General features: G+C 40.3%; 2 protein-coding genes across 2 annotated transcripts; both read right to left on the minus strand.

Moving 5' to 3' along the window:
• Positions 1-6,075: 6,075 nt before the first annotated feature.
• LOC116562432 (serine/threonine-protein kinase Nek3-like) lies at positions 6,076-17,235 on the minus strand. Its single transcript, XM_032294675.1, has 7 exons — positions 16,469-17,235; positions 16,284-16,381; positions 15,046-15,129; positions 13,209-13,276; positions 7,470-7,549; positions 7,127-7,149; positions 6,076-6,192 (listed from the first exon to the last, which is right to left on the minus strand). Exons 1-5 carry the CDS (start codon positions 16,509-16,511, stop codon positions 7,486-7,488), a joined length of 357 nt encoding a protein of 118 aa, XP_032150566.1. The 5' UTR covers positions 16,512-17,235; the 3' UTR covers positions 6,076-6,192; positions 7,127-7,149; positions 7,470-7,485.
• Positions 17,236-36,382: 19,147 nt separating this feature from the next.
• On the minus strand, positions 36,383-47,898 carry NUDT15 (nudix hydrolase 15). Its single transcript, XM_032294676.1, has 3 exons — positions 47,589-47,898; positions 41,182-41,378; positions 36,383-37,900 (listed from the first exon to the last, which is right to left on the minus strand). The coding sequence occupies exons 1-3, from the start codon at positions 47,744-47,746 to the stop codon at positions 37,761-37,763; spliced, it is 495 nt and encodes a 164-aa protein (XP_032150567.1). The 5' UTR covers positions 47,747-47,898; the 3' UTR covers positions 36,383-37,760.
• Between the last annotated feature and the right edge of the window lie 18,708 nt (positions 47,899-66,606).

Genomic DNA, 66,606 nt, shown 5'->3' on the forward strand with positions numbered 1-66,606 from the left:
TTACAGTCATTCCAAGAGGTTCAGCATCACCCCTTTCAGGAGCACCCTTTGCATTTCTTTGGTGCCAATACCATTTTTTTAAAAAACCCTCCTGGTAAATTTCACAATGCCACTTCGTAAAAGCAAACTGCCTCACTTAGCTCCTTGGTTATTTGTTCAGGATTTAATATATCTCCATAGAATTTTTTCATGGACAGGATTGAAGCCCCTGACCCTCCCCTTTGGGAGAAGGGAGTGTCCAAGAGGAGGGGGAGGACCTTTCATCTTCAACCCCATGACCTCAACTGCATTCCACACGAAGCATTTAAACTGTTAGGAAAAGATCCTGATGCACTTTATGTTCCAAATACGGCATTTGGCAGAGAACATTGCCAAATGTTTGGCATTGTTTGCCAAGTGTTTGGTCCCTCACCCAAACCTTCATCTGAAACGAGATGTGATGACAAGGGCACTTCACCTTCGTGGTTTTTCCCAAAGTCCATAACCTTAGTCCAATTGAAAGACAAACCAAAATTAAGCAACAGTCTACAAAATACCTAAGCAGTACTCAAAAACGTCAGGGTCCCAAAAAACAAGAAAAGATTTACGGACTGCCAGAGACCACCAGAGATGAAAGATGAAAGATGTCTAAATGTAAATACAGCGTATGTGTGAGGTTGGGTTCTATACCACAGGTTTTGCATGTTAAGATTTAAAATTTGTTAATTTTTTTTTTTGAGATGGAGTCTCACTCTGTCACCAGGCTGAAATGCAGTGGCACGATCTCAGCTCACTGCAGCCTCCACCTCCTGGGTTCAAGCAATTCTCCTGCTTCAGCCTCCCAAGTGGCTGGGACTACAGGCACACGCCACCACACTGAGCTAAGTTTTGTATTTTTAGTACAGATTGGTTTCAAGATATTGGCTCAGGATGGTCTCGATCTCCTGACATTGTCATCCACCTGCCTCAGCCTTCCAAAGTGCTGAGATTACAGGCATGAGCTACTACGCCCAGCCAAAAATTGTTAAATCTTTAAAAGATGTATGTATTCCTGGCTGGGCGCAGTGGCTCACACCTGTAATCCCAGCACTTTGGGAGGCCAAGGCAGATGGATCTTGAGGTCAGGAGTTCAAGATCAGCCTGGCCAATATGGTGAAACCCCATCTCTACTAAAAATACAGCCTCCCAACTTGGGAGGCAGAGGCAGAGAATCCCTTGAACCTGGGAGGCAGAGGTTCCAGTAAGCTGAGATCGAACCACTGTATACCAGCCTGGGCAACAGAGCAAGACTCCACCTCAGAAAAAAAAACAAAAAAAACAAAAAAAACCTTATATACTCTAGTTTCAGCAAGTGCTTGTTAGTGACCCTAAATGTATTTTCCCCCTACTCTTCACTTTAGCACTGTTCCCTGTATTTGTCTGGCTCATGTCTCTGTGAGAGGTACTGAGTGAAGCCTGTTTCTTCTTTCATGAAATATTCTCTTCTCACTAAAGTACACACTATTAGATGACATTAACACATGACAGGACCCAGCACTTGTGTGCCATGCGTCCCTCATTTGTTCCATATCACTCTCTAGTTTCTGACATTTACCATTTCCTCTCCTCAACTCTGGCCTCTTCCTTCATCATCTACAGGACTGCCATCTTCTGACAAGATCTGCAGACCACCCCACGCTTCCCAGGGCTGACCCTCCAACCCAGACTCTTTCGTGCATCCTATGAGGGACTGTACTTAAGGACAGCTGGTAGTTGGTGAAGATCATTGGAATGATTTTCAAACTACTCAGAATCAGGTCACATTGAAAAATTGCACACATTACTGTATCATAATTAAATATATTCTCAAACCTTTAGGAAATGTAAAAAGAGTCACATAATAATAAACACAAATCATAATGTGAATAATAACATACGGGGTGCTATAATGATCTATGGTCAGCATCCCTCTGAGGTAGGCATTATTATCCTCATTTTATGGTTAAGGAAATTGGGGCTCAAAGAAGTCAAGTAATTTCCCACAATTACACAAGTAGGTGGAGGCAGGCTAGCAGCCCCTTTCTGTTCTACAGGACTCCAAAGCCTGATGCTCACACTCATTCTACTATACCTTCTCCCTTCAGTTCAAAACTTAAGGGTTTTAGACTTTTCAAACTCACGAGAACAATTTTAAGTATTAAGACTTTCCTCCGCTAATCAAGAACAATTTTAAGTATTAAGCGTTTCCTCCGCTTCATTCTGTTTCCAAAAAATATATACATCGTGTTAACTAATTATCAGCCCAACACGAACTCCTTATTGAAGCCTCTCCTCAATGTGACTCAGGATCGCACTGGCCTTGCCATCCAGCTCGCTTCTTCAGTTCTGACACCCGGTCGGGATTGTCATCTTCTTCCTCAAAGTCCCTGTGAAAAAACAGTTTGGACCATAAACCTTTACATTAGGGCCACAGTATCTGTTGATTAATTCAAAGCGGAACACCACCATAACAATATTTAAGCCTCTGAAAAATGAGTTCCATAATGCAACTGAAGGGAAAAAATTGTTAGTTCTTCCAAAAGAAGTGATCCTCCTCATCTAGCCCAGGCTCAAGTCACTCTGGATCCAAAATGACAGAATCATGACCTCCATCAACATTGTCTGATGCTTCTGTTTCTTCAGACGGGACGTTTCAAGAACCCTTCCGAACCTTCAGGAGATATGAACAGGTAATATACCAATTTACACAGTATTTACTTATTTCATACAGTTTGACTAAACTCCTCCACAAGCTTGCTGGCTAACTGAGGACAATGCCATGTCCCATAACTCTTTTGTAGTGTCTCCACACATTACCCAACACGACTGTGGGCATACCTCAGGCTCCTGAAGCAGAAGCACCAGGACATGAATTAAATTTATAAACAGTACTTTCTTTTTTCCTTTTTTTTGAGTCAGGGTCTCACCCTGTCACCCAGACTGGAGTGCAGTGGCATCATAGCTCAATTCAGCCTCGATCTTCCAGGCTCAAGAGATCCTCCTACCTTAGACTCTTAAGTAGCTGGGACTGTAGGTGTCCAGAACCATGCCTGGCTAATTATTTTAGTAGCGACGAGGTATCGCTATGTTGCCCAGGCTTATCTTGAACTCCTGAGCTCAAGTAGTCCTCCTGTGTCAGCCTCCCAGACGGCTGGGATTACAGCTGTGAGCCATCACATGCAGCCTATAAACATGATTTTCTTTAAGAAAAAAAAAACTTGGAAAGTTACAATAAAACCCTCCAAATATAAGAATGTATACTATGGAATTAAAAGTTACCTTTGGAAGTTGGATTATAGCAATTTCTTTTTTCCTCTCAGCTTTCCCCTCCCAAGTTTTCACAATGAGGGGGAAGAAAAGTAGGAAACTGAAGGAGGACTATGTGTATGCTTTTAAAACATTTTCCAGATAATTACTTTCAGATTTTCCACAAACAGCATGAAAACCTAACCTAAAAACATGGGCTGAATCTTATAAAAGGCATTTCAAAATAGAACTATATTTTTTGAACAGGGAGTTTCCTAAAATAACAAAACTTCATCACTAAACCAGACATAAAAACCAGGACCTAAAATTGCTAAACTGAAATTCATAACCATTAACCTTCCTTAACATCTTCCTCCCATGCATCAGCCTCTCCTTAGGGCTTTCATGATGTTTTGTGCTCTGCTCTGTTTGAATGCATATGCCACAGACCATGATAATTATTTATCAGTGTGCTGACCTCCCAGGTAATGAACTCCTTCGTCTTTAGGGCAGGAATTGTTTTTTTTTTTTTTTAAATTGTACTTTAGGTTCTGGGGTACATGGGCAGATCATGCAGGATTGTTGCATAGGTACACACTTGGCAATGTGGTTTGCTGCCTCCATCCCCCCGTCACCTACATCTGGCATTTCTCCCCATGTTATCCCTCCCCGACCTCCCCATCCCCCTGCTATCACTCCCTTGGCCACCTCCCGAAACAGACCCCAGTGTGTGATGCTCCCCTCCCTGTGTCCATGTGTTCTCATTGTTCGACACCCATCTATGAGTGAGAACATGCAGTGTTTGATTTTCTGTTCTTGTGTCAGTTTGCTGAGAATGATGGTTTCCAGATTCATCCATGTCCCTACAAAGGACACGAACTCAATGTTTTTTATGGCAGCATAGTATTCCGTGGTTTATATGTGTCACATTTTCCTTGTCCAGTCTATCATCAATGGGCATTTGGGTTTGTTCCAGGTCTTTGCTATTGTAAACAGGGCTGCTATGAACCATACGTGTGCATGTGTCTTTATAATAGAATGATTTACAATCCTTTGGGTATATACCCAGTAATGGGATTGCTGGGTCAAATGGAATTTCTATTTCTAGGTCCTTAAGGAAGCACCACACTGTCTTCCACAATGGTCGAACTAGTTTACACTCCCACAAACAGTGTAAAAATGTTCCTATTTCTCCACATCCTTTCCAGGATCTGTTGTCTCCAGATTTTTTAATGATTGCCATTCTAACTGGTATGAGGTGGTATCTCAATGTGGTTTTGATTTGCATTTCTCTAATAATCAGTGATGATGAGCATTTTTTCATGTTTGTTGGCCTCATATATATCTTCTTTTGTAAAGTGTCTGTTCATATCCTTCACCCACTTTTGGATGGGTCTGTTTGTTTTTTTCTTGTAAATCTGTTTTAGTTCTTTGTAGATTCTGGATATTAGCCCTTTGTCAGATGGATAGATTGAAAAAATTTTTTATCATTCTGTTGGTCGCCGGTTCACTCTAATGATTGTTTCTTTTGCTGTACAGAAGCTCTGGAGTTTAATTAGGTGCCATATGTCTATTTTGGCTTTTGCTGCCAATGTTTTTGGTGTTTTAGTCATGAAGTCCTTGCCTATGCCTATGTCCTGAATGGTTTTACCTAGGTTTTCTTCTAGGGTTTTTATGGTGTTAGGTCTTATGTTTAAGACTGTAATTCATCTGGAGTTAATTTTAGTGTAAGGTGTCAGGAAAGGGTCCAGTTTCTGTTTTCTGCACACTGCTAGCCAGTTTTCCCAACACCATTTATTAAACAGGGAATCCTTTCCCCATTGCTTGTTTTTGTCAGGTTTGTCAAAGATCAGATGGTTGTAGATGTGTGGCGTTGCCTCCAAGGCCTCTGTTCTGTTCCATTGGTGTGTGTATCTGTTTTGGTACCAGTACCATGTTGTTGTGATTACTGTAGGCTTGTAGTGTAGTTTGAAATCAGGTAGATGATGCCTCTGGCTTTGTCCTTTTTGCTTAGGATTGTCTTGAGGATTTGTGTTTTATTCTTTTTTTATCTTAACCTATATTAGGCGTTCAATATATTCACCAAATAAACAAATACAACTAAATCATTGCAATAAATATAGTCAGACTTGCCATACCATTACATGTTCTACTTGGTATAATTTATCTTAGATCTTAACCTAGCAAGGGGGCTTAGAAATTAAATTATCATAATTATAATATACATACACATATACATATCTAATGCAGACCATTGGCCTAGATTCCTAAGGATAGTATTGTAAAAAATTACACACTTTTAGCAAAAATGTCTGTTAAAAGAATTTAAAAATCAAATCCTAATTGTTCATCCTTTTTGAGCTTTATTCAATGTAATAGAGTTTAGGTATACAGAAGGAGAAATCTTGGAGTTGTTGCTAAGGCAATGGCATATCTGCATGATAAAAATGTGCTACTCTTCAAGGATAGTATAGCAGGATTATGAAAATAAGCAAACAAATGAGCAAATAGAAGTAATGTAGCTCCATGAAAAAATTTAATTGTAGCTTAAGACTAGATAGAAAAGATTAAAAAACACACAAAAATACAATGCTATGAATTATTCTATAACTTTGAAATCAGAGGGTTTCTGGGAGGAGAAACGCTTTGATTTTAGTTTCGGAAGGTGAGAAAATTTCTGTGGATGGATAGTGGTGATGGCTGCACAGCAGGGTGAAGCACTGAGTACCCCTGAACTGTGCACTTTAGAATGGTTCGGATGTACATTTTATGTTGTATCTTTTTACCACAATCTTCAAAAAGTGAAAGGGTTTCCTGGTCTATATATTGTGTATGTTTGAAATGCCAAGCTGAGGTCAGCATTCTGAAGGATGTTCAACAAAGTGCCAGGGGTCTCTTTGAGCCACTGCTTACGAGTAGTATTTTTGCTGTACTTTATTACAGAACCACCTAGTTGTGAAAAGACAAAAATTAGTGTCAAATAAAAAAAGATTTTTCAGCACATACCTTCCAGATCATATTTTCAAGCAAAGTTAATTATATCTGACTGTCAACTAAAATCTGCTTCACTTATCTGTGTGAGCAATGCTCTGATGTGTGAAGCCAAATACCCTTCACAGACAATAAAAACCTCTAGCGCACCAAATAACTACTAGAAAAAGTTCTCTAATAAAATAATAGTATTCAGTCTGACTACTAACCTCTACTGTCCTCTGCTATTAAACTGGAGGGTGTATGAATGTATTTTCTAAAGCTGTAAGAGCTGTATTAGGTACATTTTTCTCCCACTGTCACCTGTGAAGATTTGGTGAACTGGCTTTCCGCAGATGGACTGACGTATTACCTGATTTTAAAGTGTAAAAAAGGAGTGCCAAGAATGTTATTTTATGTATTCATCTCTGTCCACACATACACTCTAACAAAATGGAAGTGTTTATTTTTTCTTTCAAACTCAGATCTAGCAACAATGTTCTTTCAAATCTAAGCGGCAAAGGAAATTAAAAAAAAATCCAAAATGAAAAGTTAAAATGAATCGTTAATGTGACTAAATTAAAAAAATAATAATATGTATATAATTACATATTACACGTTATACAAGAAGGAAGCCCCATGAGGACTTAAATACACACAGTATGCTATACTTTTCATGTTGGATAGCACAAAAAATACTACTCTTCCTAGTGGCTTTTACTGATAAATACTATACTCTCTTATGTGGTAAATAAATAAAATATTCCTAAAACATTAAATAAGTTACTAGATAAGCAAATAAATACTGGCTTATACTCTTTGTTTATGATACCTGAGACCTAGTAACATAAAAATTGGTACTTCCTCCGTATTCCCCAACTCCTCATCTAAGAAATGAATTTGAATGACTTACCATTTTCTTCTCTGTTTACTCTTCTCAATGCACTTTCTTTTTTATTTTTTTTATTTTTTTTTTGAGATGGAGTTTCACTCTAGTTATCCAGGCTGGAGTGCAATGGCGCAATCTCGGCTCACCGCAACCTCCGCCTCCTGGGTTCAAGCAATTCTCCTGCCTCAGCCTCCTGAGTAGCTGGGACTACAGGTGCGTGCCACTGTGCCCAGCTAATTTTTGTATTTTTAGTAGAGACGGCGTTTCACCATGTTGACCAGGATGGTCTCGATCTCTTGACCTCATGATCCACTCGCCTCAGCCTCCCAAAGTGCTGGGATTACAGGCGTGAGCCACCGTGCCCGGCCTCAATACACTTTCAACTAAATTTTCATTAATGCTTTCCAAATCAGGATGGCTACACTTTCTGTCTTGTTCTTCCTCCTGCTTTAAAAGAAATTTAAAATACAGATTAAATAATGCTTGAATTGCTAAAAAAAAAAGGTAAACAAATATGCAAAGTCAGCTATTTTAATTTCAGATAAAAATGGATTAAAAAACATGACTAATCATAGAACCCCAAAGACATGTATATTAATAGCCATATATATCTGTATGTATTTAATAACATGTATATTAACCATAAACCTACATATGTGTATATATTAATAGACATACACATTCATAGCCATTAATATCAATGATTATAAGTATGAAGAGGATATATTAAAATGACAGATGTTTGGCAGGTCTTTATAAGGAAAAGAGTAATGAAAATTTCAATATGGTTTGCTAAATTGGGCTTTATGAACTATAATATCAAAATGAGATATTTTATAAAGTTGCCATATAGAGTCAAAATGTTCCCACTTAATTCAGTATCTTTCCAAATTACCTAAGCCCTTGATTTATTTCATGAAATATAATAATACACTATCTAGTTTACTGAATCTGCATATATTTTGAGGAGTACATATTGAATGTCTAAAAAGTCCCAGGCAAACAAATTCTCAATTATTTGTTGAATGAATCAATAACAGTAGGCTTGGCTGGCATGTTGGATTTTCATCTTTCTAAGCAGTGGTTCTCAAACTTCTCTTCCCACACATGTAGGGAACACAAAAATCTGTCACTTTTCAGCGATGGCTCACTTACTGCAGTGATTTCAAAGCCTCCTACACTCAAGATCGACATCAGAATCTTGAGGAATAGTGGTGAGGGGCAGCTGTGAAAAGCCCCCAGGGTACTCGAGTCTTTCCTTGCCATTGGGGATCACTGCTCTCTGCGTCTGCAGTGGCCTCCCACCGTCTTCTGGATGCTACTCAATCTGCCTTCATTGCCACCATCCTTTCCTAGCCTGCACACAAGTTTTCCTGCCTCAAGTCCTTCATGCCCTGACTGACTTTTTGGCCTTTTCTCCATTCTGTTTACATGTTGCACCCTTTTCATTTTGTGAGCACATATTGCTGTGTTCACTACAGGTGGTATCAAATTATAGCGCGTGGACACAGATCATCTGCAGAGGGGCACAAGGAAGCATTTTAGGGGATAGAAACTCTTTTGTTTTTTAGACAGGGTCTTGCTGTGTCACCCAGGCTGGAGTGCAGTGGTGCAATCATAGCTCACTGCAGCCACACTCCCAGGCTCAGGCAATCCTCCTGCCTCAGCTTCCCACAGGCATGTGCCACCATACCCAGCTAAAATTTTAATTGTTTGTAGAGATTGGGTCTCACTGTGTTGCTCAGGCTGGTCTCAAATTCCTGGCCTCAGTTGATCCTCCTGCCTCCACCATCCAGCCACTCTGCCCAGCCTGGAGGTCCTATATGATGACTGTGGCAGGGGTTATATGGACATTTAAATACCATCATCAAAATTTATCAAATTGTGCATAAAAATGTGTAAATTTTGTGGCATGTAAATTATAACTTAAAAAGCTGGGAAAAAACAGACACTACAATGAAAAGAAAAAAAAGTACAGAGGCCTGTATTCCATTTGTAGCAACATAATGGTGGGATGTTATTTATTTATAACCTATGGTTCATTTAAAAAATTTACAAGTTTAATTACTTGTACATTCCGTGAAGAGAGTAATTGGTTGTCAATACAACATCTTTTCCTTTTCTAATTAAAAGTTTAGGCCAGGAGAAATGGCTCACACCTGTAAATCCCAGCACTTTGGGAGGCCAAGGCAGGAGGATCACTTAAGCTCAAGAGTTCAACACCAGCCTGGGCAACGTGGTGAGACCTCATCTCTAGAAAAGCTAAGAACTAATAGGAATTAGCCCTGCAGTTGTTGTTCTATGTAATAAACTATTGCTGAACAAGTGGGACAAGTTATTTGACCATTTTTTGTTCATATTTTTAAAAATATCTTGAAAAAATGTAGGGCAAAGTCTATGTTTTCATGATATTTCAGTTAGGAAACTCATAAGTGAAATCTAACTGCAAAAAAGCTGAGGAAATAAATGATGCAGGCACTCTTACAAACTTTGGTGCTTCCTCAAAAAGCAATATACAGTTACTGACCCAGCAGTTCCACCACTAGATATATACCTCAAAATTTGGAATCAAGGAGACCCTAGCAGGTACACCATGGTTCATAACAGCATTATTTACAATAGCCAAAAGATGGAAACAACCTAAGTGTCCATCAATAGATGAATGGATAGGCCAGGCACAGTGGCGCACACCTGTAATCCCAGCACTTTGGGAGGCCAAGGCAGGTGGATCACCTGAGGTCAGGAGTTTGACACCAGCCTGGTCAACATGGGGAAAATTCAAAAAAATACAAAAATGTCTCTAGTTAAAAAAAAAAAAAAATTAGCTGGGTGTGGTGGCATGCACCTGTAGTCGCAGTTACTTGGGAGGCTGAGGCAGGAGAATCACATGAACCCAGGAAGTGGAGGTTACGGTGAGCTGAGATCACACCACCGCACTCCAGACTGGACAGCAGAGCAAGACTCCATCTCAAAAACAAACAAACAAACAAAACCTAAAGAGATAGTAGTGATGGTTGCATAACACTGTGAATGTAATTAATGACAATGAATTGTATATTAAAAATGGATAAAATGGCAAATTTTACATTTATTTCATCAAAGTAAAAAATTAAGAATAGCAAAAACAAAGAAAAGAGAAAAAGAGAAAGAAAAAGAGAGAAAGATTACATATTGCACAGCAAAACTAAATAATGGGAATTTCCTATTAGTAGATCCTACAAAACTAGCTCAGGGCAGATGTCTGCACTGGAAACATATATAAAATTTTATAATGACTTCATCCTAGGGAAGCAAACTACCAACTAGAATCTGTCACCTTATTAGGACTCAGCTAGATATGACAAGCTGCCTTTTCCGTTTTGCATGCCATACTTACTGGATGCCTAAGGGTACAGAGTTCATACAGAATGCATCCTAAGGACCAGATGTCACTAAAAGCATAAAGAAGCAATGTAATAATAAGTGGGTTATGTATCTTCTAATATAAAAAAATTTTCTTACCTTTAATAGGAATAGATATCACAAGTAATTCCTAGGTATTAAAATAAAACATATAATTTTGCTCTAACACTTAGATACTTCCTAAGAGTAATGTTCACAATAAAACTCTCTGCTCTTCAATCCCCACCCCTTCAAATCAGGGTGGCTGACATATCACTTCAGTAGTATTTGGGAATTCAGTAGCAAGAGAGAATATTTGCGGACTCAGATGACCGCAGCTGGAAGGACTCTGGAAGGCATCCAGTGAGCTTCCACTCCGACCACCCTGGATGCAGCACCCAGCCTTTGATCACATCTCCTGCTGGGCAGCTTTCAACCTCCTGCACAGTCTGCTCCCCTGCTGGATGGCTCTCAGGGATAGTGTTCTTCCTTTTCAAAAGCCAAAATGTGTCTCTGGGAACTCTCTCCACCCCCAGAGTTAGCTCTATGTTCCAAAACAAAGAGACCAAGACTACTAATTCTTCCACAAAATAGCTCTTCAAAATTCAGAGTTTTATAGTTGGCCTCATACCCTGCACTTCTTCATGCTAAGCCTCTCCACGTTCCACCACCAATTTGTCATCCTCTAGACTTTCCCTTTTTTTTTTTTTTTTTTTTTTAAGGGATGGGGTCTCCCTGTGTTGCCCAGGCTGGAGTGAGTGGCTGTTCACAGGCATTATGTCACTACACTGCAGCCTTGGAACTCCTGGGCTCAAGCAATCCTCCTGCCTCTGCCTCCCAAGTAGCTGGGACTACAAGCACATACCACCACGCCCAGCTCTTCCAGACTTTTCTACATGATATATATTTTTTTAATTAATGGTTTTTAATCAACTGTTTCCCCTTTTAGTTTTTTAAAATTTCAAATCAACAGAGAGGTTGCAAATGTCCACATGCCCTTATCTAGGTCCTGCAATCATTCCCATTGGCCATGTTTGCATGCCAATCTCCCTCCTCTATATCTATCTGAACCTCCCGAAAAAAGGTTACAGGTATCAAACACCTCATCCCTATACACATCAGCATGGTATCTCCTAAGAACAAAGACGTACCCTTTCCCTCAGAAACACAACACTGTTACCACATCCAAACAATTTAATCTCAATTCAGTAACATTATTTAACATTTACTGCATACCCAAATTTCCCCGGTTGTCCCAATAAGACCCTGTAGAGTTGTTTTGTCCCCATTCAGTCAATTCTACTTTTAAAGAAACCTATTTAGTATAGACTGTCATACCCTTTTCAGAAAGCAAGTCAGCAAAAAGTAACACAGCCTTTAGGTGTTTCTACTTCTAGGAATCCATGCCAAGAATGTGACACAAAACAAGGACATATTTATATACAAAAAGGTATGTTACTCACAGCACTGCTTATGATACTGAAATCTAGAAATATAAGGCCAACAACAGAGGAATTACTAAGTAAATTTTGGGAGGGCCATATAGTAAAATAAAGGCAGTCATTAGAAAATTTATGAAGAGTTTAAGTATGTAGGGAAATGATTATTATGATATTAAATGACAAAAGCAAATTATACATAAAATATATCAACTAGTTTTAGGGAGGAAAAGTGAATGGATGAAGAAAAAAATATCAAAATGTTATTAGCAGTTGGGAAATGTAGGTGATTTCCATGTCCTTTCTTACAGGTCTACTTCCAATCTTCCCTGCACATCCATCCCCACGATGGGCACATATAACTTATGTTCAGAAAAAATACTGCATTTTAAATCATTAAGATCTTCTAGGTATTATAGTCTTATGGGACCACTGTCATATATGCCATCTGTTCAGAATCAATTTATCTATCAACCAAGTGCTTAAAATCTAGCCCTGTAAATACTAACTCAATGACACAATCTATTGATTCTCAAATGTTGCTGTATATTAGAATTAACCAGTGATCTTGAAAAATTACTAGCGCCTGCTCCCCATCCTTTGTCATTTTGATTTAATTAGTGTAGACACAACCTGGGCTTTGGGATTTCTTTTCTTTTTTTTTTTTAAATAAGACAGGGTTTCACCATGTTGGCCAGGATGGTCTTGATCTCTTGACCTCGTGATCCGCCCGCCTCAGCCTTCCAAAGTGCTGGGATTACAGGCATGAGCCACTGTGCCCAGCCAGCTTTGGGATTTTTTAAAGTGGGAGCAGCGAAGTTTGGGAACCGCTGATATAATTCATACCATCCCTAGAAATGACTAGCCTTTCTTTTAGCATTTGCTCCTCTCAGCTACAATTAGTAGCAATTTGAAAACTATTACTTTCATCTAGCAGCCTAGAAATATACATTAGCAATATAGATTCCACACTGCTTTCAGATATACTTTTTAGAAAGCAAATGATCCATGCATCTGCTTTGAAGTGATGTCAGAGTGTAGCATCATTTGCAGGCTACAATGCCTGTCACCAAATGGGCACCCTTGCAGCAGATATGCACCACTCACCTTTTATTGTTATAAGGCAGGTTTTCCCAAATTTCTGGAGGCACATAATAAGGTGTTCCCACATATGTACAAGCAAATGCCATCGGACTAAAACCATAAAAAGGCAAAGAATGGTTACAGAGCATTCCTGAAAATGGATGTCCTGATCACTGTCACTACCCTAGGACAGAGATACACACTTGGAGAGAAGACAGACAAATCCAAAGTCTTCCAATTTCACTTTTCCATTTTGAGTGAGGACGACATTCTTCATTTTAAAAAGAAGAACTCAGATTATGTTTTCCATCATTGAACATGAGGCAGATAAACTGTCTTCCAAAGCCTGCTGATGATGGAGATTAAGGGTAGAAATGCTGACAGCTGAGTCCCAGAGTGAAACACGAAACATCAAGATCCCCTCTTGACAGCTACACATTCCCCTGCTTGGAAACTCAGGATGAGTGCTTTGAAATCTAACAAGCAAGTTTTAGGTTGTATCAGCAGACCCAATTGACCCAGTGAGAACCTGTGTCAGGGTGATGCCACATGGCAGGCCCAAGTGTCAACTGTTTTTCATCTGAGAACACATGGACTTAGCAAGTAGTCACTAAAAGAGAGCTAGGACACATTAACATACACAGTCACGTGCCACATTTCAGTCAACAACAGATGGCATATATGACAGTGGTCCCGTAAGACTATAATACCATATTTTTACTGTACTTTTTCTACATTTAAATACACAAATACTTACCACTCTATTACAATTGCCCAAGGAATTCAGTACAGTAACATGCTGTACAGGTTTGTAGCCTAGAAGCAACAGGCTACACTCTATAGCCTAGGTGTAGTAGGCTATACCATCTAGGTTTGTGTAAGTGCACTTTACGATGTTCACATGACAAAATCACCTTATGATGCATTTCTGAGTACTTATCTCCCTGTCGTTAAGTGATGCATGACTGTACTACTACAGAGATTTCAATGACTTTTTCTCAGGTATTACCTTATTTGGTTAGCATAAATATTAAGTCAAAGGGTACAAAGTTTCAGTTAGGACAAGTAAGTTCCAGTGATCTGCTGTACAACATAGTGACTACAATTAATAATAATGCATAGAATACTTAAAAAGTGCTGAGAGTAGATCTTAAATGTCCTCACCACAAAAAAAAATATGTGAGGTGATAGAGATATATTAATTACCTTGATTTAATAATTTTACAATGTGTGTATGTATATATATAAGTATATAAAACATGTGTACATCATAAATATACATAATTTTTGTAAATTATATTTTAATAAAGGTGGGGGAAATTTTAATTTGAAAAACAAATATTAGACTGACAATTTTTTTTTTTTTTTTTTTTTTGAGACAGAATCTCGCTCTGTCACTCAGGCTGGAGTACAGTGGTGCAATCTCGACTTACTGCAACCTCTGCCTTCCGGGTTCAAGTGATTCTCCCACCTCAGCCTCCTGAGTAGCTGGGATTACAGGCATGCACCACCATGCCTGGTTAATTTTTGTATTTTTAGTAGAGACAGGGTTTCACCATGTTGGTCAGCTGGTCTTGAACTCCTGACCTTGTGATCTGCCCTCCTCGGCCTCCCAAAGTGCTGGGGTTGCAGGTGTGAGCCACCGCGTCTGGCCTTAAATATTTCCAAATTAAACAAAAGTGTCCCAAAATGCATGGGATAACACAGCAAAATGAATTAAATAGTTTATTATTATTATTATTATTATTTTTTATCACCCAGGCAGGAATGCAGTGGCACAATCTTGTCTCACTGCGACCTCCACCTCCCAGGTTCAAGCAATTCTCCTGCCTCAGCCTCTGGAGTAACACAGGGTGCCTGACATTGCGCCCAGCTCATTTTTGTATTTTTAGTAGAGACAGGGTTTCACCATGTTAGCCAGGTTGATCTTGAGCTCCTGACCTCATGATCCATCCACCTCAGCCTCCCAAAGTGCTGGGATTATAGACATGAGCCACCACATCCCGCCTAGTTTTAAGTCCAAAAATGTGCTCCACTCACCTTGGACTTGATATCTCTACGTAGCACACATTTCCTGTGAATGTGATTTACTCCAAGGCACATCTGGCTAAACCAATTAAGTATCTGTAAGAAAAAAGTATGCAAAGTCTTCAAACATGCAGTAACTGACTCATGTGAACCTAAAATTTCAAAGAATCATGTCTAGGCCTTAGTCGACCAGGATTTTACATAATGTGAGTACAGACTCCTGTAAGTTACATAGTTCAACTAAGATTCAGTGTTACTTGGAGAAATTCAGAAAAGCCGTGATTTCCATTTTCCATCATCTTATGTGTGATCCAAATAGCAATTTATTTGAGCAAAACTTCCACTAGTTTTCTTATATTCAGCCAAATAAAAGTATTTCTTAAATGCTTATATAAAGGTAGTTCACCAATAAGAAATATATTACAGCTTTTCTAGTGTTACCATTATATTGGATTTTCATTTACTTTTGCAGAATATCCATATAAGATTTCACTATATTATAAATAATCCTTCAAGGTCAACATTTCCTGCTTATAAATCCAAGGGTCACAGTATCCAGAATTTCTAGGTGTCTTGGGGGCCTACTATTAAATGTCAAACTGATCTTTTTTTCACTTTTGCTGTGGAGATTCTTCCAGTTAAAGCCAAGGTTGAATTCCTTATTTTTAACAATACAATTTCTAAATGAAGAATATGTATTTACATTTATAACATGCTATAACCTAAATCAAACTAAGCCTCATTGGAGCAATTTAAATATTTTCCATAGACAATTCATTAAAAAATATTTAGTATGCAATTTTCCACAAAAGGCAGCAAGTCTTAGACTGAAGGGACCACTTCAAGCTTTAGAAGGAAAAAGATTGACAATAGGTACTCCCAAGAAACAGAAATGGCAAGCTTCATTCTTCTGATTTCAGTAAAACAAAATAAAATAGATCTGGCTTCTAAAATTTCAGTACGATAAAAATCAAGGTTTTAAATATCTAGTATAAAATTTGGTGATAAAATCTTGAAATTATTCTAAACATGTTTTTCCTTAATAATTTATAACCTATAGATTTTACTTCCTAAAACCATTTCAGGCAGCAGTATTCTGAGGACACTAAATGGTAACACCAATGCAGAAATCAGTCATTTCTATCTACCTTCTCGAGTAATTACAGATATCAATGCTTTTAACTTATACAAAGTTTATGAGAAAAGTGGCTTCCACACCTTGAGAGAAGCTATGTAAGTCAATCTCTTACCATGTCTTCAGGAAATAACTTTCCTTTTTGCTGTTTAATCTTTTGCATTAGATCCCCTCCATCACAGTATTCCATCACAATATACAAGTGTCCTTCAGCTAAAATAGACACAAGCTCTTTAGAAAAGCTGTAGTGGCTACAAATCAAATTCAGAAATGAACATATCTGGGGGAATTCGTATTTACCTTCAAAAGATTCTTTGAAGGCAACAATATTGGGGTGTTTCATTTTGGCTAAAAGAACAGCCTCCTTCCTAGAATTCTGTGTATTGGAGAAAAACTAGAAAAACATTTTTAAAAAGCACAAATTTAATACTGTATTTTAAAATAGATAACTTTATAATAATATAGTTTATATTATACTTCAATGCTAGATCCAGTTTTATAACATTTTGGCTCAACTTAAGTTTGTCAAATGACAAGAGAAAACTTGCCTGGTGATTTTTCAACTCTGGCTATATTTTCATGCTTGAGCTGACCCCTTCATTATATTTTTATTTTCTTTTTTCATTCCTTACACAGTCAGAATGTTAAATAGTTTTAATATCAGCCTAAGCATCATCTGACTTAGAGAGCCAGTATACCATCAAAAATAGTATACCTTTTTCTTGATAACTTGTAATATAGAAAAAAAAGAAAAAGAAACTTTTTTATCCTAAAAGAAAAAAAGGGGGGATTTCATGTTTTGACTGTCTGCATCACTTATGAGTCCACTGGTCCAGATAAAAAAATAATATGCGGGTGTATTACTGCATCAAGGATGAACAAAGATGGCATGCAAAGTAAGTTTCCAAAACTGTTTATCCCTAATTTATTCTATAAGAGTGAAATTCTGAATGATTTATCTTACAATCAAGAAATTGCTGGCCAGGCGTAGGGGCTCACACCTGTAATCCCAGCACTTTGGAAGGCCGAGGTGGGCGGATCACCTGAGGTCGGGGGTTCGAGACCAGCCTGACCAACATGGAGAAACCCCATCTCTACTAAAAAAATAAAATTAGCTGGGTGTAGAGGCACATTCCTGTAATCCTAGCTACTTGGGAGGCTGAGGCAGAAGAATTGCTTGAACTCGGGAGGCAGAGGTTGTGGTGAACCAAGATTGAGCCATTGCACTCTAGCCTGGGCAACAAGAGCAAAATTCCATCTCAAAAAAGAAAAAAGAAAAGAAAGAAATTGCCATTGTTAGTTGGGTATGGTGGCTACCCTTCCCAGTGGCGGGGGACTACGCTATACCTATAGTCCCCACCACTGGGGAAGCTGAGGTAGGAAGATCACTTGAGCCCAGGACTTCGAGCTGCAGTGAGCTATGATCATGCCACTCCATCCAGCCTGGGCAATAGAGCAAGACCCCTTCTATAAATTTAAAAAAAGAAAAGAAACTGCCATTGATTGTGTAGTAACACATGGGTTCTCAGACCAGCAGCAGCAGCAGCACCAACTGGGAATTTGTTAAACATGCAAATTCACAAGCCCACCTGGACCTACTCAGTCAGAAGCCTGGGGGTGGAGCACAACAATCTGTGTTTTAACAAGCCCTCCAGATGATTATGATGCCCACTCAAGTCTGAAAATCACTGAACGAAGTCAAGAATCCAGTGGGAAAAGAATGCCTAGCACTCTGAGAACTTTATTAGAATGTATTTTTTTTAAAAATGATCCAAAATATTATTAGTCTCCATGTAGTGAATTCTTTCATAGGACAACTATGATACACAGTAATAGTCTACAAAGAAATAAAACCTATAAACTGATCCACACAGTAGGTTTCCTGGTATCAAAGGTTAGCCTTTGTTCTTCATTGTCTTTTTATGATCCTTTTTCATTAATATTGCACCTGAGTTGCTTTGGCAAAGATTTCCTACACCATTAGGTATACAAAAGTGGAAATTATTACCAATTATTTGCTGAAATAAAGTTATCAATAATCACCACCAAAACTTTTATTACTTTTCTCCCATTGTTAATTATAATATCCTAAGAAGCACATATAATGTATCTAGCCCTTGTAAAGCTAACAAATAAACCAATTACATCTTTTGCATGAAGGAGAGATTCCATGTTAAATCTCAAAAATAAATTTATTTATTTATTTAGAGATGGTCTTACTTTGTCACCAAGGTTGGAGTGCAGTGGCGTGATCTTGGTTCATTGCAACCTCTGCCTCCTAGGTTTAGGTGATTCTCCTGCCTTAGCCTCCCAAACAGCTGGGACTACAGGTGCATACCACCACACCTGGCTAATTTTTAAAAATTATTTTTACCAGAGATGGGTTTTCCCTGTGTTGCCTAGGCTGGTCTCAAACGTCTGACCTCAGGTGATCTGCCCACCTCCACCTCCCAAAGTGCTGGGATTACAGGTGTGAGCCACCGTGCCTGGCAAAAAACTTATTCTTTTATACAAATTGGGTGTATACTTTCAAAGTGAGCTAACTTCTTTAGTAGTGACCTTGTGAAGCCTTATTTCTTTCATAGCAAACATCTGATTACTGCTTTCGTGCTGAAACAAAAGAGCTCTGCCGAAGGAGCCCTCCCCAGTCTCTCTCAGGACCATGTAGTCATCCACGCTGGGGCATCCATACAGCTGGGCTCCACTTGCACAGTCACATGGGCTCTCCCAAGCTGCATTCAAAAGCAGAAACAGCTGAGAATTAAACGTACTTTCAAAAAGCAGAAATTAACTCAAAGTTGCTCTCATAACCATGATAAGAAACAAGCAACTTGTTCCTTTTGAAGAGGATCAGCATATGCCATCCCTAAATATTCCACTTTTGTGTAAGAATTGTTTTGAGCTGAAACCATTTTGCTCTTTGCCCTCCCTTTTTTGTATAAATGCAGGGCATAAAATGTCCTATGTATAGGTAATAAATATCCATTTGTAAATGTGTCTTCCTCTCCAGTACCAGGAAAAGGAGAGCAACCCTTACTAATGGGGAAGGCACCAACCTGAGTCCACATAACAAACCTTACTGAATAACCCTTATCTTCTGCTAGCTTCCCCATATATTTACCTTCCTACAATTTACCCAAGAAGCATTCCCCTACCTTTGTCTAGTTATTTTCCACAATTTTCACTCTTTGTTAAAATGGCACATGAGCCCCCGGTCTAACCACTTCTTTACATTTATGCATAAATCTTTTTTCCTGTTAATATATCTCTCGTCAGTTTATTTTGCAGGGCCCAGCCACTGAACCTAAGAGGGTACAGAAAAAATGTTTTTCCTCCTCTATACTATTCATTCAACAGGTAGACACTGAGCACCAACTCTGAGTCAGATGTTAGAGTCTGAACAAATCTCTCATGGTCCCTGCCATCGTGGACATCCAATGCAGGGAGACAACCACAAGCCTCAACAAATGTAGGCTATTTAAGCTGAAGCCTGAAGGAGGAATGAAAGTTGGCTAGACGAAGGGGAGGAAAAGAATAATCAAGGAAGAGGAAATTGCATATTTAAGAGCTAAAGAGATTACATTCAGTTCAAGAAATTGAAAAAATGTAACAGGCTGCTGAAGCATTTAACCAAGAAGGCAATGTAATCATGTTTGCATATTAGAAGAAACATTCACTCAGATGGCAGATTAAATGGACCAGTGGAGGAGAGGCAGGAAGGCCAGCTCAGAGATGTAGGCCAGTTTGGAGGCTTCAACAATAGAAAAGGCAGGAAAATAATGAAATGGAATAGGGTGGAGGCAATGGGCCAGAAAAAATGGCAAGGAAAGATGTCAGAGGAGTTGACAGGATTCTTGGTGTCAGATTTATGGGGGCAAGCAGAGAAGGGGCAAGGTTGACTCCCAGGTTTCTGGCATGAACTGGGTGGTTTCTGGCACTCCCTGAGAGAGGAAACGCACTATGGTTGTGTGTGTGTGGTTTTTTGTTTGTTTGATTTTCCTGGCAGTGGGAGTGCAGGTTGGGGCAAAACATGGGGGGAAGAGAGACATGTGTTTCATTTTGGACCTGCTGAGTTAGGGGCTCCTGGGAGTCAAGAGACATGTTAAACATACAGTTGGAGTCCTTGACTTCAGTCTCCTCATCTATATTTTCAGGGTGAAGCAGCTTATAGGACTGCTTAGCACATAAGAGAAAATGGATAAAACTTTCCTAACACTTTGCCTGGTACATAGAAGGTCCTGAATAACTGGCAGCTATTATGATTACTAAAACCTTAGAAAAGTGATGCATTCTTCATGAGGTCAGGAGTTCAATACCAGCCTGACCAACATGTTGAAACTCCGTCTCTACTAAAAATACAAAAATTAGCTGGGTGTGGTAGCACGCACCTATAGTCCCAGCTACTCAGGAGGTTGAAGCAGGAGAATTACTTGAACCCGGGAGGTGGAGTTTGCAGTGAGCCAGGATCATGCCACTGCACTCCAGCCTGGGCAACAGAGCCAGGCTGTCTCAAAAAAAAAAAAGAAAAAGAAAAGTGATGCATTCTCTTTCATTGCAGGGAAAACACTGGAATGAATTTACTTATTTTTCAAAAAGCTTATAGTGTTTGTTTTCTAATCATATCACAAAGAATTATAAGGCAGAAAGGGCATGACAGCCAAAGCAAAAATCAAACTAAAACCTCTGCTACAGTGACCTGTAAAACTTGCAGTTTGTATTCCTGCTTATCACAGAATTAATAGGAAATCCTAGAAATAATCTCTTCATATAACCAAATCATACACATTGTCTTCGAAACAATTTTTTTTCCAAGAACGATGAGGTCTTTGAATGTATATAGACGTGAGAGAAACAAGCCCTTTTACCTCTATTCTAACACCTGGCATTACACGATTTCACATGGAAGCCAAATTTCCCCATGTTATTATTTTTCATTTCTTCGGGGCTTTATTGTGTGCAACGGAGAGTAACTAAAAAATAAGAGCAACCAGACTTCTTAGCTGAAAATCACATTTGATCTTTTCTGTCCACATTTGCCTGTTACTCAGTATTACACCTATATGACCATTACAAGACCGGAATAACTCCGAACGTGGCAAAATTCAGATGCCTGCAACTTCGCATGCCTGCAACAATGGTTTTAAAAACCCTGATAGATTTGCAAATACCCAGAAGTGGGATCACCGGTGAGACATGGGCTAAGTTCAGAAAGTGCCCTGAAACCACCTTTGCGGATTTATAAATAATGAGAGAAATCTAGCATGACTGACTCCATCTTGCTTCTAACCTCACAGGCTAATAAGTTACTGTGTTGTTTTCTTATTCTAGCACAGAGGCTAGGATACCTACGAGAGGGATTTTGTGTAAACTTGGAGGTAAAGGAAACTGACCCCACCCCCTTCCTGGGAACCCCTGAAACCTCTCCGAGTTGCAGAGGCTCCTGTGATTTCGTTCCCAGACTGCCAATTGTTTCAGCTCCCCAGCGCCCTGCCGCCAAAATACTCTTTAAAACTCTGGCCCCGGAATTCGAGGGGAGACAGGTCTGAGGTTCCCGGAGTAGCCGGGCCTAGGAAGAGCACGTTTTAAAGCTGCTGTTCCACGTTGCAGTGAAACAATGCTAATAATATTGAGGGAAAGTGTCCCCCACTAAGTAGCTGAGTTCTGTCTGCAGTTTAAGTGAAAGTCTATGTAGATAAGTTTCACAGGCACAGCACTCAGTGCTAGCTAGTATGTACTAGCTGCGTGACCTTGGGCAAGTGTGGAAGGCAGAATAATGCCCCCACCTCCATCCCTCAGGATGTCTACATCCTACTCCTTCGAACCTGTGCCTTTGTTCTCTTGCTTGGCAAAGGGGAATAAGATTGCAGATGGAATGAAGGTTGCTAATCAGCTGACTTTAAAATAGGGAGATGCTCTTGGAGTATGCAGGTGGGCCCAAGGTAATTGCAAGGGGTCTCTAAAGTGGAAAAGGGCCCTAAAAGGTGGTCAGAATCAGAAAGCTATTTGAAGGTAGAGGAAGGGGCAACAGCCAAGGAATGCAGCTGGCCTCAAGTAGTTAGAGGGGCAGGCACAGTATCTCATGTTTGCAATCCCAGTGCTTTGGGAGGTAGAGGCGGGAGCCCAGGAGTTCGAGATCAGCCTGAGACATAAACATAGTGAGACCCTTGTCTCTACGACAAATTGGCTAGACATGGCGGCAGGAGCTGTAGTCCCAGCTGCTCAGGGGACTGGGGCAGGAGGATCACTAGAGCTGGGGAGGGCTCATGATCCCCCCACTGCAGTCCAGCCTTGGTGAAAGAGCGAAATCCTATTAAAAAAAAAAAAAAAAAAAAAAAAAGGAGCTGGGAAGGAGAAGGAGAAGCTAGAAAAGGAAAAGAAAACAAATTGTCCCTTAGAGCTTCCAGAAGTAACAGTCCAGCTGACACCTTTTTTTTGTTTGTTTTGTTTTTTTTTGAAACAGGGTCTTGCTATGTTGCCAGTACTGGTTTTGGGCTCCAGCGATCCTCCCACCTCAGCCTCCTGAGTGGCTGGGATTACAGGGAAGCACCACCATGGGTGCTGACATCTTTTTTTTTTTTTTTCCCATTTATTTATTTTATTGCATTTTAGGTTTTGGGGTACATGTGAAGAACATGCAAAATTGTTGCATAGGAACACACGTGGCAGTGTGATTCGCTGTCTTCCTCCCCATCACCTACATCTGGCATTTCTCCCCTTGCTATCTCTCCCCAGCTTCCCACCCCCCACCCTCCCTCCCCTATTTCCCCCCAACTGACCCCAGTGTGTAGTGCTCCCCTCCCTGTGTCCATGTGTTCTCATTGTTCAACACCCGCCTATGAGTGAGAACATGCGGTGTTTGATCTTCTGCTCTTCTGTCAGTTTGCTGAGAATGATGGTTTCCAGGTTCATCCATGTCCCTACAAAGGACCCAAACTCATCATTTTTGATGGCTGCATAATATTCCATGGTGTATATGTGCCACATTTTCCCTATCCAGTCTATCGTCGATGGGCATTTGGGTTGGTTCCAGGTCTTTGCTATTGTAAACAGTGCTGCAATGAACATTCGTGTACACGTGTCCTTATAGTAGAACGATTTGTAATCCTTTGGATATATACCCAGTAATGGGATTGCTGGGTCAAATGGAATTTCTATTTCTAGGTCCTTGAGGAATCGCCACACTGTCTTCCACAATGGTTGCACTAATTTACACTCCCACCAACAGTGCAAAAGTGTTCCTATTTCTCCACATCCTCTCCAGCATCTGTTGTCTCCAGATTTTTTAATGATCGCCATTCTAACCGGCGTGAGATGGTATCTCAATGTAGTTTTGATTTGCATTTCTCTGATGACCAGTGATGATGAGCATTTTTTCATATGTTTGTTGGCCTCACGTATGTCTTCTTTTGAGAAGTGTCTGTTCATATCCTTTGCCCACTTTTGAATGGGCTTGTTAGTTTTTTTCTTGTAAATCTGCTTTAGTTCTTTGTAAATTTTGGATATCAGCCCTTTGTCAGATGGGTAAACTGCAAAAATTTTTTCCCAATCTGTTGGTTGCCGATTCACTCTAATGATTGTTTCTTTTGCTGTGCAGAAGCTGTGGAGTTTGATTAGGTCCCATTTGTCTATTTTGGCTTTTGTTGTCAATGCGTTTGGCGTTTTGGTCATGAAGTCCTTGCCTACACCTACGTCCTGAATGGTTTTGCCTAGATTTTCTTCTAGGGTTTTTATGGTGTTAGGTCTTATGTTTAAGTCTTTAATCCATCTGGAGTTAATTTTAGTGTAAGGTGTCAGGAAGGGGTCCAGTTTCTGCTTTCTGCACATGGCTAGCCAGCTTTCCCAACACCATTTATTGAACAGGGAATCCTTTCCCCATTGCTTGTTTTTGTCTGGTTTGTCAAAGATCAGATGGTTGTAGAAAGGTTGTGTTGCCTCCGAGACCTCTGTTCTGTTCCATTGGTCTATATCTCTGTTTTGGTACCAGTACCATGCTGTTTTGATTACCGTAGCCTTGTAGTATAGTTTGAAGTCTGGTATTGTGATGCCCCCCGCTTTGTTCTTTTTGCTTAGAATTGACTTGGCTATGCGGGCTCTCTTTTGGTTCCATATGAAGTTTAAGGTGGTTTTTTCCAGTTCTGCAAAGAAGGTCATTGGTAGCTTGATGGGGATAGCATTGAATCTGTAAATTACTTTGGGCAGTATGGCCATTTTCACGATATTGATTCTTCCTAACCATGAACATGGGATGTTTCTCCATCTGTTTGTGTCCTCTCTTATTTCGTTGAGCAGTGGCTTGTAGTTCTCCTTGAAGAGGTCCTTTACATTCCTTGTTAGTTGTATTCCTAGGTATTTTATTCTCTTTGTGGCAATTGTGAATGGAAGTTTGCTCTTGATTTGGCTCTCTTTAAGTCTGTTACTGGTGTATAGGAATGCATGTGATTTTTGTACATTGATTTTGTATCCTGAGACTTTGCTGAACTTGCTTATCAGTTTCAGGAGGTTTGGGGCTGAGACGATGGGGTCTTCTAGATATACAATCATGTCGTCTGCAAATAGAGACAATTTGACTTCCTCCTTTCCTATTTGAATGCCCTTTATTTCTTTTTCTTGCCTGGTTGCTCTGGCTAGAACTTCTAATACTATATTGAATAGCAGTGGTGAGAGCGGGCATCCTTGTCTGGTGCCACATTTCAAGGGGAATGCTTCCAGTTTTTGCCCATTCAGTATGATATTGGCTGTTGGTTTGTCATAAATAGCTTTTATTATTTTGAGATACGTTCCATTGATACCTAGCTTATTGAGTGTTTTTAGCATAAAGGGCTGTTGAATTTTGTCAAAGGCCTTCTCTGCATCAATTGAGATAATCATGTGGTTTTTGTCTTTAGTTCTGTTTATGTGGTGAATTACGTTTATAGACTTGCGTATGTTGAACCAGCCTTGCATCCCTGGGACGAAGCCTACTTGATCATGGTGGATAAGCTTTTTGATGTGCTGTTGCAATCGGCTTGTCAGTATTTTATTGAAGATTTTTGCATCTATGTTCATCATGGATATTGGCCTGAAGTTTTCTTTTCTTGTTGAGTCTCTGCCGGGTTTTGGAATCAGGATGATGTTGGTCTCATAAAATGATTTGGGAAGAATTCCCTCTTTTTGTATTGTTTGGAATAGTTTCAGAAGAAATGGTACCAGCTCCTCTTTGTATGTCTGGTAGAATTCAGCTGTGAACCCATCTGGACCTGGGCTTTTTTTTGGGTGGTAAGCTCTTAATTGCTGCCTCAACTTCAGACCTTGTTATGGGTCTGTTCAGGGTTTCGGCTTCTTCCTGGTTTAGGCTTGGCAGTAGGCAAGTGTCCAGGAATTTATCCATTTCTTCCAGGTTTATTAGTTTGTGTGTATAGAGTTATTTGTAATAATCTCTGATGATGGTTTGAATTTCTGTGGAATCTGTGGTGATATCCCCTTTATCGTTTTTTATTGCATCAATTTGGTTATTCTCTCTTTTCTTTTTTATTAATCTGGCTAGTGGTCTGTCTATTTTGTTGATCTTTTCAAAAAACCAGCTCCTGGATTTATTGATTTTTTGAAGGGTTTTTTGTGTCTCTATCTCCTTCAGTTCTGCTCTGATCTTAGCTATTTCTTGTCTTCTGCTAGACTTTGAGTTTTTTTGATCTTGCTCCTCTAGCTCTTTCAGTTTTGACGATAGGGTGTCAATTTTTGATCTCTCATTGCTTCTCATGTGGGCACTTATTGCTATATATTTTCCTCTAGAGACTGCTTTAAATGTGTCCCAGAGATTCTGGTATGTTGAGTCTTCATTCTCGTTGGTTTCTAAGAACATCTTTATTTCGGCCTTCATTTCATTGTTTATCCAGTCAACATTTAAGAGCAAGTTGTTCAGTTTCCATGAAGCTGTGCGGTTCTGAGTTAGTTTTTGAATTCTGAGTTCTAACTTGATTGCACTGTGGTCTGAGAAACTGTTTGTTACGATTTCCGTTCTTTTGCATTTGCTGAGGAGTGATTTACTCCCAATTATGTGGTCAATTTTAGAGTAGGTGTGATGTGGTGCTGAGAAGAATGTATATTCTGTGGCTTTGGGGTGGAGAGTTCTGTAAATGTCTATTAGGTTTGCTTGGTCCAGGTCTGAGTTCAAGTCCTGGATATCCTTGTTAATTTTCTGTCTGGTTGATCTGTCTAATGTTGACAATGGGGTGTTAAAGTCTCCCACTATTATTGTGTGGGAGTCTAAATCTCTTTGTAAGTCATTAAGAACTTGCCTTATGTATCTGGGTGCTCCTGTATTGGGTGCATATATGTTTAGGATCGTTAGCTCTTCTTGTTGCATTGATCCTTTTACCATTATGTAATGTCCCTCTTTGTCTCTTATGATCTTTGTTGCTTTAAAGTCTAATTTATCAGAGATGAGAATTGCAACTCCTGCTTTTTTTTGCTCTCCATTTGCTTGGTAAATCTTCCTCCATCCCTTTATTTTGAGCCTTTGTGTATCCTTGCATGTGAGATGGGTTTCCTGGATACAGCACACCGATGGGTTTTGTCTTTTTATCCAATTTGCCAGTCTGTGTCTTTTGATTGGGGCATTTAGTCCATTTACATTTAGGGTTAATATTGTTATGTGTGAATTTGATACTGCCATTTTGGTGCTAGCTGGCTGTTTTGCCCTTTAGTTGAGCTGGTACTTGTTGTTCCTTTATAAGTGTAGAGCCTCTTTCAGGAGCTCTTGTAGAGCTGGCCTGGTGGTGACGAAATCTCTTAGTACTTGCATGTTCCCAAAGGATTTTATTTTTCCTTCACTTATGAAGCTTAGTTTGGCTGGATAGGAGATTCTGGGTTGAAAGTTCTTTTCTTTAAGGATGTTGAATATTGGCCCCCATTCTCTTCTGGCTTGTAGGGTTTCTGCTGAGAGATCTGCTGTGAGTCTGATGGGCTTCCCTTTATGGGTAACCCGACCTTTCTCTCTGGCTGCCCTTAGTATTTTCTCCTTCATTTCGACCCTGGTGAATCTGACGATTATGTGCCTTGGGGTTGCTCTTCTTGACGAATATCTTTGTGGTGTTCTCTGTATTTCCTGGACTTGAATGTTTGCCTGCCTTGCTAGGTTGGGGAAGTTTTCCTGGATAATATCCTGCAGAGTATTTTCCAGCTTGGATTCATTCTCTTCGTCGCATTCGGGTACACCTATCAAACGTAGATTAGGTCTTTTCACATAGTCCCACATTTCTTGGAGACTTTGTTCATTCCTTTTTACCCTTTTTTCTCCAGTCTTGCCTTCCCGTTTTATTTCATTGAGTTGATCTTCGACCTCTGATATCCTTTCTTCTGCTTGGTCGAGTCGGCTGTTGATACTTGTGCATGCTTCACGAAGTTCTCGTGTTGCAGTTTTCAGCTCCATCAATTCACTTATATTCCTTTCTATTTTGTCCATTCTTGTTAGCATTTCGTCCAATCTTTTTTCAAGGTTCTTAGTTTCTTGGCATTTGGTTAGAACATGTTGTTTAAGTTCACAGAAGTTTCTTATTACCCACCTTCTGAATTCTGATTCTGTCATTTCATCACACTCGTTCTCCATCCAACCTTGTTCCCTTGCTGGCGAGGAGTTGTGATCCCTTTTAGGAGGAGAGGTGTTCTGGTTTCGGGTGTTTTCATCCTTTTTGCGCCGGTTTCTTCCCATCCTTAAGGATTTATCCACCTGTCGACTTTGTAGTTGCTGGCTTTCAGATTGGGTCTCAAATCTTTCAGATTGACGTTCTGTTTGTTGATGATGAGGTTATTTCTGTTTCTTGGTTTTCCTTCTGACAGTCTGGCCCCTCTGCTGTAGGTCTGCTGAGGTTCACTCCAGGCCCTGCTTGCCTGGGGTTCACCTGCAGCAGCTGTTGAACAGCAAGGGTTGTTACCAGTTTTCTTCTTCTGCTATCTTTGTCCCAGAAGGATACCCGCCTAGTGTCAATCTGTTCTCTCCTCTATGAGGTGTCTTTTTGGATATATAGGGGTCAGGGAGCTGCTTGAGGAGACGGTCTTTTCTTTATAGGAGCTCAAATGGTGAGTTGCGAGCTTTGTTGTTGTTCATTCAGAGCTGCTGGGCAGGTACTTTTAGGTCTGCTGCAGGAGAACTCATAAACTGCTTTTTGTTCCCTGGTGCTCTGTCCCAGGGATTTAGGGCTTTATTTATGAGTTTCCGTTATGCTGCCGCCTTCTTTTTTTTTTTTTTCCTTCAGACCTGCGCAGCCCAGCAAGGAGGCAGCCTAGTCACTGTCGGCCTATAGCAGCTTTGCTGAGCTGCTGTGGGCTCCGCCCCGCTGCCGAGTGAGCTTCCCTGCAGTCCTGTTTATATGGGTGTAGTTAGAACTGCTTTGGCGATGGTGGCCCGCCTCTGTTGGGGCGGAGTCTCTGCTGTGGCGGGTTGCCTTGGCAACGGCGGGCTGCCTCAGCAATGGCGGGTTGCCTTGGCAACGGCGGGCTGCCTCAGTAATGGTGAACGCCCCTCCCCCACAGAGCTGGACCGTCCCGGGTTCAGCTGCGCTGGCTGTGAAATTCTCAATCCAGAGTTTCTGGTTGCTGTTCTTTTGTGGGGGTGGGGCCAGCCGAGCCTGATCGCCTGGCTCCCTGCCTCAGAGCCTTTTTTTTAAGTTGGTGTTCCAGTCGCCTGTTGAAGAGGCGCCAGGGTCTGTTTGTTTTCCCCTGCGGCCACTCACTGCGCTGGCTTAAACAGCGGCACTGAGGTTTGTGGCGCTTTTTTTTTTTTCTTTTTTGGCCCTGGAATCTACTGTCTTGGTTCTCTGCTCAGTCCCCTTTTTGAACCAGTGTATGGGTGACTTCCCGTGGCTCCAATCGCCAGCCTAAAGGGCACCCGGACCGGTGTATTTTGTACGGAGAACCGCGGCTCCGGGGCGCCGACAAAGCAGCCGCGCGGGGCAAAGCAGCGGTGCTGGCCGGCACAGCAGCGCTGGCCGCAACAGCCGCGCTGGCGACCGTGGAGCACCTCTGCCCGGGAATTTCCTAGTCTGTGGGCAATAAAAACGTGGCGTCCACTCACCCTCTGCGCTTTCACTGGGAGCTGCACTCCTGAGCTGTTCCTAAACGGCCATCTTCAAGTTCACTGGTGCTGACATCTTGATTTTAACCCAGTGAGCTGTGTTTCTGACTTTCAGAACTGTGAGATAATAAATTTGTGTCGTTTTAGCCATTTAGGTTGTCATAGTTTGTTACAGCAGCCTTAAGAAACTAATACAGCAGAGTAACTAAACCCCTCTGTATAAAATAATAGAACCTACCTCATAGGATTATTGTGATCAATATCTGGTTATGATTTACTATAAGCACTGAACATGTTAATTATAACATGTGTTAATCTGAGTCACAGAGACTGAAATGCAATAAAAGAAGTTTATTGGCAGTCTTAGAATTGAAATTCAAGGAACACAGATTCCGGAAGCATTTGAATTATGTCCTGACCAGCTATTTTTGGGTAGGGTTTTTAAAGAAAATAAGAAGTTAGTTCTCACTAGCTCATGCATAACCCACTATTTTCATTGAAGATAAAGCATTATCGTGACAGTTCATTGGTTTCTAGGCAAAAGTCCTTGATTCAGGGTTATGGGAAAAGTTCCGTCCTCAGCATAAAGTCCTTTTCATAAGTGGCAGCTGTTTTGTCTACAACATCAACATTAGATAAATTTTTTTGGTATAAACAATGGAATACCGCACACAAAATGAATGAACTATATCCATACACAGATAAATATATCAAAAACAATATTTTTAAGATAATTTAATCTTGACTGAAAGGTACCAGATATAAAAATGCAATAGTGTATGATTCTACTTAGAGCAAATTAAAAACAAACTAATCTATGAGATGGTGGTAATAGAGATTATCTTCGGGAGGTGACACTTTTGGGGTGCTGGTAAAGCAGTTTTTTTTATCTAGGTGGTGGTTATATAGGTGTGTTCATTTTGTAATAATTCATGGAAAGCCTATGTGCATGCTATACCTGAATTTAAATGTTAAAAAAATGCTGCCACTTAATTTGCTATCATCTTGTTTCCATAATTTTGTCTTTCAAATAGACTCAAATGTTTATGGAGCCCTATTAATACGCCAGGGACTATGCTAGGCATTAAGGATACCCAAAGAGCCTTATTTATTTATTGAGACAAAGGCTCACTCTGTCACCCAGATTAGAGTGCAGTGGCGCAATCTTGGCTAGACCTCCTGGGTTTAAGTGATCCTCCCACCTCAGCCTCCTGAGTAGCTGTGGCTACAGGTGTGTGCCACCATGCCCAGCTAGTTTTTAACTTTTTGGAGTTTCACCATGTTGGCCAGACTGGTTCCGAACTCCTGACCTCAAGTGATCCACCCACCTCAGCCTCCCAAAGTGCTGGGATTACAGGTGTGAGCTACCACGCCGGCAAGAGCCTTCTTTACTTAGCGAAGAAGATTGCTTAATAAATACTTCTTGGTTATATTGCTTGCCTGTTTTGTTATATCCTACATAAAACAAACTCTTAGGGGATAGAACTAGCTACTGAGCTACTGGTGTTTCTACCACAGTTCTAAGCATTGGTTCTTGCAACTATTGCGTCTGGCCACTTCACTTCTAACCCTTTGGGTCAGTCACAAGGCCCCCAAATAGTTCTCCAGGGATGGCTCAGGGAGAAAAATCAATGCATGGTAGCTGGGGTGGGATGGTGGCCTCTTGGGACATTACAGCACTCCCGTTCTGACCTGCTGGATCTACTCTTATTTCCCTGATTCTAAACTCCTCACTCCATCCCGCAGCCCGTTAGTCCCTTACTCTGGTCCTTGCCCAACATGGCATTTTTCGTTACTGACCCTGTTGACCACCTATTCTTTCTCCTTCCATTTGGATTCAACTCTTTGGTGGTGATGTGAGCAGGGACGTTAAGTTAGTGAACTGCCGTAAGTATTTGTAAACCCAGTATACAAAAAAGCCATTAAGAAAATGAAAATTCTCCTGGCCGAGGATTCCTTCTATGTAGCAATGCTGATAAAGATGGGTGAAGCAATGTGTGGTCGAGAGCACTTGGTTTATTTTCACCAGTGGCAACAACAGAGGGAGGAACGAAATGCAGGTGTGTGTCCTGCAGTTCTCAAACTTGTAGACCTAACACATTTTGTGGACAAGCTGCTCCCCACTCCCTCAAAGCGGTTCATGGCTCCTACTTGCCAGACTTACACCTGTGGTCCTGGCTTACCTCTCTTGGGGTTGCAAGAATATCTTACTTAAATAGTCACTTTCTCTGCATTCTAAGTATCTTGCTGATTGAAACAGCTTACTGTGTGAGTCAGGTTTATCTAATTCTACTTATTTATTTCCACTAATAAAACACAACCTAATGAAATTCGCAAATATGCATGACCACATAATTACATGCCTTTTAAAATACAGAACCTGTTATAAGGTACATTTCATATTCATGTTACTTAAAAATTTTCCCTACAACATAGTAAGTTGCCCCCATTTTTCTTCACCATTAGTAAATTGGCATTTGGACTTCAGCTTCCTTACCTCGTTGTGGACTTTTTGTACATCTTTAGCCAGAATATCATTTCTGTTTCTATTTCAGACTCTATCTCATCCTTACACCTATAGAAACGATACTCTTCATGTCCTTGCCAATAATTGGAATGTGGTAGTTGCATTTCCTATTCTGAGGATCCTCAATACTACTTGTTTTCATTCTGACCCAAGAAAAGAAATAGTTTAGAAAAGGAAATACTAAAAGGTCATTTTTTCATTCAACTAGTATATCTTAGGCATTTAGCATTAGCAGTTACCACTCTGGCTGCTTGGTATATAATATAAAGACATGGTCTCTAGTCTAAAGGAGCTTACTTTCTACTAGGGAGACAGGCAATCAATAGAAATCGACATGACATCTGCCACAATATACAAATACTGGCATCCTTATCATAAGATGCATCAAACCTAAATCCTCAAATAACCAAAGCTGTGCTCAGCCACAGAAAATACCCTTCCAGAGTCACACGTGATCCCTGAAATGTGAACATAAATAGTGTTTATGTAAACTGCAATATACACGTGCACTTATTTTCAGCCATTTTTAAGGAGGACACTGATTTGGGGGCATTTTATCTGTAGAATTTAACCTGTTGCTTTACAAATGCATCAGAGGTAAATTCAACCCATTAGAAATTTAAATCAAGCTATTCAAAAAGACAAAAATGGGCAACTTTGGAAGAACACAACTTGTGACATGTCTCATTTAAGCCTAGAAACTTACCAAATTAAAGAAGCTACCTTTGAAGTCAAGATACAGTAGAAATGGTGTAAGGTGAGATATGTGAAGGTCCAATCGGGTAAGTCTAGAAGGTTTCACAGAGGAAGGAACCTTGAACTAAGGTATGAAAAACTAGTACGGATCTGTTAAGGCAGACTGAGGGTGGGCGTGGCATTCAGCTCAGGAGTTGCAGGCACACTGGCAAGGAGGTAGGAACCAGCATGCTGCACTGGAGGAAGCACAGAGAAAGACACAATGCTGAGAGTGCAGGGTTTGTGACAGCAGGGTGTGGTACAGTGAGAAAACTGGTCCAGGGAAATTAGGAAAGCCCTAATATGTCAGGTTAGGGATTTTATTCTACAGTTGATGGGAACTTCCAAAGACGTTTGGGAAGATGAGACGTAACTAAATTTATGCTTTGAAAAGTCACTCTAAGATTAATGTTAAAAATGAGTTGGAGAGTTAAGATGATAAATTTTAAGTTATGTGTATTTTACCACAATTAAGAATAAAAATAAAGTCAATTAGTTGATTGGAGGAGTAAAGCTGCAGGAAGAGTCTAGGGAAGAAGGCCTAGGGTCTGGCCTAGGGGAGAAGCAGGTGGACTGTAAGATGGGGATGGATTCAAGAGACAAGATAGAAACACAATGGACAAGAAAGAGCAACTACTGGATGTGGGAAGGGAATTAAATCTGAGCAATTTAGTAGATGGTAGAGAAAAATACAGGAGGAAGTTCAGTCTGAAACACAGCAAGCTAGAGGGATGTGGACAGTCAAGTAGAGATGTCTGCTGTGTGGTGGGGCCTGGAGCTTAGGAGGAAGTCTGGGCTGTAGGTGATATTGTTTGGGGAGTCATCCAAGAATAGGTAGAAAGTGAATCTATGAAGGAAAAAAAAGAAGAGAAGCCAAGAAGTATCAAGTCAAACACAAGTTGGTGAAAAGTTTGGCTTACTTGCTATGTTGCTTTTGCTCATAAATTGATCTGATAAATAAAATGAAGAGTAATATATAGTTGCATACAAAGCTACTAACCATTATTATGCAAAAACCAAATATTTAAATATTTTATTTATTTATTTTTTGAGACGGGTCTCGCTCTGTCACCCAGACTGGAGTGCAATGGTGGGATCATAGCTCACTGCAGCTATGATAGCTCATAGCTATCCTCCTACCTCAGCCTCCCGAGGAGCTGAGACTACAGGCAGGTGCCACCATGTCCCACCAACTCCACCACATCTAGCTAATCTTTTACTTTTTGTTAAAACGGGATCTCACTATGTTGCTTGTGCTGGTCTCAAACTCTTGTTCTTAAGTAATCCCCTCCCAAAGTGCAGGGATTACATTGTGCCCAGCTATTTAAACATTTCTTTTTCTTTTTTTTTTGGAGATGTAGTCTTAGTCTATCGCCTAGGCTGGAGGGCGGTGATGTGATCTCAGCTCACTGCAACCTCCATCTCCCAGGTTCAAACAATTCTCCTGTCTCAGCCTCCTGAGTAGCTGGCACTACAGGTGCATAGCACCACAATTGGCTAATTTTTGTATTTTTAGTAGAGACAGGGTTTCACAGTATTGGCCAGGCTGGTCTTGAACTCCTGACCTCAGGTGATCCACCCACCTCAGCCTCCCAAAGTGCTGGGATAACAAGCATGAGCAACTGCGCCTGGCCTATTAAAACATTTTAAACATAAAAATGAGAAAAAGTCTGGAATGGGAATTTAAGGAAGTATGGTAGGTTTAACTGGTAGTACAAATATTGTAAAGTCCTTATCATACAACTTGGCACACAATAGATGAAAAATTAAATGTACTGGAGCACCTTAAGTACTAATTTATAATTTCTTGAGGTACATAAAATAGAAGATGTGGAACACAAGGCATATTGTTACCTTTAATTGCCATTTTTATAAAACTACTCAAGTGCAGCAGACATTTGTGTACAACATAAATAATTACTAAAAGCAGAGCCAGCTTCAATATGTAATTTTATGTTAAGACTTTGAATGTCTTCTCTTGTATGAATGATTCCCTAAACTTTCTTTCTGCCACAATCACCATTTGCTGTGATCACTGGTGCCACAAAGAGACTATTTCACCTAAAAGTATTTGCCTTGTTTGGGAAGTTGATAGTCAAGATAACAAAGAAGTGTCTCCTCCAACTGGATCGGAAGGAGACTGAACTCACCTCAGGCTCCACTGGGGTGCCTTTTGCTAAGGTGTTGCTAGAGCCAGTATAGGAGCACTTGCCTATCCTGAGACAGATGACACCTCAGGGTCAGTTCAGAAAAGATATTTCCTACTCCCTAGCAACCTGGCAGAATAAAGTACACTTCAGGAACTCTAGCTGACATTTAGTTTTATGAGAATCTTGCTAGTCAGCATTAGTTTTTTTTTTTTTTTTTTAAAGTCAATTCTCAAACTATCCAGGCATTAATTGCTTTCTTAAGAGTTCTAAATCCTGCTTCATTCATTGACTCATTTAGAGAAATATTTCTTAATTACTGAGTTGTCACTGAACACCACCTGAGCACGTTTAGTGCTGAGGTAAACACAATTTCCTTCTAATATTAATATGAAATTCTTATCTTTTTACCTTTTCCTATGAATAAAACTCCAGGTTAGATTTTTCTTTCCATTGAAATACACTTCATGTCAAGTTGGGTGAGTTAAAAGAAAAACAAAAAATTTCACAAGCTTTCAATGAGTTTGTCATTACCTCCCAAGTAGCTGGGACCACAGGTGCACCACCATGCCTGGCTAATTTTTATTATTCATAGAGACAGGTCTCCCTATGTTGCCCAGGCTGGTCTTGAGTTCCTAAACTCAAGTAATCCTCTCACCTCAGCCTCCCAAAGTGCTGTGTTTCCAGGTGTGAGCCACTGTGCCAGGCCTTGTGATAAGTTTTCGAAGCTATAAAACATCTACATGGATAAATACTAGCATAAGGAGATATCTTAATGAATTACCAATGAACTGTAATTGAGATAAACCAATGAAAGGGTTTAATCCATAGCTTGCCTACTTTCTTATCAAGCCTTATATCTACCATTTAGGAGAAGCCAGGGACAGGGATTCAGTCAACTGAGAGAGTGAAATTAAGTCAAATGAGGGAGAAAGCAACAGAAAGACATGGAATAATTAAATAGGAACAGAAAAATTAGTGTGAAATTAATCCATGTATCCAAAGAACAAGGCACATACACTTACTGCATTTGAGCTCTTCAAACATTCTAACATCAGGCATCTAAATCAAAATATGAGCCAGGAACAGCAGTTCATGCCTGTAATCCCAGCACTTTGGGAGGTCAAGGTGGGCAGATCACTTGAGGCCAGGAGTTCGAGACCAACCTGGGCAACATGGTGAAACCCTGTCTCTACCAAAAATACAAAAATTAGCAGGGCATGGTGGTGCATACCTGTAATCCCAGCTACTCAGGAGGTTGAGGGAGGAGGATCCCTTGACCCTGGGAGACGGAGGTTGCAGTGAGCTGAGATTGCACCACTGCACTCCAGCTTGGGTGACAGAGTAAGACCCTATCTCAGAAAAAAACAAAAAACAAAAATATGTAGATACAATTAATAGACAATAAAATTTATACATGGCAAATTATACAATGTACATATACAATTTTTAAAAAGCAAACAAGAAAGAACTTAAAAAATGATACTCACTGGAAAAAGATTCTTTTGTAGCAAGTGTTATGATAGTACTGGGGTCTTTTGAAAGAGCAAAATTCAAAGGTAATCAGCTCTGAAGCACAGGATTTCATAGAAGTGGGCTCAAAAATAAAAAAATGTGAGCTTTTGGTCTAATCTAGCACTTCTCAAACTTTTAAATTTTGGATCCCTTTGAACTCTTAAAAACTACCAAAGACCAGCTTTTGTTTTTGTAGGGTTTTATCTAGAAATATTTATCATGTAGAAATGAAAACTGAGAAATTTCTTAAAATTTTTATTAATCATTTACAAGTAACAAAACCCAAATATGTGTTAATACATAAACAACATTTTTGAAAAACAGCTACTTTATTTCACATATTAAAACCCACTTAAAATAACCATTTTTCTAACCAACAACAACAAAAATTCACTAGTGAGACGAGTACTACTGCTTTACATTTTTCCAAATCTCTTTAATGTCTGATGACAGATGAAAGTTGGAATCTCATATCTGTTTTTGCATTTAACCTGGTAAAATATCATACCTCTGCACACTCATGAGAAAATGAGAGTGAAAAAGATAAATGATGGCCATGTGTGGTGGCTCACACCTGTAATCCCACCACTTTGGGAGGATGAGGTGGGCAGATCACTTTGAGCTCAGGAGTTTCAGATCAGCTTGGCCAAGATGGTGAAACCCAGTTTCTGCTAAAAATTCAAAAATTAGCCAGGTGTGTTGGTGGGCACCTGTAACCCCAGCTACTTGGGAAGCTGAGGTAGGAGAACTGCTTGAACCCAGGAGGCGGAGGCTGTAGTGAGCTGAGATTGTCCCACTGTACTCCAGCCTGCGCAACAGAGCAAGACTCCTCAAATAAAAAAAAAAGAAAACAATAAATGATGAAATGATGTCTTAGTATTATAAAAATAGCTTTGACCTAAAATACCATTGAAAGGCTCTTGAGGCCCCCTAGACCACACTTTGAGAACAACTGCTCTAGATGAATCTCCTCATTTTACATATAAGGACCCTGGACCTCAGAGAGAATAAGTGAGAAATCCAACATCACACAGTTTGTTAATAGTAGGATACAGATATTAGATGGTTTGTCTCACTTCTCTTGGTTTAGGTTCTCGATTAGAAACCTAGTGGCCTGACCTATTCCCTGTAAGTTGCAAAGACTGTCACAATATAGTACCCTCTCCCACCATTTCTTTAATAAAGAGGTAGAGCAACAAACTTGGTAAATTTTGCAACAGGCATACTGTGTTTGAATCTAAACTACAATATTTGAATTCAAGTCTCTATTTGAACAGAAACACTGAGGCAAATTCAACTGCCTCCTACTCCATGCAAGCTAGTAATGACAAGTTGCATGGTAAATATCATAGATAAATATGGAAAGCAGATTACCCATAATATATCAGTATTTATCATATATTCTGTGTCTGGAATACAATTCAATGATATATTTCAGAAAAATTTTGTCAAGTACTGGCTGAAAGGGCGGTGGGTACATTAAGAGACTGCAAATAAACTGGCAATCACAAGAACTTTTTCAGATAAAATGGAGTTGTTCTGAAATGTGGATAGTTTTCATTCCCTAACCAGACCTTATTTTTGTCTTTTGAAAGAAAATCAAGAAATCTTCTCGGCCCCCTAGAGATGATTTCCTTTGTATCCTACCAGATGGTTCAGATCTTCTTTAAATGGATCATAGCCTTGTTGTTTTAAACAACGTAGTCCCCAGAAAAGCTGGTCTAGAGGAGGAAATTCTTCCCAAGGAACCCACTCCCAACCTAGAAAAGAAAGACACCAAATCAATTTATTTAGCTAACAGAAAACAAAGTGTATTTATTTTGGTAAGCTAACCTATATTTAGAAAAAAAAAATAATTGAATTTAATAATAACTTGCTACAAATAAACTCTAATAGTGATGCTTTGCATTTGCTTGGCTATATAGATCTAATTTGCATGTAGAATGAAGACCTTATGAAAAGAATGATGGTCATTTAAAACATTGTGTTATTTGAATGCGAGGCCCAGTTTACAAAGGCTATGACATGGTAAACCCAGATTTAGTATTAGTCAATGTTTATTTAAATATTTGTGTAAAAAAATGCAAAGAATTTATATACTGTAGGTTATACTACATTAAAATAATCCAGTTCCTTCACCTATAAAATAAAGTAGATTACAAAGTTTCTAAGATATCTTCCATCTCTTAAAAATGAAATGAAAGCCGTGCAGAGGAAGACTGCTTCCCGTGAAGGATAATGAATATAAAAAAACTTAAAACTATTTCATCATATTTGTTTCTTCTAGTCTCAGCATTTTTTGCCCTTAGGAAAAAGAAAAATAAGAAAATGTTTAGTCCATTTTTTCTTTTCTTTTTTTTTTTTTTTTGAGACAGGGTCTCACTCTGTCGCTCAGGCTGGAGAGCGGTGGTGCAATCATAGCTCGCTGCAGCCTTGATCTCCCAGGCTCACGTGATCCTCCCACCTCAGCCTCCCGAGTAGCTGGGACTACAGGCTTGTGCCACCACTCTGGCTAACTTTCTTAGTTTTGTAGAGACAGGGTATCACTACGTTGCCCAGTATATGTGTGTGTATCCTTTTGTCAGAGGCCTTCCTGACCATGCTATCTGATACAGCACTTGGGTATCCCTTTCTGACACAGCTTTTTTGCTCTTTTTAGTTCTTACTACTACTATCATAAAATATCTGTAATTTGTTGCTTCCCCCACGCACTAAAATTTAAAGCCCACGAGGGCAGAGACTTTGTTCTATGCACCATTGTTTCTTTAGTGCCTAGAACAGGGTCTGGCACACTGTACTCAATAAGTATCTGTTGAATGAAAAGATTCTTCCCTCTTGTAGAAGAAATTAAATGTTTAGAGGGGAGGTTCGATACATGAGATCACTTGAATAAAGTTCCATATGGCAAGGAATATATTCAAAGAATTTGGATATTTTTCTTAGTTCCTTTTCTCACAGTTTTATGAGAATTTGAGGAGAGACAATAGACAGAAAAACCCTTAGAACAATGCTTTAGGAAACTTTCAGTGCACTCAAAGTGGCATAGAGGGTAACAGATAATGAAACCACCTTTGCAAAATTATAACAGTGAGAGAAATCTAACAAAGCCGACTCCACCTTGCTTCTAACCTCACAAGCTGTCTGCTCATTCCCACACACAGGCCAAGTTAACTATGGGAGGAATTTAGTTTATAGTTTAAAGCACAGGTGATAATAGTCCCTTCCCAAAACTAACCCCCTCCTTGTTCAGGGACCAAAACTGCTTTTGTAAAACTAATAGAAGGCCACAAGGTCAGAATTATGGTAAGGGCCAGAACTCTGTTAAGATGTAGGCATAGTTCATCAAAAACGATGAGTTTGTGTCCTTTGTAGGGACATGGATGAACCTGGAAACCATCATTCTCAGCAAACTGACACAAGAGCAGAAAATCAAACACCACATGTTCTCACTCATAGGCAGGTGTTGAACAATGAGAACACATGGACACAGGGAGGGGAACATCACACACTGAGGTCTGTTGGGGGGAAATAGGGGAGGGATGGTGGGGGGGTGGGGAGTTGGGGAAAGATAGCATGGGGAGAAATGCCAGATATAGGTGAAGGGGAGGAAGGCAGCAAATCACACTGCTGTGTGTGTACCTATGCAACAATCTTGCATCTTCTTCACATGTACCCCAAAACCTAAAATGCAACAACAAAAAAAGAAAAAAAAAAGATGTAGGCATAAACTCTAACCATGATTTTGTAACTTGCCTTTTTGTAATTGCTTACTGCTCAGGAGGCATGTAGCCAGTGGTCAAAAGATTAACTTTCCCAATTACCCCTAGAGATGACATTCCAATTGTAAAACCTAGGACTAGTGTTTGAGGTATTTTTCAGACTTTACATTCTGATGGACTAAGTGGTACCACCCAAATAGGTAAGCCACACAAAGAACCTGACTCAACTAGTCCCACGAACCTCCCATTGAGGAACTGATTCAGCACAAGAAGACAGTTTTGACATCTCTATGGTTTTATTCCCCAACCCAACAAATCAGCATTTCTCATTCCCTAGCCGCTTGCTTGCCAAACAATCCTTGAACAAGCCTCTGAATTCTCCATGGGTAGGATTTAAGAATTATCTCCTGTCCACCTCATGCAGCCGCCCTGTGATTACTAAACTCTTTCTCTGCTACAACTCCTACTGTCTCAGGGTACTGGCTCTTTCTGAGCAGCAGGCAAGAAGAACCCAACTGCTCTGAAACAGTAACTGTTTAATCAGTGTAATTATTCAGAGTAAAAGGAGGTATTAACTCTCCTGCACAGGTAAGAAAACTGAGGAAAACAGATAAAATATTTTCCTTAAAGTTACTGCCTGAAACAAAATTAAACACAATAAAACATTTACCAAGTACTTAGTGGGTTCATGAGGTTCTTCATATGTAAGTCCTTACAACAACCCATCCAAGGTACTATTATCACAGATGAGAAAAGAGGCCCAGGCAGGAAATAACCTGCCCAAAGTCACAAACCTCCAAGTAGAAGAACCAGGACACAAACACAGGCAGTCTGGTTCTCATGGTGCAAATATATTTACATATCTGTATCTCTATATTACATCTCTATATTTAAGACTGACATGGCTTATGAGTGACAGAAATTTATTTCTCAACAGTTCTAGAGACTGGGAAGTCCAAGATCAAGACACTGGCAGATTCCATGTCTGGGGAGGGCTCACTTCCAGGTTTATAAGACAACCATCTTCTCTCTGTATCCTTACATCATGGAAGGGGTCAGGGATCTCTCTGGGATCTCTTTTATAAGGGCTCGAATCCCATTCATTATTTTATGATCTAATCACCTCCCAGGGGCCCCACCTCCTAAAACTATCATCATGGTAGTTAGGATTTCTACACAGGAATTTTGGGGGAACACAAGTATTCACAGACACACAAGTATTGAAGACAATAGCATTCTCTTCATACAGAAACATACTGTAATACTCCCCCAGACCATAAGCTCTCCTCAAAGAAAAATCCATGATAATATATTTCTCTTACTTTCATTTTTTTCAGGCTCTACATTCTTTGGTTCTGAATCATGAGTCACATCCACTTCTCCTTTCATTAATATAGTAACATAATGGTAATTCTCCTTCTCAATGAAAGAATTCACAACTGAGGCAAAGCGAACATTTTTCAGGTGAAGAGCTGCTTCTTCCCAGGTTTCCCTTTGAGCACATTCTTCCCAGCTCTCACTGGAAAACAGAAACAAAACATTAGTTTATTCTACACACACACACACACACACACACACACACACACACACACACGCACACACACACGTACATATATACGTGTGTGTATATATATGTATATATATATATAGAGAGAGTGTGTGTGTGTGTGTGTGTGTGTGTGTGTGTGTGTATCTTGCCATGAAATTTTGCCATGAAATTCTTGGCTAGAAATTTCTAGTGTACAGCAAAAAGAACTGTAATTGGTTCCTGCTTTAAAACAATAAATCAGCAGGGCACGTGGCTCATATCTGTAATCTGTTGGGAGGCTGAGGCAAGAAGATAGCTTGAGCTTGGGAGTTTGAGACCAGCCTCCTAGGCCAACATAGTGAGATCTCATCTCTCCAAAAAAAAAAAGCTAGACGTGGCAGTGCATGCCTGTGGTTTATGGTTCCAGCTACTCAAGAGGCTGAGGCAAGAGGATAGTCTGAGCCTGAGAAGTCAAGGTTGCAGTGAGCCATGATCACGGCATTGCACTTCAGCCTGGATAACACAGCAAGACTTTGTCTCAAAAAAAAAAATAATAATTATAAAAATTTAAAAACAATAAATCAGCAATCCTGTCCTTGACATTATCTCCTGTATCTAGTTATCTGAAGATGAAAAGGACTTAATATTAAATAAAAATTAACATTTAGACATCTCAGCACTAATTTACAGTCCTAGAACCTGTGTGTAACCAGGAGGCAGTTTAGTGTATGGAGAGCACAGACTTTGGAGTCAACTAGACCTGGGATTGAGCTCAAAGTTCATTACTTTCTACCTTGGACAAATAAAAGGAGAGTACTATTACTTCCTTATTGAGTCATCATAATTGTATCAAGAAGTACACTATGTCTTTTCCAGCAGTCTCAGAATTTGTTTAAGCCTCAAAACTGAAGACAATAAGTAAAAAGCACCTCTAAATTCTCAAGCAAAAGGGCAAACAGGTATTATCTGAGCTCAAGGGTTTGCTAACGAAGGCCAAACTAGACCTGCAACTTCTTCCTACCCAGGCGGTATAAGAAAGAAGATCTTTGCAAGGGAGGAAGGTTATGAATTTTCAGCCTAGTAATTTTCAGCATGTCCCTTCCAGACTACGAGGGGCCAACTCTGTCCCCAAGTTAAGTGAGGAGCATTCCAAAAGAATCAGTCATAAGATTGGGAGTGACTCTCAAGGAGATACTCAGTGTGTCACTCTCCTGCTAAAGACATCCTGAGCTGCAGAAACCTACCCCAGTGCATCAGAGAAGGTGTGCTACAAGGGTGAGAGCTCTTAGGCACATCTGAAATGTGTCCCTTGGAGTTTCTAGATGCAGGTGAATACAGAGGCTGAGCAAGGAAAATGGGCAGCAGTGAAAACATCATTCCCATTGTGCGTTTCCTTTGGGCCAAGCAGATGCCACAAGAAACTGCTGGGTAATTGAATAGCAGATCCCAGGAGAAAGAAAATGTGGGGTGATGTGCTAGAAGCAAGAGCTAGGAGAGGGGCCAATGCCACAGAAAACCAGTCACCTATGTCAGGGAAATACTTTATTTTATTTTTAATTGTACTTTAGGTTCTGGGGTACATGTGCAGATCATGCAGGCTGTTGCATAGGTACATGCATGGCAAGGTGGTTTGCTGCCTCCATTCTCCCATCACCTGTATCTGGCATTTCTCCCCACCTTATCCCTCCCCACCCTCCCCTCCTCCTGCTGTCCCTCCCCTAGCCTGCCCCCCTCAACTGACCCCAGTGTGCGATGCTCCCCTCCCTGTGTCCACGTGTTCTCATTGTTCAACACCCACCTATGAGTGAGAACATGTGGTGTTTGATTTTCTGTTCTTGTGACAGTTTGCTGAGAATGATGGTTTCCAGATTCATCCAAGTCCCTACAAAGGACATGAACTCATCATTTTTTTATGGCTGCGTAGTATTCGGTGTATATGTGCCACATTTTCTTTGTCCAGTCTATCATCGATGTGCATTTGGGTTGGTTCCAGGTCTTTGCTATTGTAAACAGTGCCGTGATGAACATGTGCATGTGTCTTTATAATAGAACAATTTATAATCTTTTGAGTATATACCCAGTAATGGGATTGCTGGGTCAAATGGAATTTCTATTTCTAGGTCCTTGAGGAATCGCCACACTGTCTTCTACAATGGTGAACTAATTTACACTCCCACCAGCAGTGTAAAAGTGTTCCTATTTCTCCACATCCTCTCCAGCATCTGTCTCCAGATTTTTTAATGATCGCCATTCTAACTGGCATGAGATGATATCTCAATGTAGTTTTGATTTGCCTTTCTCTAATGACCAGTGATGATGAGCATTTTTTCATGTTTGTTGGCCTCATATATGTCTTCTTTTGAGAAGTCTCTGTTCATATCCTTCGCCTACTTTTGAATGGGTTTGTTTGTTTTTTTCTTATAAATCTGTTTTAGTTCTTTGTACATTCTGGGTATTAGCCCTTTGTCCAATGGGTAGATTACAAAAATTTTTTCCCATTCTGTCAGGGAAATATTCGTGGGACTTCCCAACCACTGACAAACATACCAAGAAAGCACACACGTGGATACCATGCCCAGAGGGCACCAATGGATGGATCAGAGCAGCATCAGTCACCTGAATGGCTTGCTCTCTCTCCTCCTTCCCTAACATACTGGAGAAGGAAGGAAACTCAGAGACAGCCGGGTGAGAAGAGCAAGAGACACAGAAAAGCAAAATAATGATTTACATCTCCTTTATGCACTACAGGGGAGGGATCAGAAACTGGAAATGACACTGAAGGTTTAAATTGGATTGGACTTTTAAATGCTTGAAAGTGAATCATACTGACCGAAATGTGATTTATTTTTATAACCAAGTGACAGGAAAACTATAGAATTTGCAGGAAATGTCTCTGAAGAGAAGGGAAAGAAAAATCATGTTTGAAGCCAATGGTAGGAGAAAATAAAACCATTTCCTGTTTGTTCTCCCATCAAATGTAGCCCACTGAGTATACCAGTTATGTAAAGATCAAATGAAAGCATACATGCAAAGAGACGTTATCCAGTCCTTAACAAAAAGCTCATTTGAGCTCAATTTTGGCTATGATCATTGACATCTGAGTCAAGATTTCAAGACTTCCTTTTGTTACTGGTAAGGCAGCTATCTCTACCCATTGCACTGGTGACTTTACATTCTAACTAGTGCTTAATCTGTGATCTGAGTTAGGTTAATGCTCACCAGTATTCAACAAAGTACCATGTGTGGCTGCCTGGGCAATCTGGTTCTTAATCTAGAAATTTTATTTCTTAACTGATAGTTTTTCTTAATTAACTGGAAATGATACATTTATTGATATCTTCTTAAATTCCAAAGACCATTTTTTAAAAAAAATTTCATGTGATAAGAATTTCCTATTTTATAGAGAACAAAGTCTGATTAAAAGGCACTGAGATCAAGGCTATACTGTACTTCTAACTGGCACTTTATAAGACACAGATGGATTAGAAGAACATGGTCACAATGAAAAATTCATCAGGACAAATGACCCATATTATTTAACAAATAAATGGCATAAGAAAAAAGGACATGGGGAGGGGTTACTATTAGATTTGTTGCGGGAATTGGGAGATTGGCGAGACCAATGGGTGGAACAGAAAGATTTTATTAAGGTGTGCGCTGGCTCAGTGGATTTACATCCAATAGACTGAGTATTAAACAAAGACAAAGCTTGACTTTTATATATGAAACGCAGAAGTGAACAAAGACAGTTTATTAAAAATGACAGGTTTATAACTTAAGTGTACATATGACTTAGGCTGTGTGATCCAGATGACCACTATCTGGGTTGCAAGCACAGTTTATCTCGCTTCCTTCACTATGGCATCTGGATGGTTGCAGTTTCACCTCCTTAGACCTGTCTCATGACCTTTTGCTGTGCTGCTTAGATGAAAAACAGGAACTTTTAGTTATTAGCTATAGAGAACAAGAATACATGAATCTATAAACTTATAAAACTTGCAAAGCAGGGTACAGTTCCTTGGGGAGGGGGATTCAGGGAAGTTTTATTCATACTACAGGAAAGAAGGAAAATTTGTTTTTCTGCTCTTAATTTTTACTTTAAAATAATATTGACCAAATGCAATACATGCCCTTCCTTTGATCCCAATTAGTACAAAACAGTAAAAGGACATTTTAAGATCACTGAGGAAAATGCTATACATATGGGTATCAGAGGATACTTAAGGAATTATTTTGTTAGGTATGAAAATGATTGTGGGCTGGGCATGGTGGCTCACATCTGTACTTTGGGAGGCCAAGGCGGGCAGATTACAAGATCAAGATATCGAGACCATTCTGGCCAACACGGTGAAACCCCGTCTCTACTAAACATACAAAAATTAGCTGAGTGTGGTGGTGCATGCCTCTAGTCCCAGCTACTCAGGAGGCTGAGGCAGGAGAATCACTTGAACCCGGGAAGCAGAGGTTGCAGTGAGTCGAGATCGCGCCACTGCACTCCAGCCTGATGACAGAGAGAGACTCTGTCAAGAAACGAAAAAGAAAGTGAGAAAGAAAGAATATAATTGTGGTTATGTTTTTTAAAAAAGTCTATTAGCGGTACATACTGAACTACCTAGGGATGGTATAATAGGATGTCTGAGATTGCCTCTAAAATAGTTTAAAAAAAACAACAACAAACCAAGAAAGCCCCCAAAACACACACACACCAACTCAGGGTGTGTGTGTTTTGGGTGGAAGAGGGAAGGGCAGTCAAGATGAAACAAGAAAACGCTCTATGATGGGTACAAGAAGATTCACTATTCTCTCTACTTTTATGTACATTTGAAAACTGTTTATACTGAAGGAAAAACAAGCACTGGGTCTGATGCTTTAGATGCTGTTTATCTGTTCTTGATTTCAATCTTATTCTCACTTCAGAATCCACTTTTTAGCACCGTCCCAGGCTTTTTTTTCTTTTTTTTTTACTTGAAAAACATTTATTCATTATTATTTTTTTTACAAAAAAAGTTTTGTATACCCTTTTGTATATAAACATGCATATGTTAAATATATACAATTTGATGAGTCTGGACATATGCACACACCCATGATAGTACAATCAAGGTTATAAACTCTCCAGGCTCTCTTCACTCTTGTATAGAACTGAGTCTCCTTAGTTGTCCAACTCCTCTGAGTTATAATCAAATCGCAGAAGTGCCAAGGCAGAAAAATCTTCAAGGGGATTTGGTCCAACATTCCCATTTTAAAGATGAGGAAACTGAGGCCCAAAGTGTTTCGTTAGCCCATTTGCTTGGTTAGAATGCAACTAAAATTTTACATATAGTCCGATCGATCTCAGTAGATGCAGAAAAAAAATTGACAAAATCCAATATTCATTCATGATAAATACATATACATATGTGTTTATTTTTTAATTGCACTCTAGCCAGGCAAATGGGCTTGGTTACGCGGCCAGTAAGTACTAAATTGATCTGTGTTGCTCTAAATCACATGGAAAACAGCCGGGCACAGTGGCTCACACCTATAATCACAGCACCCTGGGAGGCCAAGGCGTGGATCACCTGAGGTCAGGAGTTCGAGACCTGCCTGGCCAACATGGTGAAACCCCATCTCTACTAAAAACACAAAAATTAGTCGGGCGTGGTGGCGAGCGCCTGTAATCCCAGCTACTCAGGAGGCTGAGACACGAAAATCGCTTGAACCCAAAAGGCGGAGGTTGCAGTAACTCGAGATAGCGCCACTGCACTCCAGCCTGGGCTACAGAGCGATACTAAGTCTCTCAAATCAGTCAGTCAGTCAATCAGTCAATCACATGGAAACCGTGCCATGTCTTGGCTGACAACTTTGGGCTGCTGGAGGTTTACACACACCTGCTTTCCTCGTTTTGTGTGTAAGCTGTGAGAAAACACACACCTCACAGACGAACTCCCAACCACCACCCAGCTGGGGCGCATCCGGAAAGACTAAGGTAACCGAGCAAAGACCCCGCCTGACCCGGCACAGCGCCCTCTCCCGGGCTGGTGCCTACGTGGCCCAGAGGTCGAGGGGCGGAACCGAGGGAAGGCGCGAGAAACCACGCAGCGTCAGCGCGGTCGTTCACACGCACGGCGCACGGAAGCTAACACGGCGCACGGAAGCTAACACGGCGCGAGCTCGTCCCTCCGCTCACGCCCCGCTTTCCCGGCATTCGCAGCTGCTCACCCGAACTCCAAGTGACCTCCGGGGAGTTGGAAGCTGCCGGCTCCAACCGACCCTTTTCTCTTCCCCAGAAGGACGCAACCCGGATGGTTGCAGCTGGTCACCACGACTCCTACCCCGACTCCTGGCCGCTGCCTCCGCGGGTTTGCGCTGGCTGCCATAGCGGGCTGGAGGACGCGCCCTGCGACGCAGGAAGTGACCTGGCAGCCGCCCCGCCCCGCGGCCGCAACCAACCTTTCCCTGCGCTGGCGCGGAAATCAAAGCTGGAGAGCTGCTCGGGTTGGCGGTGGTGCGTAAGGCCTCAAGGAGGGCTATCAGCTTTCCTAACGGCGGGTTTCCTTCCCAAGGGCAGCGTGCTTTAGAGTTTCGCTTTAAGTAAAGTTTCTTATTGTTGTGCTTTGAATATTCATCACCCATCAGCCTGCACACTCCTAGATTCCTCCAAACCATGCATTTACACCTACGAGCCGCCTGCTCTTGTAAACCTCGGAACCACTGCACATTTTTAATCCCCGAATGACCCCGCCCACCACAGTGAATGCATTTGCACATAGCGCAAATCAGTGTGGTTCCAGGAAAAGGTTAAGTCGTGTAGAAACATTCCATTATAAACAACTATGCTTAAAGTATATTCATAAGTCATGGGAGGAAATAAAGGCTAATTGATAAATTGTGCTGAGACGAGTTAATTACAAACCCTCAAAAACAGACTTTTTCAGATGTTTGCATACCTAATTCGCCATGCACAACACAGACCAGCTGAATCATAAATGGCTAGTCACTGGGAGGATTTACTCCCTCTGTCTCTACATATATATATATAGTATTATTTTTACTTCTACCAAAGTAATGTGCACATACTGGAAATTTTATTTTATTTTTTGAGATGGAGTCTCGCTCTGTCACCAGGCTGGAGTGCAGTGGTGTGATGTTGGCTCACTGTAACCCCCAGCTCCCGGGTTCAAGCGATTCTCCTGCCTCAGCCTTCTGAGTAGCTGGGATTACAGGCATGCACCATGACACCCTGCTAATTTTTGTATTTTTAGTAGAGATGGGGTTTCACCATGTTGGCCAAGATGGTCTCCATCTCTTGACCTTGTGATCTGCCCACTTGGCCTCCCAAAGTGCTGGGATTACAGGCATGAGCCACCGCACCTGGCCCTTTCTTTTATTTCAAGTTTTGGGGTATATGTGGTTTTTGGTTACATGGATTCATTCTTTAGCCAGGATTTCTGAGATTTTAGTGCACCCATCACCTGAGTAGCGTACACTATATGTAGTCTTTTATTCCTCACCTTCCCCCCCGCCCACCTTCCCCTCTGAATCCCCAAAGTCCATTGTATCATTCTTATGCCATTGCATCCTCATAGCTTAGCTCCCACTTGTGAGAACATAAAATATTTATTTTTCCATTCCTGAGTTACCTCACTTAGAATAATGGCCTCCAGCTGCATCCAAGTTGCTGCAAAAGACATTATTCCTTTTTATGGTTGAGTAGTATTTCATTGTGTATATATACCACGTTTTCTTTAACCATTCATTGGTTGATGGGCACTTAGGTTAGTTTCATGTCTGTGCAGTTGCAAACTGTGCTGCCATAAACATGCATGTGCATGTGTGTTTTTCATGTAATGACTTATTTTCCTTTGGGTAGATATTCAGTAGTGGGATTGCTGGATTGAATGGTAGTTCTACTTTTAGTTCCTTAAGGAACCTCTATACTGTTTTCCATAGTGGTTGTACTAATTTACATTCCCACTAACAGTGTAAAAGTGTTCCCTTTTCCTCACATCCACGCCAACATCTATTGTTTTTTAACTTTTTCCTAATGGCTGTTCTTACAGGAGTAAGGTGGTATATCACTGTGGTTTTAATTTGCATTTCCCTGATGGTAAGTGATGTTGAGCATTTTTTCATATGTTTGTTGGCTCTTTGTGTATTTTCTTTTGAGAAATGTCTACTCATGTCATTTGCCCACTTTTTGATGAGTTTGTTTTTTTCTTGCTGATTTGTTTGCATTCCTTGTAGATTCTGGATACTAGTCCTTTGTCAGATGTATAGTTTGCCAGTGTTTGACTCTTTTCATTGACAAAATATTGCTGAAGAAAATGAAATTTTTTTTTTGAGATGGAGTTTTTGCTGTTGTTGCCCAGGCTGGAGTTGAGTGGTGAAATCTCAGCTCACTGCAACCTCTGCCTCCCAGGTTCAAGCGATTCTCCTGCCTCAGCCTCCTGAGTAGCTGGGATTACAGATGCACACCACCATGCCCAGCTAAGTTTTTTGTATTTGTAGTAGAGACAGGGTTTCGCTATGTTGGGCACACTGGTCTTGAATTCCTGACCTCCGGTGGTCTAACTGCCTCAGTCTCCCAAAGTGCTGGGATTACAGGTGTGAGCCATCATGCCTGGCCAGAAAATGAAATTCTTAAGTAAAAGAAGAGAAATATAATCATGGATCAGAAGACTCAATATTCTTAAATTCTCTACAAATTAATTTATATGGATTCAATACAGTCCTGATCAGAATACCAGAAGGCTTTCCTTTCCAGTAGAAATTGATAGGTTGATTCTAAAATTGGTATGGAAACACAGAGAACTAGAATAATAGAAACAATTTTTAAAAAGAAAACATTTAGAAGAGTCACACCACTTGATTTCAAAACTTAGGATCAAGCCACAGTAATTAAGAGAGTATGGTATTGGTAAAAACATCGACACATAGATAAATGAACAGTATAGAGGGACTAGGAATAGATCCATATGTATGATTAATTTTTGAAAATTGTACAAAGGCAATTCAATAAAGAAAAGATAGTCTTTTTAACAAATGATGCTAGAACAATTTGACATATAAGTGCAAACAAAAAGCCTTGACTTGTAATTGGCACCATATATAAAAATTAGCTCAAAGTGGTTTGTAGACCCAAATAAACACCTAAAGTATACAATTTCTGCAAGAAAATATTGGTGAAAATCTTTGTGATCTCTGGCACCCCCCAACTTGGCCAAGGGAATGCCAGAGAAACCTTGGATACTGAATTTACAGCTATGATGGGATAGGAGATGGGACACACCTCATTATACCCCCTCCCTTGCTAATAGTCATTAGGTTTTCAGCTGAGCTCTGTGGCTCACACCTGTAATCTCAGCACTTTGGGAGGCCAAGTTGGGCAGATCACCTGAGGTCAGGAGTTTGAGACCAGCCTGTCCAACATGGGGAAGTTCCATCTCTACTAATTATACAAAAATTAGCTGGGCCTGGTGGCATGTGCCTGTAGTCCCAGCTACTCGGGAGACTGAGGCTCAAGAATCTCTTGAACCCGGTAGGTAGAGGCTGTGGTGAACCGAGGTTGCACACTGCACTATAGTCTGGGCAACAGAGTGAAAGTGTCTCAAAAAAAAAAAAAAAGTCATTAGGTTTTCTTCCCTAAAGGCTAAACAGAAACTAGCCCTTTCAAAAGACTGCTGTTTATCTTCCTAGGTGCAGAACAAAAACAAGATGAGACTAATGGTTCCTTTGCCCCTCCCCTAGACAACTGCTTCCTCTGTTCCCCTTTTCTTCAAATGTTCACCTTATCATATATAAAATGTAGATTTTTCTGGGCTCTTGCTAAAGTCTCACAAGTAGGTAATCATTTATCTCACTTCTGCCTCCTGTTTTTCAAGGAAAATGTGTAAATGTTAAACCTCCTGAGACCCGTTTGGAAAAAAATAGCCACAGATGCTTCTGTAACTTAACGTTTTTCTCAGGCATACCCACAATCAGGCTCAAACCTGGATGATTTCAGACTTATGCCTCGATCACTCATTTTGGTTGTCACTCTATCTCTGCTGTGGTTTGAATGTGTTCCCCAAAGTTCATGTGTTAAAAACTTAACCCACAATGCAACAGAGTTGAGAGGTAAGACCTTTATGGCAGAGCCCTCATGAGTGCATTAATGCTAATATCTTGAGAGGAGGTTAGCTATTGTGGGAGAGGGCTTCTGATAAGAAGATGAGTTGGCCCTTCCAACTTTTCCCTTCTCTCTCTCTCTGATGTACACCTGTGTGTATGTGTGTTCTCTTAACCCTTCACCCTTGCATCATGGGATGATACAGCAAGAAAGCCCTCATTAGATGCAGCCCCTCAACTTTGGTCTTTCCAGCCTCTATAGCTGTCAGAAATAAATTTCTGTTCTTTATAAATTACCAAACAGAAACCAGCTTTTATAGTGGCACAAAACAGACTAAGACAGTTTCTCTCTGCTCTGTGAGAAGATAGTGAGAATGCAGGCATCTGCAAGCCTGGAAGAAGGCCCTGAACAGAAAGCAAACTTACTGTTACCTTAATCTTCTTGGACGTCCCAGCCTTCAGAACTGTGAGAAATCAATGTTTCTTGTTTAAGCCACTCAGTCTATGGTATTTTGTATAGTAGCTGCAGTTCACTAAGACACTAGTTAAGAAAACAAAAAGGCAAGCTGTGGACTGGAATAAATTTTTGCAAAGCACATATCTTCTGAAGGACTTGGATCTAGAATATATAAAGAATCTTCAGCTCTCAATAATAATGCAAACAGCCTGATAAATAAATGGACAAAAGAACTGAACAGATATTTCACCAAGAAGAGATATGGTATTAGTCCGTTTTCACACAGCTGATAAAGACATACAGAAGACTGGATAATTTATAAAGAAAAATAGGCTTAATGGACTCACGGTTCCACCTCACAATCATGGTGGAAGATGTAAGTCACATCTTACATGGTGGCGGGCAAGAGAGAATGAGAGCTAAGTGAAAAGGGATACCCCCTTATAAAACCATCAGATCTCATTAGACTTATTCACTACCTTGAGAACAGTATGGGGCAACCACGCTTATGATTCAATTATCTGCCACTGGGTTCCTCCCACAACATGTGGGAATTATGGGAGCTACAATTCAAGATGAGATTTGGGTGGGGATGCAGCCAAGCTATATCAGATATGATAGCAAATAAGCACATGAAAAGATGCTAAACATCGTAAGTCATGAGGAAAATAAAAGTTTAAACCAAATTGAGGTACCTCTGCACATCTATTAGAATGAATAAGAAAAAATCCCCATGAAAACTGGCAATACCAATGCTGGTAAGGATACGGAGCTGTTAGAATTCTCATACATTGTTGGTGAGAACGCAAAATTGCACAACTGCTTTGGAGAACAATTTGCTATTTCATATAATGTTAAGCATACACTGATCATACAACCCAGTAACCTTACTCCAAGATGTTTACTCATGAGAAATGAAAACTTATGTTCATACCAAGCCCTGTATGTAACTCCTATAGTGGCTTTATTCACAATCATCAGAATCTGGAAACAAATGTTCTTCAACTGGTGAATGGATAAATCAACTGTGCTAAATTCATACAATGGAAAACCACTCAGCCGTATAGTGGAGCAAACATCCGATACACTCAACAACATGGATGAATCTCAACTGCATTATGCTACATGAAAGGAATCAGATATAAATGGCTACATGCTGTATGATTTCATTTATATGACATTCTGGATTAGGCAAAACTCTGGTCATAGAAAACAGGCCAATGTTTGCCTGGGGCTGAGGGCATGGAGAGGGATTGATGACAAAAGGACATGCGGGATTTTTTGAGGATGATGGAATGATTCTGTATCTTGATTATCATGGTGGTAATATGATTATGTATTTGTTAAAACTCATAGAACTGCACACTAAAAATGAATTTTACTATCTGTATATTAAAAGTAAAACTTTTTTAAGAAGCCAAAAAGAAAAAATGTGGATTTGCAGAAAGAAAAAAAAAAAAAATCAAGTTGCAATTCAGTAGTAGAAAGGGTCAAAGCAAGGCCGAGCAGAACTGTTCCACTTAACATCAAAAGGGGTCATCCTTATTGGTGGAGCTGAGTTTATGAATGTTATATATCATCTGCAGAGGCTAGCTGTAGCAGGTTCCTCCTCTCACTGGGCACTAGAGGACTTGGAAAGCCTGGTTCTGGTGTGGTGGTATTCATGGTCTCAGGCATTCCTGTTGAGATGAGTAGGCCACTCCTAGAACATAGTAGGAAGTCTGGGGCTAAAAGGGGATGAGAAGGTGAGGAAGAGAGCTTCTGACATTGAGAAGTCACACTTGCTAGCTAAAGTTTTATTGCATAGTAGTTCCATCTCATTATCCCAAAACCTTCAATAAAACCTGGTTGTATGTTATAGCCTGGTCTTTACTACCAAACCTTGAAGAGTTGGAATAGTCTTAAGTCTACCCTCCCATAAAGGAATGACAAGAAAGGAGCCTTAGCCCAGAAAAGCACAGAGGTCAAGGAGGATGTCTTTGATGTGAGTATCTCTAGTACCCCAAATAGCAACTAACACATATGTACACCGTAAATGAATACTTGAGTGAAAGCTGCTCTTCTTTATACCAGTATAACAAAATACAGATGTCCCCAAATTAAATGGTTTTATTGAATGATTTTTCTATTTTGCAGTGGTGCAAAAGCAATAACATTCAGTAGGCATCTTGACTTATGATCGGTTATGTCCAGATAAACTCATTGTAAGTTGAAAATATAATCAAGTTGAAGATCCTATTTTCCAGTGGGGTTACATCTACATAGACCCATGAAAATCCTATTTGCAACTTACAATGAGTCTATTTAGATGTAAACCCACTGTAAGCTGAGGAGCGTCTGTAGTTTTAATGCAGTTAAACAAGCTAGAAAACTTTTTTTTTTCTTTAAAACTTTATGCTGTATGGAGAAAGGTGGCATGATTCACTTAAAGTACAAATGGTCATGAAAAAAAGCACCAAGCTGGTGTTTATGAATCATATAAAAGAAGTGTCAACCCACATAAATATTACTCTAATTAGAGAATCCCCATATTGAATTCCCTTCTGTCCCAACCAGTGGGACAGGATCTACCAGGAGTTATTGCAGCATGAGAACTTGACAGAGCTCCTTATTGTTATACTTTTGTCTACATTGATACAGATTCTCAGCTGAAGGACAGGTGATCCAGGCACAGAGGCCCCTCTCCTGTTCAATTCCAGGACTCTGCCCCGGGAGTGGGAGACCAGCAGGTTGCCTGAGGAGGGGTGAACCAGCCCAGGTCAGAAATGGACCAGGTCAAAACTCCCGTGCTGATCAGTAATGGGATCGCGCCTGTGAACAGCCACTGCACTCCAGCATGGGCAACATAGCGAGACCCCGTCTCTTAAAAAAAAAAAAAAGAAAAGAAAAGACCAAGTCTTCTTACTTTGAGAAGACAGTGTCCTGGCATTCACGTAGACTCAGTATGATGTCCCTGGATTAGGCAGGCCGGAGATGGGAAGAGTCCAAATGGAGGCGCTAGGAGTGCTGAATAGGTCCACCTCTTTATGGGCACCTGATCATACCATGTTACCAAATTTGCTTTGGTATAGGAGTCTCTTTGGGATGATCTCCTCTCAGGTGAGGCCTCAAATGGGAAGCATGACAAGGCTGGGGCAGGACAGGAGAATCCCCTGCTGCCTTCAACACTGTCCTCACTTTTCTAATGCACCTTCTTTAACCAGAGTAAAGATCACAGAGATGAAAACCTAACATTTCACTCAAGTCTTTTTGTTTCTATTTACCACTATCTTTATGGGACAGAAAGGGGAAGGTTACCACTCTCACGCTATAAAATCTATAATTTATGGTCTAGCCCTAATCTTTCATATTCTTTTTTTTTTTTTTTTTTTTTTTTTTTTTTTTTTTTTGAGATGGAGTCTCGCTCTGTTGCCCAGGCTGGAGTGCAATGGCATGCTCTTGGCTCACCGCAACCTCCACCTCCCGGGTTCAAGCAGTTCTCCTGCCTCAGCCTCCTGGGTAGCTTGGATCATAGGTGCGTGCCACCACACCTGGCTAATTTTTGTATTTTTAAGTAGAGACAGGGTTTCACCATGTTGGTCAGGCTGGTCTCGAACCCCTGACCTCATGATCTGCCCGCCTCAGCCTCCCAAAGTGCTGGGATTACAGGCATGAGCCACCACGCCCAGCTAATCTTTCATATTCTTAAGGGAGAGATAAAGGTCTGACTTGCAGGCATATTGCCTTACTCCATAATCCTATTTTGAATATTAGAAATAGAATATTTAGGCTCATGCCTTTAATCCCAGTACTTTGGGAGGCCAAGGCAGGCAAATCACTTGAGTCAGAGTTTGAGACCAGCCTGGCCTACATGGTGAAACCCTGTCTCTACTAAATTACAAAAATTAACTGGGCATGGTGGCACCTGCTTGTAGTCCCAGCTGCTTGGGAGGCTGAGGCACGAGAATCACTTAAACCCAGGAGGTGAAAGCTGCAGTGAGCCAAGATTGCACCACTGCACTCCAGCCTAAGCGACAGATAAAGACTCCATCATAACAACAGCAACAACAACAAAAAACAGAAAAGAAAAAGAATATGACAGTAGCCTATTTCTTTGCATTCCTTCTGCAACAAATACTAATTTGTCCCTCTAAAATGAATGTATTATATTTGTGTCACCCTGTGGTAAATTAAAGACAATATTAGCCACATTCTTTGCTAATTCTTCCGTTGAGAAGTGGAATTTATTTTCCCTTCCTTTGGATCTGGGCTGCTCATAGTGACTTTCTTACAAGTCCTTTATCAAATATTTGTCTTGCAAATATTTTATCTCAGTGCACAGTATTCTTTTTAATTTTTTATAGTACCTCTTGAAAAGCAGAAAGACCAGAAGGTACAGCAGGCTGGTGACCAATTGGATGTGACATAAATTATGTTATATGATTTGCTAGGCTAGGTCATAAGAATCCTTGAAGTTTTTTTTTTCAGGCTTGTAGACTACTCACTCTAGAGGAAACCAGGGACCATGTAAAAAGTCTGATTATCCTACAACTGCCAGGTTGTAAGGAAGCCCATGCTAGCCGTATAGAGAGGCTATGTAGAGAGAGGGACAAAGATGCTCAGCCATCCCCAGCTTTTCTGTCCATCCCAACAAGGGCAACCAGACATTTGAGTAAAGAAGCCATCTTTGACATTTCTGGGTATGCAGACACAAAGTAGAGAAGAATGAAGAACCCAACTGACAACCAGAACTGAGGGACCGGCTACATAATTTGAAGGGCCCAGTGATAAAAATGTTGAACTTCTTATTTGAAATTTGTTGAGAACTTCAAGATGGTGTCAACAGAGAAACTAGGAAGGGACCCTTTTATTACTGAGTAAGCACAGGTCACACACCCATGAATTCAGACCTGCTCCAGATATATGGTCTGTTTGAAGCCATCCCAACAGTTTCTAGTGTCTTGAGCCACAGATTAATATTTTGAATATATAAATAACTCCTATAATGCAACAACAACAACAAAAAAACCCGATTAAAAAATGGGCAAAGGACTTGGATAGACATTTCTCCAAAAAAGATGTACAAATGGCCAATAAACACATAAAAGAATTGGCCAAGTGCAGTGGCTCATGTCTGTAATCCCAGCACTTTGGGAGGCCAATGAGGGTGGATCACCTGAGGTCATGAGTTCAAGACCAGCTTGACCAACATGATGAGACCCCATTTTTACTAAAAATGCAAAAAGTAGCTGGGGGTGGTGGCTTATGCCTGAATTCCCAGATACTTGGGAAGCTGAGATAGGAAAATCACTTGAACCCAGGAGATGGAGATTGCAGTTAGCGAGGATTGTACCACTGCATTCCACCCTGGGCAATAGAGCGAGACTCAGTCTCAAAAAAAAAAAAAAAAGAAAAAAGCCACATAAAAAGATTTTTAGCATCACTTACTGTTGGGGAAATACAATAAAAAAGCTATAATGAGGCCAGCCGTGGTAGCTCATGTCTGTAATTCCAGCACTTTGGGAGGCCAAGGTAGACGGATCACTTGAGGTCCAGAGTTCAAGACCAGCCTAGCCAACGTAGTGAAATCTCGTTTCTACTAAAAATATAAAAATTAGTGTGGAGTCGTAGCAGGCGCCTGTGATCCCAGCTACCTGGGAGGCTGAGGCAGGAGAATTGCTTGGACCTGGGAAGCAGATGTTGCAGTGAGCCAAGATCACACCACTGCATGCCAGCCTGGGCAACAGAGGTATATTCTGACTCAAAAACAAAACAAAACAAAACAAAAAACCCAAAAAGTTTACATTGAGATCACTTCACACATTAAGATTATTGAAAAAAAAAAAACAAAAAACAAAAAACAACAACAACCAAAAATAACAAGTATTGGTGAGAATTTGGAGCCCTTGTGTGCTGTTGGGACTATTAAATGGTGTAAATTTTCCACTGTGGAAAACAATATGGTGGTTCCTCAAAAAAATTAAACATAGAATTACCATATAATCCAGCAATTACACTTTTAGGTACATATACAAAATAATTGAAGGCAGGGACTTAAACAGATATTTACATATCATGTTCAAAGCAGCTTTATTCAGAATAGCTGAAACAAGAAAGCAATGCAAATGTTCATTGATGGTTGAATAGACAAAATGTGAAATATAAATGCAATGAAATACTATTTGTCTTAAAAATGAATTAAAATTTGGTATATGCTACAACATAGATGATCCTTGAAGACATTATGCTAAGTGAAAGCCAGTCACAAAAGGACAAATATTGTATGATTTCACACTTATGATGAGGTACCTAGAGTAGTCAAATTCATAGAGACAGAAGGTAGAATGTTGGCTGTGAGGGGCAAAAAGGAAAGAGTACTGGGAATTAAGTATTTAATTGGTACATAATTTAAGTTGGTGAAGATAAAAAAAAAGTTCTGAGATAGATGGTGGTAATGGTTACTTAACAATGTGAATGTACTTACTATTACAGAACTGTACCCTTTAAAGGGGTAAATTTTGGCCAGGCCTAGTGGCTCATGCCTGTAATCCCAGCCCTTTGGGAGACTGAGGTGGGCAGATCACTTGAGGCCAGGAGTTCGAGACCAGCCTGGGCAATATGGCAAATCCCCATCTCTGCAAAACATACAAACTTAGCTACATGAGTAGCTTGAACTATGTGCCAGTAGTAAGCACAGGTCACATACCCATGAAATAGTTCAAGCTACTCAGGAGGTCTAAGCTGCAGTTAGCTGTGATTGTGCCATTGTACTTCAGCCTGTGTGATAGAGTGAGACCGTCTCAATAATAATAATAATAAAAGAAAAAAGGATTCACTGCCCAGTTGTAAAGAGTATGGTTAGGCAACACTGTCCAGTGATTAGCTCTTTGAGAGTCCCCCTCTATTTGAAGTGAGGTCACACTCTTCTCATGGTGTCCCCAGTCAGTGACTGTGATCATTGTCAGAATCAGTGGTACAAGGCATTTCCATCCAATATAGAATTCCTCTAACAGGCAATCTTTGCTCCAGAGCTCCACGTCGGGTTCCTGTCTTTCTGGCTTCTCGTCAGATTATGGTTTGATGCTTCTTCTGTCCCAATATTTCTTCCTCACCTTTTTAAAAAACAAGTATTTCTCTTTATTAAACCCTTTGCACTCCTAACTCCATCTCAATATCTGTTTTCTGGAGCCCATGACTGGCACCATTTCTTTTAGAGAGGCAGCACCATTTCTTTAGAGAGGCCTTGCTTGCTCCCCTTACAACTCTACTTACGCTAGAGCTCCTTTTCTAACTCCTTCTTTTTCTTTCATCCCACAGTTTTCTAATACATAATTATATTGGGATTCTTTGTATCTCTCACAACAATGTAAAATAATGAATTCTTTTTTTTGTTTTGTTTTTTATTTTTGAGATTAGGTCTTTCTCTATTGCCCAGGCTAGAGTGCAGTGGCGCAGTCATGGCTCACTGCAGCCTTGACCTCCTGGGATCAACGGTAAAACAATACATTCTCTGTTTATATATGTATTACTTGTTGCTTCTTTCCCCTAGCCATTACACTGTAAGCTGTTTGATGACAGAGGTATTTCCTTCTTGTTGAACACAGTGCACCTCACCATAATAAAATGTCTGACATGTGCTAGGCTGGTTACCCAGTAAATATATGTTAAATGCATGTTGCATGAATGAATGGAGTGCCTGACTTTTCAAGGTCCCTCTTCCATCCTAGAGAGGAAGTACAGCTTGGTAGAAAGAACAAGATTTTGGAAACAGGCTTGTATATATATTTCTGTTCTGTGCTTTCTTCCTGTGTATTAGTTAGGTTTTTCTGCATAACAAACCACTTCAAAACTTGGTGATTCAAAACAACAACTATTTATTTAGCATTTTATTCTGAGGCCCAGGTGGATGGACATCTCAGCATGTCTCTGCTGGGTTCTCATGTATCTGTTGCCAGGTAGTGCACGGGCACATGCCTAGATGATCTAAGGTGGCCTCATTCACTTGCCTGATGATGGTGTATAGGCTATAAGCTAGTACAGTAGGGGCAACTGAGCCACGTGTCACTCTTTTAGAAGGGTAGTCAGGGCAGCATGTTTCCAAGAGCAGGGAAAGGGCAAGCCCCTGTGTACAAATATATTTTAAGCCTCTGCTTGCTGTATTTGTTAATAGCCGGTTAGTCAAACTCACATGACCAGCTCAGATAAAAGAGTTAAGAAAGTCTGCACTTCTTGCTGAGAAGATCAGATATGCTATAGTATTTCAAAGCTCATCTGGGGAGGACACTTCTAGAGTACATTGGATCTCTGAAACAATAACTTTAGAAGTCAGGGGACAAGGGCAATTTGCAAAGCTTCTCTTGAGGGGATAGACTTTCAATTTACTTTGTGCCGTGTTTCCAATTTACTTTGTGCTGTATTTTCAATTTACTTTGTGCTCAACTGATTTCCATTGTTGGAGGTTTAAACTGAATTTTCCCACCCATTTACCTTCCATACTACAAATGGAGCAACAGTTAATTCAGTCTCACTTTTAATAAGTATATTTTAAGACATGGAAGTGTCTGGTAGCCAGAAGAGGAAGAATTTTGATCATTTTTCCAGTCTATCACAGAGACTTCGGGCTAAGTGGAAAACTTCAGTTTTCCCTTAAAGAAAATAAGAATGATGAATACCTGCAATACATTATAGAGCCACTGAAAGGCTTAAATGGGATGCCATAAGTATACAGGATATAGTGTGGTATATACCCATGCAAACATTCTATGGTAGCTATCCACTAAGCTCCTAAGGATATAAACAATGTTTTTATCTTCACTGCGCTTTTCTAGTGTTTACCACTATAGTAAATGCTCCGTAAGTGAATGCATATTGTGATGGATTATATTATTATGCCCTAATATTCATTGTCCCTTTTCCTATAAAAGAATTGCACATCTCTGCCCAAGGCCATGTGACTTTAGGTTGCATCCCTTGGGAGGAGTATACATCCCTGCTGTAGCATCAGGCTTAGCCACATGACTTTCTTTGATCAATAAAATGAGGTTGCAATATCCAATTCTTAGTAGAAACTTTGAGTTTTGCTGTTTTCCAGTAACTCAATATTTTCCTCGGACTTGAGAATGCTGTCTCAATAGAGACTGTTTGTTCAGCCTAAGTCCTAGAATGAGAAGAAATATGGAATGAAGCCATAGCCCACCTGCAGCCCCTAACATGTAACATGAGTGAGAAATACACTATTGTAAGCCACTGAGGTTTGGGGGAGCTGTTTGTTACTGTAGCACAATCTAGCTCAAGAAGACTTTTATACACTTTTAGTTTTTAGTTGTGATGAAAAAGAGGACATGTCCTTGTTGATACTTTAAGTAAGGAAAAATTCTGCTAAATTAAAAAATTCTCTTGTAATAACTAGCATCATTCTGAAACTCTTTGAAAATAGTAGTTATTTACTTATTTCCACTTTAGTAGCTTGTCATGCTGATTTCCTAAAATGTGTGTCTTCCTACCATTATAGGTAGCAAATTTTCCTGCAGCTCTGAATTTTCTCTCTTATGTACTGTAGATGGTGTTTTGTGATAAGTATCCACATTAAGTCACACGGCTGGTGTTTTGCATGTTGTCTGCTTTCCTAACAACTTTCATTTTTATTAAACTTACTGTGTATTGATTCTTCATAATTACTGCACTACTGCTGAAATTATTAGAGATAATTTATTTTGGAACTTTATAATTCCTTTAGTTTACAACCAATTTTACCCTAAAAATAGGTATTCTGTGCTTGTGAGGAATTTTAAAGGGGCATAAATATTTTTCTACAGTTTTTCTAAAAATTAAAATTATATTGATTTGATATAGAGAATACAGATATAAAGAATTATACAAAGAAGAAAAAATGTCTCCTAGCCAGAGATAACAATGGTACTTTTAACATCATGCTGTATTTCTTTCCAGTCTTTCTAAGAATTAGCAAGTGTCTTACCTAGCCACTGCTCCTTCCTTCATATGAAACAGAATAAAATTCACTGAGACCTGAATTTCCACCTTTGAATTCAGGTGATTCCTATTTATACCCTTTTAAAACAGGTCTCTCAGCCGGACGCGGTGGCTCACGCCTGTAATCCCAGCACTTTGGGAGGCCGAGGCGGGTGGATCACAAGGTCAAGAGATCAAGACCATCCTGGTAAACATGGTGAAACCCCGTCTCTACTGAAAACTACAAAAAATTAGCTGGGCATGGTGGCGCGTGCCTGTAATCCCAGCGACTCAGGAGGCTGAGGCAGGAGAATTGCCTGAACCCAGGAGGCGGAGGTTGCGGTGAGCCGAGATCGCGCCATTGCACTCCAGCCTGGGTAACAAGAGCGAAACTCCGTCTCAAAAAAAAAAAATAAATAAATAAAACAGGTCACTCTTTCTCTCTCTCCTATTTTTCCTTTCCTTTCTTTCTCTCCTATTTTTCCCTTCCTCTCTTTCTCTTCCCTATTTCCACTACTGCCCACCCTTTGCTCACCTGAGGAGGAGGCTTTCCAGGGTACACTGCATTTCTGAAACAATGACTTTGGAAGTCAGGGGACAAAGGTACTTTGCAAAGCTTCTCTTGAGGGTATAGACTTTTGTATTAGCTCGTTTTCACACTTTTATGAAGAACTACCCCAAACTGGGTAATTTATAAGGAAAAGAGGTTTAATTGACTCACAGTTCAGCATGGCTGGGGTGGCCTCAGGAAATTTACAATCATAGTGGAAGGCAAAGGAGAAGCAAGGCACCTTCTTCACAAGGCAGCAGGAAGGAGAAATGTTGAGTGAAGGGGAAAGAGCCCCTCATAAAACTGTCAGATCTTGTGAGAACTCATTCATTATCATGAGAACAGCATGGGGGAACCACCCTAGTGATTCAGTTACTTCCACCTGGTCTCTCCCTTGACAAATGGGGATTGGGATTACGGGGATTATAATTCAAGATGAGATTTGGGTGGGGACACAGCCAAAACATATCAGCTTTCAATTTACTTTGTGCTGTATATCCACCTTATTTCCATTGGTGGAGGTTTAAACTGAATTTTCCTACCCATTTCCCTTCCATATTGCAACTGGAGCAACAGTTAATTCATTCTCATTTTTAACAAGTATATTTGAGGACCTGCAATCTGCCAGGAATATTGCTAGGTCCTGGGCATAGTCCTTGCCTTCACACAGCTTTTAATCAAGTGATAAAACACAATGTTAGAGGCATACAATCTGTTTTCTCATAAATGAATGAATATTCATTTATTTTACCATACCAGAATCAGCCTTTCCCCTCCATCCCTTCATCTCCTTAACTGAAATCTGGTTTTTCCTGAGGTCAGCACTTTCCCAGACAAGGCCAAGCTAGCCCAGAGTGTGGGTTTGACCAATTTGAAAGGCATACCTTTTGAGCTGACACAGTCCATTGGGGCACAGCATAGGAAATGATTATTCTAACATGCCTCTTTCTCTAGGTTTAGTGCTGGCTGTTTACTCTTCTGCTGCACTTACCTTAGGACCTGCATGAGGTTTTGTGTCTGTCTTGCTTTCCACTGCTGCTTCTAGATCATAACTCGCTCGCTCTCCTGAGACAAATTATCTCATACCAGAGCATACTTTTTGACTCGTCCTCCCTAGTCCCTGTCACATTCTTGCCACCAGGTTACACTCCATCATTCAACAAAGACTTAGATGTGTGGCTCACAGCCTTCTCTTTCCAGTGTGCCCTCACCCTCCATGGAGGGCCCTCAAAGACTCTAATTTCCTCATCTCCACTAGCCTTCTCTCTAACTCTGCCATATACTCCCATGACACTCTTATCACCTGGACCTTCTACATCCGACATAGCAAATTTAAGCATTTAGATCTGTAACTGTGCCCTCCCCTCTTCACAGTCCCAGCCAGGTTCTGACTCTGGGAAGATGGAACCTGGGAGGGGGTAGAGTGTAGAGTGTAATCTGAGGCCTGTGCTAATAGTGACTGACAGAGGAGCAACAAGGATGCTCAAACGTCAGCTCCTTTTACTACTTGTCTGCGTGTCTTGGCTCTCACTGCCTAGCTTTCATCCTGTCTTCTCTAACACCTTTTCATTATAAATTTGATATCTTGAACATTGTTGAAGAAGTGCAATGTTTGGAAAATGTATTCAGAGGTAGCTTCACCACCCCATTTTCCCCAAGCCATGCTCCTACCTTTCCTTCCAAGGGCAATTTGCAAAGCTTTTCTTGAGGGGATAGACTTTCAATGTACTTTGTGCTGTATATCTACCTTATTTCCATTAATGAAGGTTTAAACTGAATTTTCTCACCCATTTACCTCACCTTTCACCTAATTTCCAGTAGATAATTTCGACTTCTTTCTCTCAGACAAAATCCAAGCTTTTGTCAGGCCCTTGTTCAATTTACTTTTACAAAGCCTACCATCTACCTACTTCTGCATCTACTTCCTCAGTTTTTCCTCTTGTGGCTTCAGAAGAGGTGTTTCTTCTCTCATCCAGGCTAGTCTCTCTGCAAGAGTTGTAGAATTCTTTCTATTCTCAAGAAGCAAACTCTGTTATTTAATCATTTTATCTCCTCTTATGATTTGTTATTATTTAACCTCTTGCATGCACTTGAATTATTCCCATTAAGTCTAAGTCATACTTGGATCTCTTTCATTTCGCATCAAAACAAATACACAAATGAAAACAAAATGAAAGAAATAAAAATAGTCAAGATCCTGATCCTTTTTAAACTGCTCTCATTGAGCTGTACTCCTCATCCGCAAAGCACACATCTTAGTTTTAGTTATTTCTTCATTAGTGTGGGTATTTCACTTGTGTCTGCACTCCAAGTAGAGTGTAAGCCATGTGAGCAGTGATGCTGTGTGGATGTTTTGCTTGCCCTTGGACCTTCAGCTGCCTAAATTCACAGCTGGAACAGAGCTGGCATTCACTCAACAGTTATTTTTTGGTTAAATTTCTTCATTCATTCAGCACGGAACTTCTTGACACTGAATCAGTACCAGAGATCAAGCACATAGACTTGCCTCCAAGGATCTCAAGCCTAGAGCGGAAAAGAGATCAAATACGCCAGTGATTTCCATATAATATGATATGTGCTATGAAAAGGCATACACGGCACAGCAACTTCTGCCTCAGCCATGGTGAGTGGAGCACAATGAGAGGTAGGCAGAGGCAGTTGGGAAAGGGTTCCAAGATGAGTTGTCCCTTGCATTGAATCCTGATACAGTTTGGCTCTGTTTCCCCACCCAAATCTCATCTTGAATTGTGGCTCTCATAACATCCCCCTGTTGTAGGAAGGACCCGGTAGAAGGATCAACAGATGACAGGCTACAGACATATTAAGGAGAGAAAAAAAAAAGAAGCAGATCTTTCTGTATTCCATTGCAGGACAGAGAGGAAATGTGGTATTGTAGGGAAAATTCTGCAGCTAGAGTCACCAAGTCTGGTTTAGAAGGCCAGCTCTGTCACTTAACAGCTAAAAGGATGAACAAGTTATTTCAGTTAGTTCAAAGGATGTTTCTTAGATGTGCGAAAAATAATGCCAGCTTTACCTACATAATAATCTCAAGAGTGTTATGAGCATCAGGTAAGATAATGCATGAGAAATTATGTTGTAAGTTGCTACATAAAAACGTATCCTTTATTTTTAGTTGTTATCAATAGCTACTTATGGCTTGACGAATTTCTTTGTTTCTGTTGTGTTAAGTGGTTCTCAAAGTGTGGTCAGCAAGACCAAAACTATTTTTTGTAATTTTGTTTTGTTTTACCTTTACCCAGTGTTGATATTTTCATTGATGATCAAAAGCAATGGTCACTTCTGGTGCAGTGGCTCATGCCTGTAATCCTAGCACTTTGGGAGGCCAAGGCAGGAGGATCACTTGAGGCTAGGAGTTTGAGACGAGCCTGGCCAACATGGTGAAACTCTGTCTCTACTAAAAATACAAAAAAAATTAGCCATGTGTGGTGGTGCACACCTGTAGTCCTAGCTACTCAGGAGGGTGAGGCACAAGAATCACTGAGCTGAGGGGGCAGAAGTTGCAGTGAACCGAGATTGTGCCACTGTACTCCAGCCTGGGCAACAGAGTCAGACTGTCTCAAAAAGAAAAAGAAAAAGAAAAAGCAATGGTCAGTAAAATTTCTAGGACTTAGCAAAAATTAAAGCTGTAACACTAAATTATGGCAATTACTATCGAATTCTTCTCTGCAATGTATGTGCAATTTCTTGATGAAACAGTAAAAATTAATTTCATTAAAACAACCTACAAGTACATGTCTTTTTAACATTCTGTATGATGAAATGAGAAGTATTCATGAAGCACTTTTTGCTGCAACAGAAGAATGACGATTGTCTTAAGGAAAAGCAATTGTGTGATTAAGCTGTGAGCTGAACTAGCTGCTTTTATCAAAAACCATTTTTACTTCAAAGAAGGACAAATTGATTTTTCAGACTTGGGTATTTGGTAGACATTGTCTCAAAAATGAACAAAGCGAGCCTGTAATCTCAAGGTAAGTAATTTACACTATTTGTTGCCAAAATGGTACAATTCCAGCTTTCAAGTGAAAATTAGAATTTGTGACAACTTGTTATCTGCCACCCTGAGCTTGGCACCTTCCTAATATTTAAAGGAATTTTTCATTAGTTGAGTGGTGACATTAACAAATGTCATTAAAGGCTAGGCGCAGTGGCTCATG

Source organism: Sapajus apella, unplaced genomic scaffold, assembly GCF_009761245.1.
Source record: "Sapajus apella isolate SASKATOON/1434 unplaced genomic scaffold, GSC_monkey_1.0 scaffold32, whole genome shotgun sequence".
Taxonomy (NCBI): Eukaryota; Metazoa; Chordata; class Mammalia; order Primates; family Cebidae; genus Sapajus; species Sapajus apella.

Coding starts and splice junctions, on each gene's coding strand:
- LOC116562432 (XM_032294675.1), bottom strand. CDS start 16,511: ATGAAACACCCCAATATTGTTGCCTTCAAAGAATCTTTTGAAG. Junction 13,277..15,045: donor GTAGAGATATCAAGTCCAAG/GTGAGTGGAGCA, acceptor TTTAAAATGAAG/AATGTCGTCCTCACTCAAAA. Junction 7,550..13,208: donor TTTGTCTGTCTTCTCTCCAA/GTGTGTATCTCT, acceptor TTTCTTTTAAAG/CAGGAGGAAGAACAAGACAG.
- NUDT15 (XM_032294676.1), bottom strand. CDS start 47,746: ATGGCAGCCAGCGCAAACCCGCGGAGGCAGCGGCCAGGAGTCGGGGTA. Junction 41,379..47,588: donor GGAGGTCACTTGGAGTTCGG/GTGAGCAGCTGC, acceptor TCTGTTTTCCAG/TGAGAGCTGGGAAGAATGTG. Junction 37,901..41,181: donor AGAGCCTGAAAAAAATGAAA/GTAAGAGAAATA, acceptor TTTCTTTTCTAG/GTTGGGAGTGGGTTCCTTGG.